Genomic DNA, 72,089 nt, shown 5'->3' with positions numbered 1-72,089 from the left:
ATGGAATATGCACACATAGGATATCTACAACTGCCGATAAAACATATTTGAAGCGGATGCAATATGTAAGAACCAGAAGTAAAGCATTTCTAAACCATATATGAACCAGGTTAGGGCTTTCCTTGTCCCTCGTTGTTCTGGTGCTGCTCTTCGGTGGCGTTGATCTCAGGCTCGCGTTCGGTCCCTATCGTGAAGAACCAAACCTCGGAAAGGAAGAGCACAATCAAGACATGGTATAATGCAATGCACATACAATATGATGACATGTCATATTAAAGGGGTTCGAGTAACCCTAGGTGCATCGACGGAAATTAAGAGGGGTTCAGCATCGATTCTGACATAAGAGAGGGGTCGATTTAGGGTTTCTAGAAAGGCTCACATTTAATTGGTTCAAACATGTATGAAACATGGATAAACAATTAGGAAATGTTTTTCTGATCATTTTGATATATAATTTTATATTTTTCTGATTTAAAATGAATTACTTATGAATTTCCAGGATTTAATTCATTTTAAATCAATTTCTGAAAATTATACAAAAAAATAATAAAAGTTTAATAATTTGGACCCACTTGTCATAATTTTATTCTTTTCTAAAATATTTCCTAATTATTAAAATCCTGACAGATGGGGTCCACCTGTCATATTATTTCCTAATTAAAGAAATACAGAAATTACAGAAATGAATTACAGAAAATAAGAAAAGCAATTATGGTGTCATGCTGACGTCATGCTGACGTCAGCATGGCCATGAGCTCACAATTGAGCTCGGCCGGATTGCAATCCGGCGATTCAGGCTGCAATAGCGTGCGTGCGCGGGGGCAAACGACGCAGCTCGTCGAGGCGAGCCGAAAGGTAGCGGCGCCGCCTCGGATTAGTCGCCGGAGCACGGCCGGCGGCGATGGAATGCGGCGGCCGGGGCAGGTGGCACGCGGCGGTGGTGCTATAGGGAGTTAGGGGGCGAGGCGAGGGCACTGGGAGGTTCACCTGCTCACCGTGAGTGCGTTGGAGAGGTCGGCGACGGCCTGGGAGCCTCGCCGGCGGCGAATTTGGCCGGAGGCCGGGGCGGCAGTAGGGCAGGGTTAGGGTTCTCTGAGGCGCGGGAGAGCGCGGGGGAAGGGGGAAAATGCGGGGCTAGGGTTAGGGGCGGCGGCGGCGAGCTACTTATGGCCACCGGGGGGCGGCGGGGAGCATCTGGGCCGCCAGCGCCATCGAGCGGCCGGGCGTGCGCCATCTCCTACTTGGTTTCGCGGGAAAGAAGATGATTTTGCGAAAACCCCCCTGGGGAAAACTTGGGCTGGGGGTGGGCTGCTGGCTGGGCTGAAGCTGGGCCATTTTGGGTCAGGTTAGGGAGGAGGGAAGGAGAAAAGAAGATGGGCTGCGCCCAGGTTAGGGAGAGAGAAGGGTTTCTCCCCTTTTTTTTCTAGTTTCCTTTCTCTTTTCAAAATTCAAATTTCAAATCTGTTTTTGGATAGAATTTGGGAACTCAAATTTCAGATAATTTTTTAAACACACATGGCTTATTAAAGAACAACAAAACCATGTTGCTTAGTATTAAAAACTTGCAAGATTTGAAGGAGGAAGAAACACAGAGGGATTTGCATAATTGAAAATTGAGATGCAAATTTTTCTCAAATTCAAACTACATGCATGCAATGCTCATGAACACTCATTTATTTATAAACACAAGGTTGGGATGTTACAGTCTATTTCCAGCATTGAACACAACCCCCCTTAAAGTTAAACTAGATAGGTCCGATGAACTGAATATAAAGTATACTAGCAAGTGTTGTAGACATTTTGTTCACACCATTTAGCAGTGCTTCCCAAGGTTCGATTGAACCTAGGTCTTCTAGGGAAAAATCTTATCATACTACAATCCGTAATCCAGATCGAATGTATCATTCATCCAAATCCTGTATCACCTCCCACATTTGGCCGTGAGACCAGCTTAGAGCAGGGTGCCGAACAATAGCAAATTGAGCTTGCAGCACACCAAATGACCGCTCAACATCCTTCCTGCAAGCCTCTTGTCGCGAAGCAAATTGTCAATTCTTCTGACCTGATGGCAACGGGATTTTTTTGACAAAAGTCGCCCATTTTGAATATATACCATCATCTAGATAATAGCCTTTGGTATATTGGTGGCCATTGATCTCATAGTTGCATGGTGGAGCATGACCTTCCACTAGTTTGCTTAACACCGGAGACGCTGCAACACGTTGATGTCATTGTGTGATCCTACCATGCCAAAGAAAGAATGCCAAATCCATGGGTCATAATCTGCCACAGCTTCAAGCACCACACTGCAATATCCATGACGCCCTTTGTATATACCTTTTCAAGCAAACAGACAGTTCTTTCATGACCAGTGCATACAATTGATGCTTCCAAGCATCCCAGGGAATCCTCTCACTGCATTTTGGGCCGGCAATGATCCTTGCAGTCTATTCTTTAGTTGGCCCTCTCAAGTAATATTTGCCAAAATTTCCCACCACATCTTGGCAAAACTTGTACATGCACTCAATGGCACTAGACTCACTCATGCGAAGGTAATCTTCATTTGTATCGGCATGTTGTCTGTATGCAAGCATCCTCATGGCAGCAGTGCACTTCTGAATCAAAGAGAACCTAGCCGTGCCAACAGCGTCGTGCTTCAGCTTGAAGTAGGGGTCGAACTCTCGAATTCCATGGAGGATATTCATGAATAAACCCTTGCTCATCCCGTACCGGCACCAAAAATTATCAACATGTGTTGCGCCAGCTGCGAAGTAGTCATTGTGCAGCATGGTATGCCCCTCCATCCTCTGCCAGGGCATCGATGTAACGCCCCACTTTTGCAAACTTGTTTATTGTCCTTATTGCAAAAATTAGGGGGAACAAAAACTTTTTCTATAGACTAATTAAGATGAATTGCCTTGATCTGTTTGTTATGATGAATTGCCTTGATCTGTTGGTAGATGTGTTGTCTTGATTTCTTGTTGAGTTTTGTCTTGAGCCACCTCTTAGAACAACACCTCTAGTGGTAAAACAAAGAACTCACCTAATAAAACACATGTGTGTCCTAGGAAAAGTTGTTTTCCTTTTTACTACATCAAACTCTTTTCCTGATGGCAACCTGAGTGTGCCACCTTGATTTTTGTCCTTGTGGTGCAACCTAGCTCAATCATCCTTAATTCAAAACTTGGGATCATCTTCCCCTAGCTACATCCCTCTCTTATACCCACTCATCCTTGTTGGTTTTGAGGCCATGTCGACCATCTGTGTTGACAGGCTTAAAATGTCCAGACTTTGGTTATTGATCTCTAAGCACTCACGACTGTTATTGTTGATCTCAATGCATGGATTCCATCTATGCAACACCCTCTTCAACTTCCACGTCTTGCATGTCCCAGTCTATCCTTGCAACTCCTATATTTAACTTGATCTCATACCTTATCCAGTGTTTCTGCACTAGATCACTTTATGCACTTTTGCCTCTTGTGTTTATTCAAGTTTAATCTTCACAAAACCAAGAGTGGGAATGATGGGTACATTTTGTAGCCATCATCTACCCTTGAGAACACTTCTCCCTAAATTAGTTTTCTCTCTCAAAAATCCTATTGATTTTCCTTCTCTAGTTTTGATCACAAAAACACTTCTAGTTTTATTAAATCTTTTCAAGATATTTCTTCAGAGAAAACCAAGGACTGAAATGGGTTTTGATTTTCATCCCATTTCTAACAAATACTGATTTCTGAAACATCACTTTCTATTTTGTTTTCTTTTTAACAAAAGGCTTGTTTATGGTACCTATACCATTTCTTGTTTCCCTCTTGCTTATTTTTACATTTGAGAAAAACTCTACTTTACTTGGGAAAGTAAGTAGAATATTTTGAACTCCTATGTTCCAACTAGTTTTATCTCAACACTCTCAAATTTCATTCCACTTGAGTTCATCCCCAATTGTCCCTAGACAATTGAGGTGTTCCAAATACTTTTCAAATAAGTTCTACTTCAAATGGCATCCCCTGCACATCTCTGATTCTGCCACATGGTATCCCCTCATTCTCCAACTCTTGATCAAATCACTCCCAATTGACCTCTTATTTGAAGAGCAACTTATATTTCATCATACCTATCTCACTCCTCTATTATTTTCCATCATCATCTTGACCTCATGAATTGATGATTTCTGTCAATATATCCATCCTTGTGAGTATTTGGATACTTCACTCACCATCCCTCTTAATCTTGCTCTATCATTGACTAAGCCACCATCACCATCCCATCTACCTTGGCATTCTCATGCATTGTTGCATGTGGTCAATCCCAATCTTTTCAATCTTGAATTCAAATAAAAACTTCTATTAATCAACTCTACCTCGGGAATTATCTTCTTCATAGGTTGGTCTCAACCAAAGTGGTGGAAATTATTCTCATGACACATGTTACCCTCATACTCCTTTATATCTATTTGTATCTACTCCTAATTTTGTTAGCATCAGAGTCTCTCATTGACATTATTTCCTCAATATCATGATTGATCTATTCACATGGATGTTGTGCCCTCTCTCACATTGTTCACTTGAGTTTGGCAAGAATGGAGCCGGCCATGGCAAGAAATTCGGCCAGCTCTCCCTCCTTACTTTCTTCCTCCACAAGCCTTGTACTCCCACCTAACCAAATAACTAAATGGGCAGCCACCCACCTCAACCAATCAAATAAGGAGGCAGCCACCCCTCTCCCTCTATAAAAGGGACTTGGCCGGCCACCTCCTCCACCTTTGGCCCTCATTTTTCTTCTCTCCACTCCCTCACACTCTTCTCCCTCACTCCCCCACGAAAATGCTGCTCCTCTCAACTCCATGGCCGGCCATGGCCATGGAAAGCTCACCAAGATGCAGCTCCTTCCTCCCTCAAGCTCATCCTCACCATGAGAGCCTCCCCCTCCATCTTCTCCCCAACCCTAGATGGTTTAATCTCCTCTTCTTCTTCCTCCATTGCTAAGATTGGATCTTGATGCAGGTGCATGTTGGTCCAAGCATGGAGAAGGTTGAGCAATCCTCAGATCTGAAGTTCTTGAGCAAAGTTCGTCCAAAAACTTGCTGTAATTTCTGCTTTCTTGCTGTTTTAGATTCTGGTACGATCTTGTAAAATCCGCCAAATCTCGTGTGCAGATTCAAATCGAGTGGTTCAAAGTTCTGCAGATAGGTATTGAAAAGATCTACAACTTGGCGTTGGTCTCATCCTCAAATTCGTTACGGATTTTGCATGGTAAATAAAGTTCTGCAAACATACAGAATCACTGTTTGTTAGATTTCTCCCGTTTTACCAAACCTTTTTGAGCAAACTAAACTGTGGGTGAAAGCCCTCTCCAATACCTTCATTTTGGCGGTGGTTTCACTTCGATTGACCTCCTGAAACTGAAATGGCTCACAGATCAAGATCTGATCAGATCTGATTTTGTCGAATTAAACCAGGAGCTTGGAGACGAATTTTTGAATGAAACTAACTGAGTAAGAACCACCTATTCAATACCTTTCAGATGCAGCAGACCTCATATTTTTATGATTTGTGTATGATTTTTGATGAATTAAACTTGTTCTGTATGTTCTGCAGACATGGCTGTTAGCTTTTAATTCATCAAAAATCCATTTTTGAACCTAATTGAGTGATTCCAATACTGTAGGATTACTGAATGTTTTCTTAATCATCTCAAACAAGTTTCAAACCGTTATCTGTTCTACAACTCCTTAGTTAAAGCAAATGGTGAAAACATGCAGTAACCTTGTCAATCCATTTGTGAGAGTTTCAGAAACAATTTGAACCCAAATCCAATTGTGTATGCATCTCTGTTTAATTACCTTTCAAATGCCAGTGGCCTCATATTTGTAGGATTTTTCTACGATTTATGGCTCACAGATCTTGTTTTCTGTACAGTCAGATTCAAAGAAATTCCTAAAATTGTAGGTTTAATATTTTTGGGTGATTCCAATTGGGTTAGTCTTGTATTAGTACTGGCTATCTAGGAAAAATATTATTAGTCTCTGTTCATACATATTTGTTGCTGTTAGTAATGTTTATGTGTGACATGCATTGCTGAAACAAAACTTTTCGGTTTATTTAAAATCCTTGACCAACTCTTTTTAGTAGAGGTGGGCAACCTTTGTTTTATGCTTGCAAAACAAAACCTCTGCAACCTAACTTTAGCTCTTTTGTTTTGCTTAAGTTTTCAAATGATGTGGTATATGGTTTGCATCCTATTTTTGTATAGTGTTAAGTGAGCAAATTAAACTAGGAAAACTGATTTCTACTTTTCCAAAAATGTTTGAAATTATGTTGTGAATGTTTGTGATGCCAAACTAATGCTCTTGTCCTCTTCATGATGTTATCTACCAGGGGATAATTGGTTTATACCATGGTGATAACCGAGAGAGGCAATTGCTAAGTTGTGATATTCTCATACCTTTACTAGGTAAATAAAATGGGTTCTCTTTAAGTTGTTTGTGGTATCTATAAGTCCTTAGTATGTTATACCTTGGCTGCATGGTTAGTTGTTGATTGTTGAATGTTGTCTTGTTGGTGCAATGTGATTGATTGTGTTCCTTTTATATTTTTCGGCGATAGATGCGAACTATTCCGGAGGAGAAGAAGAAGAGGAATCGGACGAGGATTTTATTTATGTTGTTGGGATTCTTATATTGATGGAGTTGAAGAATTCCAGGGACAAATAAGCCAAGGCAAGCCATCTTTGAACTCTGAATGATGTGGTGTTGGATGTCAATTTTTGATGTCCCTAAGCATCTTATCCCTTATGTGATGTTCTCTCTATGTTGGTCTTTGTATGGATGTAATTGGAGTATTTCCTTGTGGTGGTCTTTCACCTTTGTTCACATGTTGGAGGGATGCACGGTATCACGGCCGTGCTACTCCCTTGGGTCCACTTGTGTGCTCAACATGAGCATGTCATTTCCAAAATAGAGTCTTACACCACACCCCCACCTTGTTGAGTCTAGAAGTATCAAGGTCATGAAGCTTGGTGTAATTCTCAACTTGAGAGAAGTATGCCGTGGACCCTCATGAATGATGGATGGGTAGAATACCTACACCACCAAAGTTGTATAGTAGCACCACAAATCTGAAAGTTTGATCCACCTTATTTTATCATCTTACATGCTTACCTTAAGCAAGTAGGATCCTCTTTATGCCACTCACATATACTCTCATGGCATGATGACCTTCATCTCGGCCATGGTGTTGTATTAGTTCCTTCTCATGAAACTATAGGTTGGGAACCCCTCAAGGTTTATGATACGTGTCCGACGTATCGATAATTTCTTATGTTCCATGCCACATTATTGATGTTATCTACATGTTTTATGCACACTTTATGTCATATTCATGCATTTTCTGGAACTAACCTATTAACAAGATGCCGAAGTGCCAGTTGCTGTTTTCTGCTGTTTTTGGTTTCAGAAATCCTAGTAAGGAAATATTCTCGGAATTGGACGAAATCAACGCCCAGGGGCCTATTTTTCCACGAAGCTTCCAGAAGTCCGAAGATGAAACGAAGAGGGGCCACGGGGTGGCCAAACCCTAGGGCGGCGCGGCCCCACCCCTGGCCGCGCCGGCCTATGGTTTGGGCCCCCCGTGCCGCCTCTTGACCTACCCTTCCGCCTACTTAAAGCCTCCGTGACGAAACCCCCAGTACCGAGAGCCACGATACGGAAAACCTTCCAGAGACGCCGCCGCCGCCGATCCCATCTCGGGGGATCCAGGAGATCGCCTCCGGCACCCTGCCGGAGAGGGGAATCATCTCCCGGAGGACTCTACGCCGCCATGGTCGCCTCCGGTGTGATGTGTGAGTAGTCTACCCCTGGACTATGGGTCCATAGCAGTAGCTAGATGGTTGTCTTCTCCCCATTGTGCTATCATTGTCGGATCTTGTGAGCTGCCTAACATGATCAAGATCATCTATCTGTAATTCTATATGTTGCGTTTGTTGGGATCCGATGAATAGAGAATACTTGTTATGTTGATTATCAAAGTTATATCTACGTGTTGTTTATGATCTTGCATGCTTTCCGTTACTAGTAGATGCTCTGGCCAAGTAGATGCTTGTAACTCCAAGAGGGAGTACTTATGCTCGATAGTGGGTTCATGCCTGCATTGACACCTGGGACAGTGACAGAAAGTTCTAAGGTTGTGTTGTGCTGTTGCCACTAGGGATAAAACATTGATGCTATGTCTAAGGATGTAGTTGTTGATTACATTACGCACCATACTTAATGCAATTGTCTGTTGCTTTGCAACTTAATACTGGAGGGGGTTCGGATGATAACCTGAAGGTGGACTTTTTAGGCATAGATGCAGTTGGATGGCGGTCTATGTACTTTGTCGTAATGCCCAATTAAATCTCACTATACTCATCATGATATGTATGTGCATGGTCATGCCCTCTTTATTTGTCAATTGCCCAACTGTAATTTGTTCACCCAACATGCTGTTTATCTTATGGGAGAGACACCTCTAGTGAACTGTGGACCCCGGTCCAATTCTCTTTACTGAAATTCAATCTACTGCAATACTGTTCTACTGTTTTCTGCAAACAATCATCTTCCACACAATACGGTTAATCCTTTGTTACAGCAAGCCGGTGAGATTGACAACCTCACTGTTTCGTTGGGGCAAAGTACTTTGGTTGTGTTGTGCAGGTTCCACGTTGGCGCCGGAATCCCTGGTGTTGCGCCGCACTACATCCCGCCGCCATCAACCTTCAACGTGCTTCTTGGCTCCTCCTGGTTCGATAAACCTTAGTTTCTTTCTGAGGGAAAACTTGCTGCTGTGCGCATCATACCTTCCTCTTGGGGTTCCCAACGAACGTGTGAGTTACACGCCATCAGTTTACCTTGTTGTAAATGTTTATGAAAACCTTGGGTGAGTTAACCCAAGTGTATGGTTTATGAAAGCAAAGGATCTTGATAAAGATGTTTGGAAAAGTGGTGTATGGAGGTTGGTTGAACAACCGAGGTGTTGTGGGAAAAAGAAATGGTTTCTAAAAAGGAGCACTGCGTATAAGTGTACACCAGCCCAACTTTTATCGCGCAACCACTCTACCCTGGTGTGGGATGGGGCTTAGCCCATAGTTTGTTGAAGCTGGCAGGAGCACCCTTCACAACTTTCTAGGGAGGGTCATGACGACCTCCGACGCCGGGTTGCGCTCTGGAGGAGGCAATACACTGTCTTAACTGATAGCCGGACGATTACTGAGGGTCTTCTGTCATGGCGCCGGAGATACGCTCAAAAGGAGGTATGCTGCCGGGGTGCCGGGAAGGGGTAAGCCCGCAGGGAAGGACTCGTGCCAGTGGAGATGGGCGAAAGGTTATGTCCGGGTATCCGTCGTGGCATATGTTGTTATGCGGGGATGATGCCCACACGATAGGTATCCGGATAGTTGTGGGGAAAGTGTGCAAACTCTGCAGAGTTAAATCTATTCGAATAGCCGTGTCCGCGGTCATGGACGGGTTGCAAAGGTCTACCTTTACCGGGGCTTGAGTTTTGTTTTGATAAATGCTTTGCAAAGAAAGTGTTGTGTTGGATGTACCGGAAGGGTACGGAAAAAGGGCGTGTGTTGACCATATGGAGATGGTCGTGAAAAATAAGACCAAGTGGGGAACTCTTTCCTAAATGTTTCTTGAAGAGGAACTCTTCTTTAACAAAGATATGGAGATGTCATAGGACTTCCCTAGTATTCCCATCACCTGAGATGGCGGTATGCTAACTCTTCTTCAATAAAGATATAGATATGTCATAGTACCACTTTAGTGTCTCCATCAATTGCGATGTCGGGATGCTATATCCACAAGAGAAACTATTTCTCTTTCACATGCTATATCCACAAGAGAAACTATTCTTCCTCTCTTGTCTCTTTTAGTTAGCATTGTTAGCACCCTTCTTGATGGTTTGCGAGTACAATTCCAATGTACTCACGGCTTTGTCCCTGGCTATTTACTTGGCCAGACTTGGAGGAACATGACGAATGAAGAAGGAGTTGGTGACGTCTATGCGAGCTAGGAACGTCTTCCCAGTCAGTTGCCTGTAGGGTTATGGCAGATGACTTGGGTACTGCGCTGCTAAAGTGATGATGCTACTCTGATGTTTAATTAGGCCCTTCGAGGCTATTATGTAAGTTTTGGTCATGTGACCATGTTGTAATTTTCTTATTCCGCTTTGTAATGGATGGTGTAATTTGATATCAGTTCGGTTATGTGTTCACGACGCACTGATCATGGGATCGTGAACTGTATACATAACAGGGAATTTCGGACAGCTAGTCCGGGGTCCCCACAGAGCTGGTATCAGAGCTATCCTGACTGTAGGAGACCTTAGTTAGCATGGACGTTTGTTAGGAAACAAGTACTTGGGGAAAATATTTACGAAACAAATTCTTTCTTTAGTCGGAAGTATAGCTTCTATCCCTCTTATTTATTCAAAGCTTCTGAATTCTTATCTCTCCGCTTTATAAAAAGGTTTTTAAATTCTTGCTCTACTGTCTCAACCACTTCGAACCTACATGTTGGACGATGTCCCCAACTCAGACCGGAGACTCGACGTCGAAGATGGATCAACCTTTTATGAAGTCTCACGTATCCCCAACGACAACTATTGAAGATCGGACGCCGACTTAGTCCTGCACATAAAGGGATAATAAGATCATGCCTTTGGTTGTCACCAAAGTCTGTCAAGGAGCTGACCTTCTTCCTCCATGGACTCGCACTTTTTGCAGTCGTCAGGGATCAAGTCCTCAGTTCTTGACTAGTAATTTTTAGGCCAGCTACAAGAAGTTGTCGACCTTGGGAGTTCCTCAATAGCTACCCCTCTGAAGACCTCACGTCACAGAGATGTTGAGATCAGAAGTTCTACACAGTTTTCGCCTCCACTTCAACATCGACGACTCAACACTAGGCCGCATCACCACCCTCTGCTTCGAGAATCCTTATTAAAGATGATGTTAACAAGATGAAGACGCCAACATATGTGACCAGCCCCCAAACCTATAGGATGGATAGGACAAACTCGATCACTTTGATTGAGCTACCCCCACGTATTAGGTATCTCTAGATACTTAGAGTGCCTTGTTTGGTGTGCTGATTGCTTGTAGTTCCCTAAGTGTGTTGCGTGGGCGTATTTTATCTGTTTGTTGTGTGCATGTATGTCTTGCTATTTAGACGTTCCCGCCCTTTTTAATTGTTTGAAATTTGTAAAACAGAAATTAAAAACGGAAATCTGCCAGTATACTGTTTTGCTAATACAAATAGTTTGGTAGCTCCGATTGATGTGATTCAAATTTCACTAGAACCAGTATGAAATTATCTTTCAGATGCCACTGACCGTGTATTTTTAGGATTTTTGTACGATTTTTAATAAATAAAACTTGATCACTGTTTCTGGTTAGTATTTTGAGTCTCAAAAATTGAAAAATAAATATTTTTGAATGATTCCAATTGTGTTGATCTTGTTTTGTTACTGTGCATCTAGGAAAAATACCGGTAGCCTCTGTTAGTGGTATTTTGTCTCTGGTTATGATTGTATGGGTGTCACATGCTATGATAGGATTAAAGTTTGCCTCGCCGATGAATGCTAACTGTTAGTTAGTTGGATAGGTTAACGGAAAGCTCTAACTCTAAACCCGTTAGCAGTTGTATTTCAACCGTCAGGGAGACTAACTCAGACCCCTATCTACGCCGACTACTTTCAAGGTCATCTGAAGCATCTCTACTGCACCAACAAAGCAAAAGCCAATACCTTCAAGATCCGCTGAAGCATCTCCACTTCATCAAGAAAATAGAAGCCCTACCTTCAAGAGTGACTGCACCTCTGCGAGAAGACCTACTAACTTGGTCTAACCTTGGAGTACAATCGCACTAACCTCGAGGATATCTTCTTGAAACCACCCTCTAACACACCGTCCAACAAGCTGAGAGAACAATAGCGTCAAAGTCAAGCTACATTACATGGTTCATCGGTCCTCATCAAGTGAAGACTCCTGAAGATACCTCAAGAACTCAAGACTAGGTGCAACTTACCCGCTCACCAACTGTTGTAAGTCAGCACCAACCCGCAAGCTGAAGATTTTCTTCGACGCTCTCTGTTGCGGCTTCATATGGATACCAACTAGGTGTTTCATCAACTTACTAACTCACCGCACATCCCATATGGTTTAGTTAACACGTGAGTGCCTCTTGAAGATGTGGTCTGCACGTTGCCCCGAAGATTCTACAACTGAATTTCGACGACTTCTTTAGAAGCCCCAGATAGGACCACAAGGCAGAAGCTCTGAGTTTTTCTGAAAGCCCGATGAAAAATCTTAAGGGAGGAAGGCTTCGCCTTCCACTAAAATGTGGAGCTAACCCTAAAATTTTCTACCTTTATAAAACACCGTTGAAAACTTGGGATTGCACTAACCCCTCTTGAAGCCATGGACTACACAACGCCCTCTGAAGATGTTTTCAACTCAAGACAGGAGGTCAATGACTTCTCCAAGAAGCGCCCGACAAGACCCGTGGCCGAAGCTTACAGTTTTTAACGCCCCCTCCCCGGTGAACAATTTTAAGGGTGGAAGACTTCGTCTTCCACTAAATTTAAGCTAACTCTAAAAAGTTTTCAACCCTGCTAAGGCACCATTGGAGTGCACTAAATTTCCAAAGTCGTGAGCTCCACTAGGGTCGTTAAGAAGCTACAGGTCTAACATCTGCAGGGAGTAGTCAACCTCTTCATGAAGCTCGCCATCGGCAGGAATCCATCATGTCTGCTAGAAGATGAAGCAACGACCTTCTCTACAATGGTGCATCTACAGAAGGATGGAGTCTAACTTTCGTTAAGCTTTACAACCCCTCTAGTTCTACGCTCAGTAATCTCGGGACGAGATTATTTTAAGGGTGGAAGGATCTGTAACGCCCCACTTTTGCAAACTTGTTTATTTGTCCTTATTGCAAAAATTAGGGGGAACAAAAACTTTTTCTATAGACTAATTAAGATGAATTGCCTTGATCTGTTTGTTATGATGAATTGCCTTGATCTGTTGGTAGATGTGTTGTCTTGATTTCTTGTTGAGTTTTGTCTTGAGCCACCTCTTAGAACAACACCTCTAGTGGTAAAACAAAGAACTCACCTAATAAAACACATGTGTGTCCTAGGAAAAGTTGTTTTCCTTTTTACTACATCAAACTCTTTTCCTGATGGCAACCTGAGTGTGCCACCTTGATTTTTGTCCTTGTGGTGCAACCTAGCTCAATCATCCTTAATTCAAAACTTGGGATCATCTTCCCCTAGCTACATCCCTCTCTTATACCCACTCATCCTTGTTGGTTTTGAGGCCATGTCGACCATCTGTGTTGACAGGCTTAAAATGTCCAGACTTTGGTTATTGATCTCTAAGCACTCACGACTGTTATTGTTGATCTCAATGCATGGATTCCATCTATGCAACACCCTCTTCAACTTCCACGTCTTGCATGTCCCAGTCTATCCTTGCAACTCCTATATTTAACTTGATCTCATACCTTATCCAGTGTTTCTGCACTAGATCACTTTATGCACTTTTGCCTCTTGTGTTTATTCAAGTTTAATCTTCACAAAACCAAGAGTGGGAATGATGGGTACATTTTGTAGCCATCATCTACCCTTGAGAACACTTCTCCCTAAATTAGTTTTCTCTCTCAAAAATCCTATTGATTTTCCTTCTCTAGTTTTGATCACAAAACTACTTCTAGTTTTATTAAATCTTTTCAAGATATTTCTTCAGAGAAAACCAAGGACTGAAATGGGTTTTGATTTTCATCCCATTTCTAACAAATACTGATTTCTGAAACATCACTTTCTATTTTGTTTTCTTTTTAACAAAAGGCTTGTTTATGGTACCTATACCATTTCTTGTTTCCCTCTTGCTTATTTTTACATTTGAGAAAAACTCTACTTTACTTGGGAAAGTAAGTAGAATATTTTGAACTCCTATGTTCCAACTAGTTTTATCTCAACACTCTCAAATTTCATTCCACTTGAGTTCATCCCCAATTGTCCCTAGACAATTGAGGTGTTCCAAATACTTTTCAAATAAGTTCTACTTCAAATGGCATCCCCCGCACATCTCTGATTCTGCCACATGGTATCCCCTCATTCTCCAACTCTTGATCAAATGGATGATCATTTGATACTTTCAAATCACTCCCAATTGACCTCTTATTTGAAGAGCAACTTATATTTCATCATACCTATCTCACTCCTCTATTATTTTCCATCATCATCTTGACCTCATGAATTGATGATTTCTGTCAATATATCCATCCTTGTGAGTATTTGGATACTTCACTCACCATCCCTCTTAATCTTGCTCTATCATTGACTAAGCCACCATCACCATCCCATCTACCTTGGCATTCTCATGCATTGTTGCATGTGGTCAATCCCAATCTTTTCAATCTTGAATTCAAATAAAAACTTCTATTAATCAACTCTACCTCGGGAATTATCTTCTTCATAGGTTGGTCTCAACCAAAGTGGTGGAAATTATTCTCATGACACATGTTACCCTCATACTCCTTTATATCTATTTGTATCTACTCCTAATTTTGTTAGCATCAGAGTCTCTCATTGACATTATTTCCTCAATATCATGATTGATCTATTCACATGGATGTTGTGCCCTCTCTCACATTGTTCACTTGAGTTTGGCAAGAATGGAGCCGGCCATGGCAAGAAATTCGGCCAGCTCTCCCTCCTTACTTTCTTCCTCCACAAGCCTTGTACTCCCACCTAACCAAATAACTAAATGGGCAGCCACCCACCTCCACCAATCAAATAAGGAGGCAGCCACCCCTCTCCCTCTATAAAAGGGACTTGGCCGGCCACCTCCTCCACCTTTGGCCCTCATTTTTCTTCTCTCCACTCCCTCACACTCTTCTCCCTCACTCCCCCACGAAAATGCTGCTCCTCTCAACTCCATGGCTGGCCATGGCCATGGAAAGCTCACCAAGATGCAGCTCCTTCCTCCCTCAAGCTCATCCTCACCATGAGAGCCTCCCCCTCCATCTTCTCCCCAACCCTAGATGGTTTAATCTCCTCTTCTTCTTCCTCCATTGCTAAGATTGGATCTTGATGCAGGTGCATGTTGGTCCAAGCATGGAGAAGGTTGAGCAATCCTCAGATCTGAAGTTCTTGAGCAAAGTTCGTCCAAAAACTTGCTGTAATTTCTGCTTTCTTGCTGTTTCAGATTCTGGTACGATCTTGTAAAATCCGCCAAATCTCGTGTGCAGATTAAAATCGAGAGGTTCAAAGTTCTGCAGATAGGTATTGAAAAGATCTACAATTTGGCGTTGGTCTCATCCTCAAATTCGTTACGGATTTTGCATGGTAAATAAAGTTCTGCAAACATGCAGAATCACTCTTTGTTAGATTTCTCCCGTTTTACCAAACCTTTTTGAGCAAACTAAACTGTGGGTGAAAGCGCTCTCCAATACCTTCATTTTGGCGGTGGTTTCACTTCGATTGACCTCCTGAAACTGAAATGGCTCACAGATCAAGATCTGATCAGATCTGAATTTGTCGAATTAAACCAGGAGCTTGGAGACGAATTTTTGAATGAAACCAACTGGATAAGAACCACCTATTCAATACCTTTCAGATGCAGCAGACCTCATATTTTTATGATTTGTGTATGATTTTTGATGAATTAAACTTGTTCTGTATGTTCTGCAGACATGGCTGTTAGCTTTTAATTCATCAAAAATCCATTTTTGAACCTAATTGAGTGATTCCAATTCTGTAGGATTACTGAATGTTTTCTTAATCATCTCAAACAAGTTTCAAACCTTTATCTATTCTGCAACTCCTTAGTTAAAGCAAATGGTGAAAACATGCAGTAACCTTGTCAATCCATTTGTGAGAGTTTCAGAAACAATTTGAACCCAAATCCAATTGTGTATGCATCTCTGTTTAATTACCTTTCAAATGCCAGTGGCCTTATATTTTTAGGATTTTTCTACGATTTATGGCTTACAGATCTTGTTTTCTGTACAGTCAGATTCAAAGAAATTCCTAAAATTGTAGGTTTAATATTTTTGGGTGATTCCAATTGGGTTAGTCTTGTATTAGTACTGGCTATCTAGGAAAAATATTATTAGTCTCTGTTCATACATATTTGTTGCTGTTAGTAATGTTTATGTGTGACATGCATTGCTGAAACAAAACTTTTTGGTTTATTTAAAATCCTTGACCAACTCTTTTTAGTAGAGGTGGGCAACCTTTGTTTTATGCTTGCAAAACAAAACCTCTGCAACCTAACTTTAGCTCTTTTGTTTTGCTTAAGTTTTCAAATGATGTGGTATATGGTTTGCATCCTATTTTTGTATAGTGTTAAGTGAGCAAATTAAACTAGGAAAACTGATTTCTACTTTTCCAAAAATGTTTGAAATTATGTTGTGAATGTTTGTGATGCCAAACTAATGCTCTTGTCCTCTTCATGATGTTATCTACCAGGGGATAATTGGTTTATACCATGGTGATAACCGAGAGAGGCAATTGCTAAGTTGTGATACTCTCATACCTTTACTAGGTAAATAAAATGGGTTCTCTTTAAGTTGTTTGTGGTATCTATAAGTCCTTAGTATGTTATACCTTGGCTGCATGGTTAGTTGTTGATTGTTGAATGTTGTCTTGTTGGTGCAATGTGATTGATTGTGTTCCTTTTATATTTTTCGGCGATAGATGCGAACTATTCCGGAGGAGAAGAAGAAGAGGAATCGGACGAGGATTTTATTTATGTTGTTGGGATTCTTATATTGATGGAGTTGAAGAATTCCAGGGACAAATAAGCCAAGGCAAGCCATCTTTGAACTCTGAATGATGTGGTGTTGGATGTCAATTTTTGATGTCCCTAAGCATCTTATCCCTTATGTGATGTTCTCTCTATGTTGGTCTTTGTATGGATGTAATTGGAGTATTTCCTTGTGGTGGTCTTTCACCTTTGTTCACATGTTGGAGGGATGCACGGTATCACGGCCGTGCTACTCCCTTGGGTCCACTTGTGTGCTCAACATGAGCATGTCATTTCCAAAATAGAGTCTTACACCACACCCCCACCTTGTTGAGTCTAGAAGTATCAAGGTCATGAAGCTTGGTGTAATTCTCAACTTGAGAGAAGTATGCCGTGGACCCTCATGAATGATGGATGGGTAGAATACCTACACCACCAAAGTTGTATAGTAGCACCACAAATCTGAAAGTTTGATCCACCTTATTTTATCATCTTACATGCTTACCTTAAGCAAGTAGGATCCTCTTTATGCCACTCACATATACTCTCATGGCATGATGACCTTCATCTTGGCCATGGTGTTGTATTAGTTCCTTCTCATGAAAATATAGGTTGGGAACCCCTCAAGGTTTACCTTGTTGTAAATGTTTATGAAAACCTTGGGTGAGTTAACCCAAGTGTATGGTTTATGAAAGCAAAGGATCTTGATAAAGATGTTTGGAAAAGAGGTGTATGGAGGTTGGTTGAACAACCGAGGTGTTGTGGGAAAAAGAAATGGTTTCTAAAAAGGAGCACTGCGTATAAGTGTACACCAGCCCAACTTTTATCGCGCAACCACTCTACCCTGGTGTGGGACGGGGCTTAGCCCGTAGTTTGTTGAAGCTAGAAGGAGCACCCTTCACAACTTTCTAGGGAGGGTCATGACGACCTCCGACGCCGGGTTGCGCTCTGGAGGAGGCAATACACTGTCTTAACTGATAGCCGGACGATTACTGAGGGTCTTCTGTCATTGCGCCGGAGATACGCTCAAAAGGAGGTATGCTGCCGGGGTGCCGGGAAGGGGTAAGCCCGCAGGGAAGGACTCGTGCCAGTGGAGATGGGCGAAAGGTTATGTCCGGGTATCCGTCGTGGCATATGTTGTTATGCGGGGATGATGCCCACACGATAGGTATCCGGATAGTTGTGGGGAAAGTGTGCAAACTCTGCAGAGTTAAATCTATTCGAATAGCCGCGTCCGCGGTCATGGACGGGTTGCAAAGGTCTACCTTTACCGGGGCTTGAGTTTTGTTTTGATAAATGCTTTGCAAAGAAAGTGTTGTGTTGGATGTACCGGAAGGGTACGGAAAAAGGGCGTGTGTTGACCATATGGAGATGGTCGTGAAAAATAAGACCAAGTGGGGAACTCTTTCCTAAATGTTTCTTGAAGAGGAACTCTTCTTTAACAAAGATATGGAGATGTCATAGGACTTCCCTAGTATTCCCATCACCTGAGATGGCGGTATGCTAACTCTTCTTCAATAAAGATATAGATATGTCATAGTACCACTTTAGTGTCTCCATCAATTGCGATGTCGGGATGCTATATCCACAAGAGAAACTATTTCTCTTTCACATGCTATATCCACAAGAGAAACTATTCTTCCTCTCTTGTCTCTTTTAGTTAGCATTGTTAGCACCCTTCTTGATGGTTTGCGAGTACAATTCCAGTGTACTCACGGCTTTGTCCCTGGCTATTTACTTGGCCAGACTTGGAGGAACATGACGAATGAAGAAGGAGTTGGCGACGTCTATGCGAGCTAGGAACGTCTTCCCAGTCAGTTGCATGTAGGGTTATGGCAGATGACTTGGGTACTGCGCTGCTGAAGTGATGATGCTACTCTGATGTTTAGTTAGGCCCTTCGAGGCTATTATGTAAGTTTTGGTCATGTGACCATGTTGTAATTTTCTTATTCCGCTTTGTAATGGATGGTGTAATTTGATATCAGTTCGGTTATGTGTTCACGATGCACTGATCATGGGATCGTGAACTGTATACATAACAGGGAATTTCGGACAGCTAGTCCGGGGTCCCCACAATCGACTTCTTCCCGCCTTTGAACCTCCGCGGCGCAACCTCTTCCTCTTCTTCGCATCGGTGTCAAAAATGATTTGGAGGGACGTGATGATCAACAAGGCTCTCCAATGTCATTGTCGAAGGCTTGCTCGTCCTCCATCATTTGGAAGATCATCCCGCCGTCACTATCCATGTCTGAAGCAAAACAAATGGTTAAAATTCATCCGTGCAGAGGAGGCAACGAACTGCGACCTGCCGCACCTACCAGACAAGTCACCAAACACCTTCTGTGCGTGGAGGAGGGCCGGATTTGTCAGCTGATGATGGCTAGTAGCAACACCAAAAAGATCTTGATACGTTTGGACTCCAAGTGCAGAGTGTTGTATCAGCAGAGTATCTTCCCCACAAGGGTGACTCGAGGGTTTATATCAAACTTTTGGGGAACTGGACAGAGAGTATTCTCTTCTCCCTTCTTCTAGCAATCCTGCAAGTAAAATAAAAGTTTTGTGTCCCCAACTCCACCATGTGGTTGTCAACCACAAGGTTTCGCGTAAGTAAATAAAACACAAGTAAAATAAAACGAGTAAAACTAGATAAAATAAAATAACTAAGTAAAAATTGTAAAGAGGTTGATTGTTTTTGGTGTTTTGGATGCAAATAAGAAAATTAAATATTTTTGTATTTTCGGATTAAAATAGTGCTGCAATTAGAAAACAAGATAAAAACAATATAAAGGTGTTTCTTATGATAAAAAGTGGACCGAGGTTCATGTGTTCACTTGACTATTCTCTCTTTTAAGTTGTAGTGGACAAATAGTAATTCATCAATAGATGTGAGGGTGCAAATAGTAGTGTAAGAGCAAAATTCACACCCCAAGTTTTGTGTGTTTGATGACAACACTTGAGTAATCTCACCGTGTGCCTTGAGTATCATTGTTAGATTTGCAAGAGCACGGTGACCTCGCCGGACGCGTCAAGATCGGAAGACTGAAGCGTAGTTGATAGGTTTTCTGGTTTTGTGTGTGTCTAGCGAGGTGACATGGTTGGAGAGAAAAAGGGAAGAAAACTAGATTTAGCCAGGCCGGTACTACCGGTACCTGTAGCGGTAGTACCGCTACCCCTATAGGTACCGCCCTTGGTACCGCTCTGAGTCTGTGCTGTTTTCGTTCCCCAGAACACGCTGCGGTACCCCTGCAGTACCTGGGGCGGTAGTACCGCTCACGAGCGGTAGTACCGCCCCCGGTACCGCTTAGGTACCGTAACCGAGTTACGGTCGTACCGCCCTGGTACCGCCCTGGTACCGCTTCGAGTCAAGTAAGGTTTGGACCCTGTTGCGGTACCTCGAGCGGTACCTCGTGCGGTAGTACCGCTCTGCGTCCTTTGACCAGATCTGGGGGGATTTCGAACTCAGAGCGGTAGTACCGCTTCCTAGAAGTGGTAGTACCGCTTAGGCCAAATCTGGACATAACGGTTGGATTTGGAGGAGCCTATTTAAGGGCCCCTTCTTCCCCAACACGATTTTATCTCTTCCCCCTCTCTCTCCTCCATTGTTGCTGAGCTTAATCCTTGAGGATCTCCTTCCCCATCCAACCAATCTTGCCCAAACTTTGAGGATAGGTGGAGGAGACCCCGATCTATAGTTCTACCAAGAGAGATTTCACCAATACTAGCTATTCCTTAGTGGATCTTGGTGGTAGGGTTCCTTTAGTGGATCATGGAGAAGAGTTCCTTTTGTGGAGCATTGGAAGAGTTCCTTTGGTGGAGCATTGGAGAGTTCCTTTGGTGGAGCATTGGAAGAGTTCCTATGGTGGAGCATTGGTGATGGGTTCCTATGGTGGAGCATTGGAGATGTGCAGCTATGGAGTCTAGCTTGGTGATGTACTAGATCCATAGGGTGTTGGGAGCATCCTTGTGTGTGGAGCTCGCCCCAACCTTGTGAAGGAATCACCGCCTCGACCGGTGCCTTAGTGGAAGAGGGAGAACACCTCCGTGGAGCTCTCTCGAGGAAGAAGGTGAGGCCTTCCTTCGTGGTGTGGCCGCCTAGTCTCTTGTGTGAGACTAGCACCTCCTCAACGCAGACGTACTTCCTTTAGTGGAAGGAACTGCGGGAAACAAACCTCGACTCGCCTCGCGCCCCCCGGTTGTCTCGCTCCTTACTCTCGTTATCTTGTTGATTCCTTTACTTGTTGCACTTGTCCGATATTCATTGTAGGATCACCCCTATTGCTAAAGATCACACCTTTACCTTCCGTTGCATAAAAATTGAAAAAGACTAAAACTTGCCGTAGCGCCATTCACCCCCCTCTTGTTCGCTACGATCCATTCAAGTGTTATCAGAGCGAGGTTTTCTTGCTCGGGCTTTACCGCCTAAGAAATGGCCGAACAAGAGGCGGATAAGAATGGGTCACCTTCCCTTGTGCCACCCGCTCCATCATCACCCATCGATTCCACGACGGCTACATTGGATGACCTCAAGAAATTGGAGTCATCCACCGTTGCCCAAATGAAGGCGATGATGATGGAGTTGGTTGTACAAAAACCAAACCCTCCACCAAAAGCAAGTGTCGAGGATCCGCCACCAAAAGCTAACACCCTTCCTCTTGTTGATTTTGTCGCGGAAGCGACAAAAGATTCACAAAAGGAAGGGCTTGGGGATACCGGCACTTCAACAAAAGGGAAGGATGATGACACACCGGTAGCGGAACGTCAAGGGAGTTATCATGCGGTGCCACCACCAAATGATTACACCATAAACGTTCCAATTCCGATGCCGCATATCTTGTCGCATGGTTCACCACCGCTACTCGAGTCAAACAACTTTGAGAATTGGCAATTCTTAATGCGTTCTCATGTGCGCAGCGCTTCTACCGAGCTTTGGCGTATCATTGAGGAGGGCTATTCACCACGAGATCCGAAGAGCTTGACAAGAAGAGATGTGGTGGATGACCAACTCAATGCCACCTCCATCAACATGATTCATATGGCCATCACCCCCAAGGACCGCGCTCATATCCGCTCGCTCAAGACCGCCAAGGAAGCATGGGACAAACTTGAGAAGCTCTTGCTCGGCAATGCAAGCATCCAAAGCTCTCGTTTTGATGAAGTGAACAACATGGCCGACAATTTCGTCATGATTGAAGGAGAGACCCCCGAAGAAATGTATCGGCGCCTCATCGCTCTTGCCGTGCAAATGCAAGATCTTGGAGCAACGTTCGTGGATGACCATTGGATCAAGCGCAAGTTCTACAACGCTCTCATCCCTTATGAGGAAGTGAAGTTGACGGCCATCCGCCAAAACGCCTCCTTCCGTGCTATGACATCCGATGAAGTCCTTAGCGAGGTCATCGCTTTGGACATCTCCAAGAAGAATGCGGAGGATCTTGTTGCTCGCGCCCACAACTCCCGCAAGCCCAAACTTGCATTGAAGATGAAGGTGCATGAAGCTAGTGAAAGCGATGAGGATCCCATTGAGTGGGGACCGGATGATCTCAAGATCAACTACCATGAGCACATGGCTCTCGCCGCCAAGACGTTTTGGGATGGAAACGTGTCCCGAAACACAAGACCAAGAAGATCACGTGATTCTCCAAGAAGACTCTCCAAGAGCCCAAGAGAACGGACAAAGGGAAGAACATGCTACAATTGTGGTGACAAGAATCATTTTGTCGCGGATTGTATGTTTGAGAGAAGAGAAGATCATGGTGGAAGGCTTATCCCAAAGGATAGGTACAAGCCACTCTCCAAAGGATTCTCCAAGTTCTCCCCAAGGTCCGATGACGACAAGGTCTCCTCCAACAAGAAGCCTAGAGCCTTCATCATTCGAGAAGAGTACTCCTCCGATGAAGATGGAGAGCATGAGGACAAGCGCTCCAACAAGGAAGGAGAGGGAGTGGCCGCCATCGCCATTTCCACTCCCTCTATCTCCCTCTTCGACTCTCCTAATGAGAACCTCGTCACCAACAATGCACGTTGCCTTATGGCAAAGGTATCCACGGAGGTAAAATCCCCTTCCAAACCATCATCTTCGACTAATGCCTTATATATTGATGATGCCACTAGTCTCATTGTTAAACGTGAGATTATGGGTTTGGATTCCTTGGATTCTTTTCTCACTAACATGAAGGGGGACACCAAGATTTATGTTGGGGCTCTCTTAGCCCAACTTGGTGCGGCACAAGATCTTATTGAGAAGAGGGAGAAGTTGGAAAGGGAAGCGGCCTTTGAGCTTGCCAATCTCAAGGAGGAGCTTGATGATGAGAGGAATCTTCGCATGTCTCTTGAAGCTAGTGTCATCGTTCTTGAAGACAAGAATGAAGCTATTGTTTCACGACTCACCAAGGATCGAGACCATGCTCTTGAGTTGGTTGGTGACCTCAAGAAGAAGATGCTCTCGCTCGAGGAAGCCAACAAAGGGAAAGATGATGAAGACCCCAATTCTTGTCATGATGAGCTTGTGGATCAAGTTACTTCCTTGAGGAGGCACAATGCTCTCCTCTTGGAGGTCAATGCTCTTCAAGAAGAAGCCTTGGATGAGTACTACCGCTTGTTCAAAGATAAGACCTCATGTTGCAACCATGAAGAAGAAATTGCCGCTCTTGAGATCACCAAGGCCAAGCTATTGAGTTTGAGTAGAAAGCAAGAAGAGTCGTTGGTGGAGTGTCTCGGCATGAGCAAGGAGAAGGATACGTGTTGTGATCATGAGGAGGAAATAGCCGCCTTGAAGAGAAGGGAAGCCAAGCTCATGGAGGTCAACTCCATGCAAGAAGAAACCTTGAAGGAGTACTTTCCTTTGAGCAAGGACCGTGCATGATGCACTCATGAAAGTGACATTGCCAAGATGGAGAATGACAAGCGCATGCTCATGAAGATGAACGCTCTCCAAGAAGAAGCTTTGATGGAACACTTCCGGGTGAACAGGGCAAAGGAAGTCCAAGTGTTTGATATTTGCCATCCTCACCCGGAGCATGAAGATGAAGTCAATCGCTTGAAGGCCAAGGTTGATAGACTCCAAGTTCAAGCCAAGTACTTGGAAGGAATCATTGAAGCTAAAGATGGAGCCAAAGAGGGCTCGCGCAATGAAGGAGGAGTGGCTACCAAGCCAAAGAGAAAGAGGAAGAGGAGGACCAAGAAGAAGAAGGACAAGGAGAACATGGAGACCAACCTTGAAGGGAGCAATGCAAGCTCAAGAAGAGATGGAGTACCCAACTCCGCCTCGACGGGTTTCGCCGGCTCTAGCAACCCTTCTCATGTTCTTTTTGTTGATTACTATGGACATATTCGTGCTCGCTTTATTGGTCCTCAAAAGGACAATGTTGATTGGACTATTTGGTTTCCCAAACCCCTTGTTACTAACATGCTAGGACCCATTGAAAAATGGGTACCTAAATCCAAGACTTGATTCCTTGTAGGACTATGCTTCCGGTGGCGCTAAATGGGTGGTTGATAGTGGAGCCACAAGTCATATGACCGGAAGCAAGGATATTGTTGTCGACCTCGTGCCTTCTCTCTCCACCGTTTCATATGGCGACAACACGTGCTCTAAGGTATTGGGTCTTGGAAAGGTGGTGGTAACACCCGACATTTCACTTGTGAATGTCCTTCTTGTCGAGACCCTTGGTTACAACTTACTCTCCGTTCATCAAATTGCTCGTATGGGCCTATGCACATTCTTTGATGAACATATGGTGGTCCTCTTGTGGAGCAAGACACTCAATGTAGCTTTTGTTGGATATGTAGAGAACGGTTTGTATGTTGTCGATTTCTCCGGAAAGACAACGTCTTCCGCTCTTTGCTTATTCGCCAAAGGTGACAAGGGTTGGTTATGGCATCGCCGACTAGCCCATGTCAACATGAGGACTTTGCAAAGTCTCCACAAGGGTGGCCACATTCTCGGACTAAAAGAAGATGTCTCTTTTTGCAAGGATCGTGTTTGTAGGGCTTGCGTACAAGGAAAAATGCATGGAGCTCCTCACAAGGCCAAGACTATCATCTCTACCACAAGATGCTTGGAGCTCCTACATGTTGATCTCTTTGGTCCACCATCTCATGAAAGTCTTGGATGAAAGAAGTATTGCCTCGTCATCGTTGATGACTATTCACGCTATGGTTGGGTATTCTTCTTCAAGTACAAGAGTGAGACTCAACGGACCATGATGGAGTTTGCCAACCAAGTTCAACGCAAGTACGACAACAAGATCCTCGCAATAAGGAGCGACAATGGAACGGAGTTCAAGAACTACACATTGGATGACTTCCTCGGCGAAGAAGGAATCCAACACCAATACTCCACGCCATATACTCCCCAACAAAATGGGGTCGCCGAAAGGAAGAATCGAACCTTGATCGAAGCCGCTCGAACCATGATGATGGAATACAAGTCCAACTACAATTTTTTGGCGGAAGCTATCTCTACCGCATGCCATGCTACTAATCGCCTCTACTTTCGCAAAGGTCTTGAGAAGACACCATATGAGATCCTCACCGGCAACAAGCCTAATGTGTCATACTTCAAGGTCTTCGGATGCAAATGCTACATACTTGTCAAGGACACGCGCCTATGCAAGTTTGATTCAAGAGCTCAAGAAGGAATTTTTGTTGGTTATGCTACGGATTCTCACACCTATAGAGTCTTCAACAAGTCAAGTGGACGTGTTGTAGAGTCTTGTGATGTGACGTTCGATGAAGATGATAGATCTTTGGAGGAGAGAAGTGCTTCTTGTGAGAAAGGAGATGCAATTCCCCCCGATACCATAGGAAGGATGGGTGTTGGCATTCGCCTACCTCCAGAGCTACCTTCTATGAGTACCGGGGAAGGACCAAGTTCCACCCAAGTGGAGCCATCTACACCACAAGGCCAAGCTTCTTCCGTTGATCTAACAAATGCAAGTCAACCTCTACAACAACCTCAAGTTCAACCTCAACCTCAAGATCAACCTCAACATCTACAACAACAATCAAGTCCAAGTTCACCCCAACAAGCTCAAGAACAACATACACCGCAAGCTCGTCTACCTCAACACCCAACATCAAGTGACCAAGGTCAAGCTTCAAGTTCTTCTCCGAGTGGTTCGGGGATAATCTTCATGGACAATAATATACCCTATACCCCCGAACCATCCGGATCTCATGACAATGATGCTCCTTTCAACGACAATGGAGGTCAAGGCGAGGACCTAAACCATGATGAAGGCCAAGAGGACTCACAAGAACCATCTCCTCAAGCCGACACTCTCCGTGAAGATCCTACTACAAGACACTTGCGTCTCAAGTCTCATTCCTTGCAAAATATCATTGGTGATCTAAAGAGAAATGTTACCACTCGGAGGCAACTTGCAAACTTTTGTGCGCACCACGCCTTTGTCTCTAAGGAGGAACCACTCAAAGTTGATGATGCTCTCAAAGATCCCGATTGGTTGAATGCAATGCAAGAGGAACTCAAAAACTTCAAGAGGAATGATGTATGGACTCTCATGAAGCGACCCGATCATTGCCGCAATGTTATCGGCACAAAGTGGATCTTCAAGAACAAGCAAGATGAAAGTGGCACGGTCATCCGCCACAAAGCAAGATTGGTGGCACAAGGCTACTCTCAAGTCGAAGGCGTGGACTTTGGTGAAACCTTTGCACCCGTTGCAAGGCTTGAGTCCATCCGTGTCCTTTTGGCCTTTGCCTCACATCATGGCTTTAAGTTGCAACAAATGGATGTTAAGAGTGCTTTTCTTAATGGTCCTCTACATGAGGAAGTATATGTGAAGAAACCCCCGGGGTTCGAGGACCCCCATTTCCCGGACCATGTCTACAAGCTCAAAAAGGCCCTATATGGTCTCAAACAAGCTCCTAGAGCTTGGTATGAGCATCTCAAGGAGTTGCTTGAAGACCGTGGTTTCAAAGTGGGGAAAATCAATCCCACTCTTTTTACTAAGAAGGTCAATGGGGAGCTTTTCGTATGCCAACTCTATGTAGATGACATCATATTTGGCTCTACTAACACAAAATTCAATGATGAGTTTGCTATGTTGATGACAAATAGGTTTGAGATGTCAATGATGGGTGAACTCAAGTACTTTCTTGGGTTCGAGATCAAGCAAATGCAACACGGCACCTTCATCAATCAAGCAAAGTACCTCCAAGACATGCTCAAGCGCTTTGATATGAAGGGTGCCAAGGGGATTGGAACTCCGATGCAACTCAAGTGTCAACTCACTCTTGACGAGGCCGGCAAGGCGGTGGATACCAAGCTCTACCGTTCGATGATAGGTTCGCTTCTCTACCTTTGTGCCTCTCGCCCGGATATAATGTTAAGCGTTGGTATGTGTGCATGGTTTCAAGCAAGTCCGAAGGAAAGCCACCTTGTGGCGGTCAAGAGGATCTTTCGATATTTAGTTGATACCCCACACTTCGGACTATGGTACCCAAGGGACACGGACTTTGCTTTGGTTGGTTTCACCGACTCCGATTGGGCGGGCGACAAGATTGATAGGAAGTCTACCTCCGGAGCATGTCACTTTCTTGGAAGATCTTTGGTGTGTTGGTCCTCGAAGAAGCAAAACTGTGTCTCCGTCTCCACCGCGGAAGCCGAATATATTGCCGCGGCAAGTAGTTGTGCTCAAATCTTATGGATGAGGCAAACCTTGCGAGATTATGGACTCGAGTATAGCAAGGTGCCTCTTTTGTGTGACAATGAGAGCGCAATCAAGATCGCCTACAATCTGGTTCTTCATGGCAAGACGAAGCACATTGAGATACGGAACCACTTCATCCGGGACCATATTGCTCGCGGAGATATTGTACTATCCTATATTGGCACCAAGGAGAAATTGGCGGACATCTTCACGAAGCCCTTGGATGAGAAGCGCTTTATTGAGTTGAGGCATGAGCTAAATATCATTGATCCATCGAAATTTGCTTGACCGTCGTGTGCACATACCACTCCTACCGTTATATCTCGATGAAAGGCACGCATGGACATAGGGGGAGTGCGGTATAAATCCATTGAGATATCACTCCCCCCATAATGCATAAATAAATCCAAAACATTTGCTATTTGTCAATTAAGTGACTTATGAGCTTCATGTTGAGTTGTAGTCCGTGAGTCCTAGATACATCTACGTGACCTCACAACTACTATACTCTTACACGGTGGCTTCGGCCACCAACACCCCCTCTTGAGGGTTTTTCTGTTCTTCATGACCTTGTTTTGTCTTTCTTCTTTGTTTTCTTCTTCTTGTTTTTGAGAACCTCCTTCAAGCTGGTTTGCTCGTGTTTTTTGCAAGCTTGGTTGTATGTTCTTTTTCTCCATCCCTCTAGTTTCGTTACCCTCCTTTTTGGTGTTCCGATGCCAAAGGGGGAGAAGTTCCTAGGTGGATGGGGACATTTTGTTGTTTGTAGCCGTTTGGTTCTAGTTGCTTATCTTGTCTTATGACTACATCAACAAACCTATGGAGGCATCCTATTGTGAGTTTGGGTATTCTCAAGGCGATGGTATGATATCTTCACCCAAATCTCCGTGCATGATCTTATGTTGCCTCCATATTGTGCTTATGCTACTTGAACATGTCATTTATCTATGTTGCATATGTGCTTGGTTTGTAAAAACTAGGGGGAGTGATGACTCTATAACATGTGTATTTGTATTCAAATACATATTCATGATATGCACATGTGTAGGGGGGAGCTCCGTCGAGTTTTTGCAAATCTATTGATCTCATCATAATATCATATGTTATTGTCAACTCTTGTGTTGTCATCAAACACCAAAAAGGGGGAGATTGTAAGAGCAAAATTCACACCCCAAGTTTTGTGTGTTTGATGACAACACTTGAGTAATCTCACCGTGTGCCTTGAGTATCATTGTTAGATTTGCAAGAGCATGGTGACCTCGCCGGACGCGTCAAGATCGAAAGACTGAAGCGTAGTTAATAGGTTTTCTTGTTTTGTGTGTGTCTAGCGAGGTGACATGGTTGGAGAGAAAAAGGGAAGAAAACCAGATTTAGCAAGGCCGGTACTACCGGTACCTGTAGCGGTAGTACCGCTACCCCTATAGGTACCGCCCTTGGTACCGCTCTGAGTCTCTGCTGTTTTCGTTCCCCAGAACATGCTGCGGTACCCCTGCAGTACCTGGGGCGGTAGTACCGCTCACGAGCGGTAGTACCGCCCCCGGTACCGCTTAGGTACCGTAACCGAGTTACGGTCGTACCGCCCTGGTACCGCCCTGGTACCGCTTCGAGTCCAGTAAGGTTTGGACCCTATTGCGGTACCTCGAGCGGTAGTACCGCTCTGCGTCCTTTGACCAGATCTGGGGGGATTTCGAACTCAGAGCGGTAGTACCGCTTCCCAGAAGCGGTAGTACCGCTTAGGCCAAATCTGGACATAACGGTTGGATTTGGAGGAGCCTATTTAAGGGCCCCTTCTTCCCCAACATGATTTTATCTCTTCCCCCTCTCTCTCCTCCATTGTTGCTGAGCTTAATCCTTGAGGATCTCCTTCCCCATCCAACCAATCTTGCCCAAACTTTGAGGATAGGTGGAGGAGACCCCGATCTATAGTTCTACCAAGAGAGATTTCACCAATACTAGCTATTCCTTAGTGGATCTTGGTGGTAGGGTTCCTTTAGTGGATCTTGGAGAAGAGTTCCTTTTGTGGAGCATTGGAAGAGTTCCTTTGGTGGAGCATTGGAGAGTTCCTTTGGTGAAGCATTGGAAGAGTTCCTATGGTGGAGCATTGGTGATGGGTTCCTATGGTGGAGCATTGGAGATGTGCAGCTATGGAGTCTAGCTTGGTGATGTACTAGATCTATAGGGTGTTGGGAGCATCCTTGTGTGTGGAGCTCGCCCCAACCTTGTGAAGGAATCACCGCCTCGACCAGTGCCTTAGTGGAAGAGGGAGAGCACCTCTGTGGAGCTCTCTCGAGGAAGAAGGTGAGGCCTTCCTTCGTGGTGTGGCCGCCTAGTCTCTTGTGTGAGACTAGCACCTCCTCAACGCAGACGTACTTCCTTTAGTGGAAGGAATTGCGGGAAACAAACATCGACTCGCCTCGCGCCCCCCCGGTTGTCTCGCTCCTTACTCTCGTTATCTTGTTGATTCCTTTACTTGTTGCACTTGTCCGATATTCATTGTAGGATCACCCCTATTGCTAAAGATCACACCTTTACCTTCCGTTGCATAAAAATTGAAAAAGATTAAAACTTGCCATAGCGCCATTCACCCCCCTCTTGTTCGCTACGATCCATTCAAGTAGTATGCGTAAGATCAGAATTAATATGGGCATCACGTCCAAACATACAGATGATGCAACACATCTCTCTTATACTCCACAACAAAGGGAAAAATCCATGCAATCTTATGTTAAAAATTAACATAGCATAGCAATAAGTACTTTGACATGATGTTTGCATACCAAATATGCTACCTTGAACCAACAAGATCATCAGTACTGTCACGTGACGAACATAGCACATCATTCACTTTATCCCTAGTGAGGTAGCAAAAGAAAAGGCAAGGACATAATATATCATGATAATATTGTCACTATCCAATCAGTAAAACCATGTAACTCCATATAATACACACATAACCCCACACACGCTCTTGCATTGATGTTGGATCAGAATAAATACTTAAGAATGGGGTACATAATATGCATCTATCAATACATCTTACACATAATATGATTAGATCTCGTAGCACAATATCATAGAATAAGGATCTGTCACATAGGTATAACAAATATGGCCATAATCATGTGAGGTAGCTGATGTAGGGATTTGTTGCATAGAAAACAAAAAATTTCCTACCTTGAACACGCAATCCAAGCCAAGATGCAATCTAGAAGACGGTAGCAACGAGGAGATTATCGAGTCTCACCCTTGAAGAGATTCCAAAGCCTACAAGATGAGGCTCTTGTTGCTGCGGTAGACATTCACTTGCTGCTTGCAAAAGCGCGTAGAAGATCTTGATCACGGCGCCACGAACGGGCAGCACCTCCGTACTCGGTCACACGTTCGGTTGTTGATGAAGACGACGTCCACCTCCCCGTTCCAGCGGGCAGCGGAAGTACTAGCTCCTCTTGAATCCGACAGCACGATGGCGTGGTGTCGGTGGTGGTGGAGAAACCCGGTGGAGCTTCGCTAAGCGTGCGGGAAGTGGAGGAGCGGGGCGGCTAGGGTTTGGGGAGAGGGGGTGCCGGCCACTTGAGGTGGTGCGGCCACCTTGTGCTTGTTGAGGTGGCCGGCCCCCTCCCCTTGTCCCTCATTATATAGGTGGAAGCCCCAAGTGTTAGACTACAAGTCTCCGAATAAGACCCGAACCCAAAACCTTCCATGTGATAGGGAAACCTACCCAAGGTGGGAATCCCACTTGGGGTGGGATTCCCCCCTTCCATGTGGGGGGTGGCCGGCCCCCATAGGGGGAGTCCACTTGGGACTCCTCCCCCTCTAGGGTTGGCCGGCCATGGAAGGGACTCCACCTTCCATAGTGGTTTCTTCCGGACTTTTCTAGAACCTTCTAGAACCTTCCATAGAACCTTCCGGATCATTTTAAATCTCATAAAATGACTTCCTATATATGAATCTTATTCTCCGGACCATTCCGGAACTCCTCGTGATGTCCGGGATCTCATCCGGGACTCCGAACAAATATTTGAACTCCATTCCATATTCAAGTTCTACCATTTCAACATCCAACTTTAAGTGTGTCACCCTACGGTTCGCGAACTATGCGGACATGGTTGAGTACTTACTCCGACCAATAACCAATAGCGGGATCTGGAGATCCATAATGGCTCCCGCATATTCAACGATGACTTTTAGTGATCGAATGAACCATTCACATACGATACCAATTCCCTTTGTCACGCGATATTTTACTTGTCCGAGGTTTGATCATCGGTATCACTCTATACCTTGTTCAACCTCGTCTCCTGACAAGTACTCTTTACTCGTACCGTGGTATGTGGTCTCTTATGAACTTATTCATATGCTTGCAAGACATTACACGACATTCCACCGAGAGGGCCCAGAGTATATCTATCCGTCATCGGGATGGACAAATCCCACTGTTGATCCATATGCCTCAACTCATACTTTCCGGATACTTAATCCCACCTTTATAACCACCCATTTACGCAGTGGCGTTTGGTGTAATCAAAGTACCTTTCCGGTATAAGTGATTTACATGATCTCATGGTCATAAGGACTAGGTAACTATGTATCGAAAGCTTATAGCAATTAACTTAATGACGTGATCTTATGCTACGCTTAATTGGGTGTGTCCATTACATCATTCATACAATGATATAACCTTGTTATTAATAACATCCAATGTTCATTATTATGAAACTAATCATCCATTAATCAACAAGCTAGTTAAGAGGTATACTAGGAACTCTTTGTTGTTTACATATCACACATGTACTAATGTTTCGGTTAATACAATTATAGCATGACATATAAACATTTATCATAAACATAAAGATATATTATAATAACCATTTTATTATTGCCTCTTGGGCATATCTCCAACAGTCTCCCACTTGCACTAGAGTCAATAATCTAGTTTACATTTGTAAAGATATAACACCTTGGCCTTCTAGTGCTTTATCATGTTTTGCTCACGGGAGAGGTTTTAGTCAACGGATCTGACACGCTCAGAAACGTATGTATTTTGTAATTCATTTGCATCTCAACGCATCACTCATTTCCAAATGAGTTGGCATTAAATATGTTTGATCTTCTGGTGGAACCTTAATTTCGCGGTCTGAAATAAGTCACTAATATTGTCACATACAATATAGCTTCAAAGTTCTGACACTATCGGAACTACACCAAGTTCTCAAAGAACTTCTTGACTCAACATCCTCAGTCATTTGTCAAAACAATGACATACTCTGCCTTCGTTTGTAGAATCCGTCACAATATTTAGAACTCTTCTAAATCTAACATAGACAACTTCTAGCTCATTGTGCTACCTTTAAAACAACACTTAGTCTAATTTGAGATTGAAATTCTATTTTTATATGTGACAAAACAAATATCGGTGTAATCACCTTACAGCGATTTGTTTGTCATTTCTCCATACAAAACTATATATATATATATATATATATATATATATATATATATCCTTGGTTCTTCTAAAGTACTCAAGGATACTCTTACTGTCGTCCAATGATTATCTCATGAATCATTCTGGTATATGCTCATAACATTTTAGAGCACAGGACATCTGATTGTGTACATATTATACGTGATCCATAATCACTCATGTGTTTTTACTCATTGAGTATCAAATACACTCAAGTCTTGTTAAAACTTCACATGACAAGAACATTTTCTTAATATTTCTATATTGAACTATTTCAATATCCATTCTATGTACTTTGACTTAAACTTATTTTGTGTTTCAATCTATCTTCATAGATCTTGACACTAGATATGTTTCAGTCCATATCCTTTCATTGAAATTAATTTCTCAATGAAACCTTTTAATCAAGTATATAATTACATCATTTATAACCAACTATATGTCACCTACATAAAGTATTATAAATATGTCTTAGCGCTCCCACTTAATTTCTTGCAAATGCAAGCCTCTTCATCGTTTCTGATGAAATTAAAAAAAAACTCTTTGACTATTTCATCTGGTGAAGATTCCAACTCCGCGATACTTACTTCATCCAATTGAAGTTCGTATACCTATCTAGTATTCCACGGACCAGCAAAACTCTTGGTTGTATCTTGTATACATCTTTAATACACACTTCTGATAAGTAATGTATTTTGCCATCCTACTAACATATCTCATAAAAGAAATATGTAGTAATTACTAGAATAATCCATATAGACTATAAGCATTGCTACAGAAGATCTAATCTTATCGTAGTCAACTCTTTGAACTTTGTCGTAAACAACTTTTTGACAAGTCGAGCTTCTTCAATGATATTTCATCCAAGTCCATCAATTTTATAGATCCATTTACTTTCAAAAAGTATTCATCTATCTTGGATTTCATGGCGTATAGCCATTTTAACGGAGTCAGGGCCCATCATAATTTCTTTGTTTGTAGTTGGTTTATCATTGTTCACAATCAATCCTTTGTCCACAAATCATTTATTTGATCACAAAGTAAACCATACATACAAGGTTCAATATGTACTTCAATCTCCATGGCTAAAACTCTTTGTAGTCATGGGAGCCATGATCATCGTGGTCGCTTCCGGAACCAATTTCCGATGCTGCGCTACTCTGATCATTATGCTCAGGTTCATAAACCTTATCAAGTTCTATTGTCCTCCCACTCAAATATTGTGCTAGAAAACAATTTCTTGGAAATAAGCAAGTAACATTAACAAACACTTTTGTCATTTACTTCATAGTGGAAAGAATTCCCAATCAATTCTTTGGGATAACCAACAAAGACATTCATCCGATTTTGGTTGTAAACTTATTTACTTATGCTATGCATACCAAAATTTAAGAAAAGACTATTAGGATTCATACCCATGCCATAACTCGTATGGTGTCATTTCAACGGATCATGATGATGCTCTATTAAGTGTAAAAGCGGTAGTCACTAAAGCATAATCCACAAAAAATATAATGGCATCAATATTTTATCTCATCATTGATCCAACAAGGTTTGGATACATCTCTCGGATACTATATCATCATTATGATACTCCAAGAAATGTGAGTAGTAGAACAATTTCATGACTCTCTTAGATGTTTGCTAAAACTCGTAATTCAAATATTTTCACCATGATCCAATCATAGATATTTGACTTTTCTATTACGATGATTTCCACTTCATGCTGAAATTTATTTGAATCCATTCAAATGTTTCAAACTTCTTCCTTATTGAATATATCCACATATATACTCAATTCATTGTTGAAAGTTTTCATGAAGTAGAAGAATCTTCCGCACACAACTATGCCCAGTGAACCACATATATCATTATGTATGTTTTCACTAAGTTAGTTGCCCATTCAACTCTGGGCCTATGAACGGTATTTCAGTCATTACTTTTTAGAAAAGATTTTGCAAGCGTCAAACGATTCAACAAATCAAATGACTCCAAAAATCCATTTGCATGGAGTTCCTTCATGCGTTCCTTTCTAATATGACCTAAATGGCGGTTCCACAAATAAGTGGAATTCAAATCATTTGCCTTATGACATTTTAGCGTCAGTATTATGTGTGTGTGTTTCACCATTAAGATTTATAATAACTTTATCCATTGTACATGGAGTAATGTCATAATTTGAACAACTCATTGTTTCCATTTGACCAGAGCAAAATAACAGTTATTAAGTTCTTTATTATAAATTCTAAGGGCTAGATAGAATGCCAACGACGAACATAATAACACTTTATTTTTGTTCCAGACGTGCATTCCTATCATATTCCTTGTCAGTCACTTAGGCCATTGTATTCTTGTATTGCGTTGTTTTGTATGTCACTTCATACCAACCAATATGGTACAAATACCCAAGAATTTCATTGTGAGACCTAACTAGGAATACAACCATAACATGTATATCATTTATATACACCTGAGCTAGACATTCTAGTCTTTTCTTTCTTTCTGCCAATAATCTTTTGTAGTTTCTCTTTTAGCTTTCCTCATTATTCAGAAAACACTTCATTTTCAATAACTTCTAGGTTTGTTGGTCAAATACCAATAACCTTGAGGTTCTTACTTTGAAGTTGATCATCATATGACAAGTGTTCCGGATTTCACTTATTAGTAACCTTTTAATATGATGAACAATTTCACTCATAATTTTATTCATCATATCATGACGACTTTTCGAGACCATGTCTGTACATGCTAGGCTCGTAAAGTTTAAACCTTAGTATTCGCATATGAAAATCTGGCTTGCACCCGTTGTATGCACACGTAGAATCTATCACACCCGATCATCACGTGATGCTTCGAAACGACGAGTCTTAGCAACGGTGCATACTAAGGACGATCACTTCATGGATATGCGAATATCGTTAGTGCCCCAATAGTTGGAGGATTGTGACGTCTGGTGATACGTCTCCGACGTATCGATAATTTCTTATGTTCCATGCCACATTATTGATGATATCTACATGTTTTATGCACACTTTATGTCATATTCGTGCATTTTCTGGAACTAACCTATTAACAAGATGCCGAAGTGCCAGTTGCTGTTTTCTGCTGTTTTTGGTTTCAGAAATCCTAGTAAGGAAATATTCTCGGAATTGGACGAAATCAATGCCCAGGGTCCTATTTTGCCACGAAGCTTCCAGAAGACCGAAGAGTCAACGAAGTGGGGCCACGAGGTGGCCAGGAGGGCAGGCGGCGCGGCCCAAGCCCTGGCCGCGCCAGCCTGTCTCCTGGGCCCCTCGCGACGCCCCCTGACCTACCCTTCCGCCTACAAATAGCCTTCGTCGCGAAACCCCCGCATCGAGAGCCACGATACGGAAAACCTTCCAGAGACGCCGCCGCCGCCAATCCCATCTCGGGGGATTCAGGAGATCGCCTCCGGCACCCTGCCGGAGAGGGGAATCATCTCCCGGAGGACTCTACGCCGCCATGGTCGCCTCCGGAGTGATGTGTGAGTAGTCTACCCCTGGACTATGGGTCCATAGCAGTAGCTAGATGGTTGTCTTCTCCTCATTGTGCTTAATTGTCGGGTCTTGTGAGCTGCCGAACATGATCAAGATCATCTATCTGTAATTCTATATGTTGTGTTTGTTGGGATCCGATGAATAGAGAATACCATGTTATGTTGATTATCAATTTATATCTATGTGTTGTTTATGATCTTGCATGCTCTCCGTTATTATTAGAGGCTCTGGCCAAGTTTTTGCTATTAACTCCAAGAGGGGGTATTTATGCTCGATAGTGGGTTCATGTCTCCGTGAATCTGGGGAAGTGATAGAAATCTATAAGATTATGGATGTGATGTTGCCACTAGGGATAAAACATTGGTGCTATGTTCGAGGATGTAGTTACTGATTACATTACGCGCAATACTTAATGCAATTGTCTGTTGTTAGCAACTTAATACTGGAGGGGGTTTGGATGATAACCTGAAGGTGGACTTTTTAGGCATAGATGCATGCTGGATAGTGGTCTATGTACTTTGTCGTAATGCCCAATTAAATCTCACTGTACTCATCATAATATGTATGTGCATGGTCATGCCCTCTCTATTTGTCAATTGCCCAACTGTAATTTGTTCACCCAACATGCTATTTATCTTATGGGAGAGACACCTCTAGTGAACTGTGGACCCCGGTCCAATTCTCTATACTGAAATACAATCTACTGCAATACTTGTTCTACTGTTTTCTGCAAACAATCATCATCCACACTATACATCTAATCCTTTGTTACAGCAAGCCGGTGAGATTGACAACCTCGCTGTTTCGTTGGGGCAAAGTACTTGGTTTGTGTTGTGCAGGTTCCACGTTGGCGCCGGAATCCCTGGTGTTGCGCCGCACTACATCTCGCCGCCATCAACCTTCAATGTGCTTCTTGACTCCTACTGGTTCGATAAACCTTGGTTTCTACTGAGGGAAACTTGCCGCTGTGCGCATCACACCTTCCTCTTGGGGTTCCCAACGGACGCGTGTTGAACGAAAAGACATAAAGTCAACTACGTGCATCAAGCAAATTTCTGGCGCCGTTGCTGGGGAGATCAAGACACGCTGCAAGGGGAGTCTCCACATCCCAATCTCTTTACTTTGTTTTTGTCTTGCTTTATTTTATTTACTACTTTGTTTGCTGCATTAAATCAAAATAAAAAAAAATTAGTTGCTAGTTTTACTTTATTTGCTATCTTGTTTGCTATATCAAAAACACAAAAAAATTAGTTACTTGCATTTACTTTATCTAGTTTATTTTATTTACTACTGCTAAAATGAGTAATCCTGAAGTTGAAGTTCGTACGTTTAAGCAACGAGGGGGGGAATGTTTAAGAGATGCTTGGTATAGAATTAGTGATGCCCATAATAGGTGCACTAAGAAACACTCCACCACTATCCTACTCAGGAATTTTTATGTTGGTGTCTCTAGCTGGAATAGGTATGTTCTTGATTGTCTCGCAAAAGGTAATTTCCTAAGTACTCCTGCATTAGAAGCTAGCTGCATTATTGAGAGTCTATTTGGAATACCCCCTGTTGATGAAGTTAAAACTGAAATCTCTCTTGAAGATGTTATGAAAAAATTGGAAACCATAGAGAAAAATTTTCCAGGTATTGAAACTAAATTGGAAATGTTACTTGATAAAACTAATGAACTTGATAAATCCTTAGGAGGAATTGATGAAAGAATTAGTGTCCTAGGAACTTGTGTTGTCCATGATAATCAAATCGATAGGATTGGCGAACTTGAAAAAGCTATGGGAACCTTGGGTTCAACCTTTTCTTCTCTTAAATATAAGGAGAAAACTTATGTGGGTAAGGAGCAAAAGTTTATGTATGTCTCTAAAGTGCCTAAACCAAAAAAATATTATTATAGGCCTAAAATTGACAAAGCCCTTAGTACCACTACAGATGGGGGAGCTTATGGTAACGATGCTCCATCCTTCGATAATACTTGATACACACTTTCTGCGCCTAGCTGAAAGGCGTTAGAGAAAAACGCTTATGGGAGACAACCCATGTTTTTACTACAGTACTTTGTTTTTATACTTGAGTCTTGGAAGTTGTTTACTACTGTAGCAACCTCTCCTTATCTTAGTTTAGTGTTTTATTGTGCCAAGTAAAGTCGTTGATAGTAAGGTTCATACTAGATTTGGATTACTGCGCAGAAACAGATTTCTTTGCTGTCACGAATCTGGGCAAAATTCTCTGTAGGTAACTCAGAAAATTATGCCAATTTACGTGAGTGATCCTCAGATATGTACGCAACTTTCATTCAATTTTAGCATTTTCATTTGAGCAGGTCTGGTGCCTCAATAAAATTCGTCAATACGAACTGTTCTGTTTTTGACAGATTCTGCCTTTTATTTCGCATTGCCTGTTTTGATATGTTCGATGGATATTTCGATTCCATTAACTTTCAGTAGCTTTGTGCAATGTCCAGAAGTGTTAAGAATGATTTATGTCACCTCTGAACATGTATATTTTGATTGTGCACTAACCCTCTAATGAGTTGTTTTGAGTTTGGTGTGGAGGAAGTTTTCAAGGATCAAGAGAGGGAGATGATACAACATGATCAAGGAGAGTGAAAGCTCTAAGCTTGGGGATGCCCCGGTGGTTCACCTCTGCATATTTCAAGAAGACTCAAGCGTCTAAGCTTGGGGATGCCCAAGGCATCCCCTTCTTCATCGACAACATTATCAGGTTCCTCCCCTGAAACTATATTTTTATTCCGTCACATCTTATGTGCTTTGCTTGGAGCGTCGGTTTGTTTTTGTTTTGTTTGAATAAAATGGATCCTAGAATTCTTTGTGTGGGAGAGAGACACGCTCCACTGTTGCATATGGACAAATATGTCCTTAGGCTTTACTCATAATATTCATGGCGAAGTTTCTTCTTCGTTAAATTGTTATATGGTTGGAATTGGAAAATGATACATGTAGTAATTGCTAAAATGTCTTGGATAATGTGATACTTGGCAATTGTTGTGCTCATGTTTAAGCTCTTGCATCATATACTTTGCACCTATTAATGAAGAAATACATAGAGCATGCTAAAATTTGGTTTGCATATTTGGTCTTTCTAAAGTCTAGATAATTTCTAGTATTGAGTTTGAACAACAAGGAAGACGGTGTAGAGTCTTATAATGTTTTCAATATGTCTTTTATGTGAGTTTTGCTGCACCGCTTCATCCTTGTGTTTGTTTCAAATAGCCTTGCTAGCCTAAACCTTGTATCGAGAGGGAATACTTCTCATGCATCCAAAATACTTGAGCCAACCACTATGCCATTTGTGTCCACCATACCTACCTACTACATGGTATTTCTCCGCCATTCCAAAGTAAATTGCTTGAGTGCTACCTTTAAATTTCCATTCTCTACCTTTACAATATATAGCTCATGGGACAAATAGCTTAAAAACTATTGTGGTATTGAATATGTACTTATGAACTTTATCTCTTATTAAGTTGCTTGTTGTGCGATAACCATGTTCCTGGGGACGCCATCAACTACCCTTTGTTGAATATCATGTGAGTTGCTATGCATGTTCGTTTTGTCTGAAGTAAGGGAGATTTACCACCTTATGGTTAGAGCGTGCATATTGTTAGAGAAGAACATTGGGCCGCTAACTAAAGCCATGATCCATGGTGGAAGTTTCAGTTTTGGACATATATCCTCAATCTCATATGAGAAAATTAATTGTTGTTACATGCTTATGCATAAAAGAGGAGTCCATTATCTGTTGTCTATGTTGTCCCGGTATGGATGTCTAAGTTGAGAATAATCAATAGCGAGAAATCCAATGCGAGCTTTCTCCTTAGACCTTTGTACAGGCGGCATAGAGGTACCCCTTTGTGACACTTGGTTAAAACATGTGCATTGCGATAATCCCGGTAATCCAAGCTAATTAGGAAAAGGTGCGGGCACTATTAGTATACTATGCATCAGGCTTGCAACTTGTAAGATATAATTTACATGACACATATGCTTTATCACTACCGTTGACAAAATTGTTTCTTGTTTTCAAAACCAAAGCTCTAGCACAAATATAGCAATCGATGCTTTCCTCTTTGAAGGACCATTCTTTTACTTTTATGTTGAGTCAGTTCACCTATCTCTCTCCATCTCAAGTAGCAAACACTTGTGTGAACTGTGCATTGATTCCTACATACTTGCATATTGCACTTGGTATATTACTTTACATTGACAATATCCATGAGATACATATGTTATAAGTTGAAAGCAACCGCTGAAACTTCATCTTCCTTTGTGTTGCTTCAATACCTTTACTTTAAATTGTTGCTTTATGAGTTAACTCTTATGCAAGACTTATTGATGCTTGTCTTGAAGTACTATTCATGAAAAGTCTTTGCTATATGATTCATTTGTTTACTCATGTCATTTACATTGTTTTGATCGCTGCATTCACTACATATGCTTACAATAGTATGATCAAGGTTATGATGGCATGTCACTCCAGAAATTATCTTTGTTTATCGTTTACCTGCTCGGGACGAGCAGAAACTAAGCTTGGGGATGCTGATACGTCTCCGACGTATCGATAATTTCTTATGTTCCATGCCACATTATTGATGATATCTACATGTTTTATGCACACTTTATGTCATATTCGTGCATTTTCTGGAACTAACCTATTAACAAGATGCCGAAGTGCCAGTTGCTGTTTTCTGCTATTTTTGGTTTCAGAAATCCTAGTAAGGAAATATTCTCGGAATTGGACGAAATCAACGCCCAGGGTCCTATTTTGCCACGAAGCTTCCAGAAGACCGAAGAGTCAACGAAGTGGGGCCACGAGGTGGCCAGGAGGGCAGGCGGCGCGGCCCAAGCCCTGGCCGCGCCAGCCTGTCTCCTGGGCCCCTCGCGATGCCCCCTGACCTACCCTTCCGCCTACAAATAGACTTCGTCGCGAAACCCCTAGTACCGAGAGCCACGATACGGAAAACCTTCCAGAGACGCCGCCGCCGCCAATCCCATCTCGGGGGATTCAGGAAATCGCCTCTGGCACCCTGCCGGAGAGGGGAATCATCTCCCGGAGGACTCTACGCCGCCATGGTCGCCTCCGGAGTGATGTGTGAGTAGTCTACCCCTGGACTATGGGTCCATAGCAGTAGCTAGATGGTTGTCTTCTCCTCATTGTGCTTAATTGTTGGGTCTTGTGAGCTGCCGAACATGATCAAGATCATCTATCTGTAATTCTATATGTTGTGTTTGTTGGGATCCGATGAATAGAGAATACCATGTTATGTTGATTATCAATTTATATCTATGTGTTGTTTATGATCTTGCATGCTCTCCGTTATTAGTAGAGGCTCTGGCCAAGTTTTTGCTATTAACTCCAAGAGGGGGTATTTATGCTCGATAGTGGGTTCATGTCTCTGTGAATCTGGGGAAGTGACAGAAATCTCTAAGATTATGGATGTGCTGTTGCCACTAGGGATAAAACATTGGTGCTATGTTCGAGGATGTAGTTACTGATTACATTACGCGCAATACTTAATGCAATTGTCTGTTGTTAGCAACTTAATACTGGAGGGGGTTCGGATGATAACCTGAAGGTGGACTTTTTAGGCATAGATGCATGCTGGATAGCGGTCTATGTACTTTGTCGTAATGCCCAATTAAATCTCACTATACTCATCATAATATGTATGTGCATGGTCATGCCCTCTCTATTTGTCAATTGCCCAACTGTAATTTGTTCACCCAACATGTTATTTATCTTATGGGAGAGACACCTCTAGTGAACTGTGGACCCCGGTCCAATTCTCTATACTGAAATACAATCTACTGCAATACTTGTTCTACTGTTTTCTGCAAACAATCATCATCCACGCTATACATCTAATCCTTTGTTACAGCAAGCCGGTGAGATTGACAACCTCGCTGTTTCATTGGGGCAAAGTACTTGGTTTGTGTTGTGCAGGTTCCACGTTGGCGCCGGAATCCCTGGTGTTGCGCCGCACTACATCTCGCCGCCATCAACCTTCAACGTGCTTCTTGACTCCTACTGGTTCGATAAACCTTGGTTTCTACTGAGGGAAACTTGCCGCTGTGCGCATCACACCTTCCTCTTGGGGTTCCCAACGGACGCGTGTTGAACGAAAAGACATAAAGTCAACTACGCGCATCATCTGGCGTCTTCAACCTTCATACATTCCCATAAAACTTATGAGTTTATGTAGTCTCACCAAATTATATTCTATCATCTTGCAATAAGGTCTTAGATATCACATATATCTCATACCTTGATTATTTCTGAAAACTAAATTTTCAGCTCCTTACTTTTCAAACAGATTTGAACTTCAAGTTTCACGGAGACAAGATAACTTTAGGTACTAATTGAAACCATAGCTCATTGAATCAACAATATGAGGTTTACTAAAAGTTTGCAATAGGACTTAATCAATTCTTGATTCTTTAACAATACGGTACCAATCCGTAAAGTTTCTTATCAGATTTTAACAGTATTTCTATCTCAAATTACAAGACTATCGCATAGTAGTAAACGGATGCCAATACTACAAAATTAATTCAAAATACTACTCAGACTATGTTTATGATAATTAGTTCATGTTTTAATCTAATTACTAATGAACTCCCACTTAATACAACATCCCTCATAGTTGTTAAGTGGTACACGATCCACATCCACTACACCAAAACCGATCATCACGTGAGATGATGTAGCTTCAATAGTGAACATCAACATGTTGATCATATCATCCATATGACTCGTGTTCAACCTTTCGGTTTCCGTTGTCCCGAGGCCATGTCTGTACATGCTAGGCTCGTCAAGCAAACCCAAGTATTCCGCGTGTGCAACATGGCTTACACTCGTTGTATATGAACGTTGAATCTATCACATCCGATCATCACGAGATGCTTTGAAACGACGAACTTTGGCAATGGTGCATACGAGGGGAGAACACTTTATTATCTTGATATTAATGTGAGGGATCATCTTATAATGCTGCCGTCGCGTTCTAAGCAAAATAAGATGCATAAAGGATTAACATCACATGCAATTCATATGTGATATGATATGGCCCTTTTGTCTTTGCGCCTTTGATCTTCATCTCCAAAGCACGGACATGATCTCCATCATCAACGGGCATGATCTCCATCATCGTCGGCGTAGCGTCAAGGTCCATGGCGCCGTCTTCATGGTTGTTCACCTCATGTAGCAACTATTACAACTACTTTGAAATACTACTCAACATGAAATTTAAAGACAACCATAAGGCTCCTGCCGGTTGCCACAATACAATAATGATCATCTCATACATATTCATCATCACATTATGGCCATATCACATCACCAAACCCTGCAAAAACAAGTTAGACGTCTCTAATTTGGTTTGCATATTTTACGTGGTTTAGGGTTTTCGAGTAAGATCTAATCTACCTACGAACATGAACCACAACGGTGATACTAGTGTTGTCAATAGAAGAGTAAATTGAATCTTCACTATAGTAAGAGAGACAGACACCCGCAAAGCCTCTTATGCAATACAAGTTGCATGTCGAACGAGGAACAAGTCTCATGAACGCGGTCATGTAAAGTTAGTCCGAGCCGCTTCATCCCACTATGCCACAAAGATGCAAAGTACTCAAACTAAAGATAACAAGAGCATCAACACCCACAAAACCATTGTGTTCTACTCGTGCAACCATCTATGCATAGACACGGCTCTGATACCACTGTAGGGATTCGTTGCATAGAAAACAAAAAATTTCCTACCGCGAACACGCAATCCAAGCCAAGATGCAATCTAGAAGACGGTAGCAACGAGGGGATTATCGAGTCTCACCCTTGAAGAGATTCCAAAGCCTACAAGATGAGGCTCTTGTTGCTGCGGTAGACGTTCACTTGCCGCTTGCAAAAGCGCGTAGAAGATCTTGATCACGGCGCCACGAACGGGCAGCACCTCCGTACTCGGTCACACGTTCGGTTGTTGATGAAGACGACGTCCACCTCCCCGTTCCAGCGGGCAGCGGAAGTAGTATCTCCTCTTGAATCCGACAGCACGACGGCGTGGTGTCGGTGGTGGTGGAGAAACCCGGCGGAGCTTCGCTAAGCGTGCGGGAAGTGGAGGAGCGGGGCGGCTAGGGTTTGGGGAGAGGGGGGCGCCGGCCACTTGAGGTGGTGCGGCCACCTTGTGCTTGTTGAGGTGGCCGGCCCCCTCCCCTTGTCCCTCATTATATAGGTGGAAGCCCCAAGTGTTGGACTACAAGTCTCTGAATAAGACCCGAACCCAAAACCTTCCATGTGATAGGGAAACCTACCCAAGGTGGGAATCCCACTTGGGGTGGGATTCCCCCCTTCCATGTGGGGGGTGGCCGGCCCCCATAGGGGGAGTCCACTTGGGACTCCTCCCCCTCTAGGGTTGGCCGGCCATGGAGGTGGAGTCCCTTTGGGACTCCGCCTTCCATAGTGGTTTCTTCCGTACTTTTCTAGAACCTTCTAGAACCTTCCATAGAACCTTCTGGATCATTTTAAATCTCATAAAATGACTTCCTATATATGAATCTTATTCTCCGGACCATTCCGGAACTCCTCGTGATGTCCGGGATCTCATCCGGGACTCCGAACAAATATTCGAACTCCATTCCATATTCAAGTTCTACCATTTCAACATCCGACTTTAAGTGTGTCACCCTACGGTTCGCGAACTATGCGGACATGGTTGAGTACTTACTCCGACCAATAACCAATAGCGGGATCTGGAGATCCATAATGGCTCCCACATATTCAACGATGACTTTTAGTGATCGAATGAACCATTCACATACGATACCAATTCCCTTTGTCACGCGATATTTTACTTGTCCGAGGTTTGATCATCGGTATCACTCTATACCTTGTTCAACCTCGTCTCCTGACAAGTACTCTTTACTCGTACCGTGGTATGTGGTCTCTTATGAACTTATTCATATGCTTGCAAGACATTAGACGACATTCCACCGAGAGGGCCCAGAGTATATCTATCCGTCATCGGGATGGATAAATCCCACTGTTGATCCATATGCCTCAACTCATACTTTCCGGATACTTAATCCCACCTTTATAACCACCCATTTACGCAGTGGCGTTTGGTGTAATCAAAGTACCTTTCCGGTATAAGTGATTTACATGATCTCATGGTCATAAGGACTAGGTAACTATGTATCGAAAGCTTATAGCAAATAACTTAATGACGTGATCTTATGCTACGCTTAATTGGGTGTGTCCATTACATCATTCATACAATGATATAACCTTGTTATTAATAACATCCAATGTTCATGATTATGAAACTAATCATCCATTAATCAACAAGCTAGTTAAGAGGCATACTAGGGACTCTTTGTTGTTTACATATCACACATGTACTAATGTTTCGGTTAATACAATTATAGCATGACATATAAACATTTATCATAAGCATAAAGATATATTATAATAACCATTTTATTATTGCCTCTTGGGCATATCTCCAACAGCTGATATGTCACTAAGAACTATGAAGAACATGAGAGAAATAGATCAAGTTACTGCCACAAACCCGTAGCCTAGAGGTGGACTACTCTCCCTTGATCATGGTGATGATGATGAAGACGTTGGAGAAGGTGGAGATCCCTCCGGCGGTGATCTCGATGGAGTTTCCCCCTCCAATCTTCTCTACTGCAGCCTCCGCTTTCGTGCTTCTGTGTTTGTACCATGCTCTCCTCTTAAGAACTCTTCGGGGCCATATATATAGTGAGTTTTAGGTCAAAATACGTCGGTGGGCGAAAAGATCACAAGGTTTCGACGATCAACGGCTGAAAGAGCACATGTGGTGCGCTCTAAGTGTTTGAGCGCGCCACCTGAGGTATTTTGGGCCTCAGGCTCATCCAGGTGTCCACCAAAGCTCTAGGATGCTTCTCCTGATGAAAAAGGGATGCTCCAGAAATACCAGTCAATTTGACTTCGTATAGCTCCCTAAAAGTGAAAAATACACAAAAACAGGGTTTTCCTGTTCCGCAGAGTTATAAACCAAATAAAGGGGATCATTGGTAAATCCCCACAAATCAATGTAAAACATGCTATTATCATCATATATGTTGCAAATATGTGGGAACTAATATGATAAATGAAAAAGTTCATGTATGCATTTTACATGCATCACCGGTGCATTCTGGGACGTGTTGGCGAAGTGGCGGTGGCGAAAGGGACGGCGAGGGAGCAAACCATCACGATAGTGCCTGACTCAGGAGAGATTGGTCATCGAGACAGTCGGGAAATCGAGTGACAACAGAGGTGTGCGAGGTGCAGGAGGGGAGGCGCGATGAGAAATAAAAGGCGGGAACCAACCGTTCTGGATTTGGTCGCCGACAGGTGGGCACCCGACTCGCTTCTCGCTCTGTCCGGTGTGCCCGGAGCGTCCCCTATGTAGCGGGGATGGGCTCGGGGCGCCGGACTGTTCGATTCGTTGCATAGAAAACAAAAAATTTCTACCGCAAAGACGAATAAAACAAAGATCCAATCTATGGAAAAGCCAAGATCTAATCTATGAGATATGTGCAACGACATAGATGAGAACTAACCCTCGAAGATCCAAAGACTTGACGAGATCTGATCTTGTGGTTGATGAAGACGATCCTTCCGGTGATGCAATCCGGTAGCACTTCCGTACTCGGTCACACATACGGAGTCGATGAAGACCTTCCTCTCCCCGTTCTAGCGGGCAGCAGAGGTAGTATATCCCCTCGGAATCTCAGCAGCACGACGGCATGGTGGTGGTGATGGAGGAGAAAATCCTGCAGGGCTTCGCCAAACTGGTGCAGGAATTATGAGGAGGAGGAGAGGTGGCGGCTAGAGTTTGATGGAAGGGGTGGGCTACGCCCCTGCCCCCTCCCCTCTTTATATAGGTGAAAGGTTGGACAGGGCTGCCTTGGCCCCTCCTCCAAGCCCTAGGGCCAGCGCACAATGGGAGAGGGGGGAACCTTGCCCCCAAGTTTTCCCCCCTTTAGGGTTTCCGCAAAACCCTAGGGGGTTGGCGGCCTGGGCCTTGAGGCAGTGGTGCGCCTGGCCCATTAGGGATGGGATGCACGCCCTCGGCTCATATGGCCCCTCCCGGGGTCATGGCCCCACTGGTGGCCTCTCCGGAACATTCTAGAAACCCTCCGGTCTTTCACCAGAAAATTCCCGAACTTTTCTGAACCCCGGAAAATGACTTTTCTTATATTAATCTTATTCTCCGGACCATTAAATCGGACTTTAGGTAGTACCTCCCAACTCACAACTGGTACGAATATGATCCGACCGTGCCCCCAACCTTCTCTCGTCGTGCCCTTCTTCCTCACTGTCCTCCAGCTCTGCCTCCTCCTGCCGCGACCATGGTCCTCCTCCACCGAGACCCTTAGATCCCTCGTCTCCTCCCGTGAATAATCGTCGGGTCCTCTCATTTCCCCTCAGCATAAGCTCCAGCTCTAGATCTGCTTTCCCCGCCGCCTGCGCCGACGTGTGCGCCTGCCTCCCACCTCCGTGGGAGCACGCCCACGCCGAACCCACCGGGAACCTACAACCTCCACCATGTTGGGCCGCCATGGACCTCCACCGTGGGCACTGCCAACCATCAAGGTCGTCACTTATCCGGCGAGGTCGTGCACCGCCAGTGCAGCTTCTGTTTTGGCATGACCCTGTTATTCTCATGCTCACCCCTCAGCTGCGCCGCTCGTCTACCTTTCCAATCATGTGCATGCGCGCAGATGAACTGTGCCGTGAATGCTGACGTGCGGAGCTGCAAAGGTTGTGGGAGGGAGCTGTAAAGGCTGCGGAGGTAAGCTGCATGTCGAGTCTACGAGTGCTACCACTAAAGGGAAATGACAATGTTGCAAGGACCTGGCCGAAGACCATAGGAAAAAATGCTACAACGATGCTACAATAGTTTTATTACGTTGCTTCAATTGTTTTGTAGTTTTGCTAGTTTAGTATAATTTATTTGCTACGAGATCTACGGCGATGGCTCCAATGAGATCGATTTTTTGCTACAACACCACAAAATGCTTCAGTTCTACAATCGTATTTTTTTTACTCTGATTGCTCTTCTCTGTTGCTACATCAGTACATAAATTTTGCTACGATGTTTCTGGCGAGTCTCCAACAAAGTACGGCGCTCCGGCGAGGTTTCCGACAAACTCTCCGGCAAAAGTCTGTGGCGAATCTCCAGCGAAGTACGGAGCTCTAGCGAGCTCCGTGTCTAACAAATCTTTTTTTAGGCGAACTGTTTTTTTACTTTAATGAAGCAAAATAGGGAATTTTCTTTTGCTGCGAGGAAGCAACAACCAAATTTTAGCTGAAAGTAGACACGTGTCGCTCAAGGAAGCATGAGGCTGGAACGAATTTATCATCCGATGGATCTTCAGCAGTGTCCCGTGTATATTCTTGATCGTGTGATATTTGAGATGGGTCTGCGGGCATCTCCAGCGGGGTGACGCATTTCGGACGCCCAAAAGTGGTCGCGAGCGTCCGTTTGCGTCGCCCCGCGGACATATTTTGTCCGCTCGTCCGTTTGCGTCTGGCTGTGCTCCCACCGGGGCGGCCCATTTTTTGAATTGCAACATAGTACAAACATTGAAAGTAGTACATAAAAATGCATAAAAACTATACAAAGTAGATCTATAAGCCTAGACTACTTGCTTCCTGACGGGCCGGTACCGTCGTTGCGTCGTTCCGTCGCCTGCTTCTCCGCCGCCTCCCGCGCGGCCGCTATGGCTCGGTGCGCCGCCGCGTCCTCTTGCAGGCACTGCTCCAGCCTCGCGTTGGCGGCCTCGTCCTTGAGCGTCTCGAAAGACTCGACGAGGGCCCGCTGCTCCGCCGCCTTCTCCTCCGGCGTCGGCGCATCAGGGTCATCGGATGACCAAGATATCTCCGAGTCGGAGTCCTCGGCTGCAGCGGCAGCCGCGAGCTCGCGCTGTTCCAGCTCGGCGTCCAACGCCGCGTGGCCCGCCGGCCTCCTCCTCTCGCTTCTGCGCCGCGAGTGCCGTGGGCGCGGCGTCCCGACCGGGTCGAGGAGGTCGCCCGTGCTGTCTTCAGAGTCGGCCTCCTCGGAGGCGCTCGCCGGCGGCGGAGGGGGAGGGGGCGGTGGAGGTGGCGGTGGAGGCGCGGCAGCCGGCCGCGCTCGGCGCTGCTCATGGTGGATCTGCCTGAGAGGAAGCGGTGCTACGGCAGCGGCGGCTAGGGTTTGTGGGGAGGAGATGAGATGCTCGCGCCCCTGTATATATAGCGTGGAGGCAGGGCGACAGCCGCGCCACGCGTGGTATCGCCATTACTACGTGTGCAGAGGTAGGCGACGGCCGCGAGCCACGCGAGGCATCGCCATTAACGCGGCCGCATACTGCCGAAGCGACGCCTCGGTGCCAGTACTGGCGGAGAAGACGCATCGACGCTGCGCACGCTCGCGGAAGCTGAGGCACGCCATTAACGCGGCCCTGCAAAGGCTGCAGCGCGCCGCCCGGAAGTAATGCCGCGGAAGACGAAGCAGTTGTGCCGCTGCTAGGCGGGCCCGGTGGGGAAGCGAGCGGACACTTTGCGTGTCCGCCGAGCGTCCGCCGAGACGCAAACCTGGCGCATATTTGGGCCAGGTTTGCGTCTCTGCAGACGGCCCGGTCACTTTGCGTCGCCCCGCTGGAACAGGCTCCAGACGCATTTCCGATCACGGCGGACACAGACGGTCGCTCAGCGTCCGTTTGCGGAGATGCGCTGAGTGATGTTCAAGTCAGCCGGCACGCGCGCGCGTTAGTTACAGTCCGAGGACCGACGGCATTATACCAATATTTACAGTTCGATTCAGTCTTGGATTTGATTCCATTGATTCGTAGTACACGTATATTTACACGAGTAGAATACGAACCGGACGGTACATCATCAGACACCAATTTTTTTACTCGCTCGGTCCGACGCCATGCATATGCATGCACTCCGTTTCCATTTTGGATTGATGAGCTACAGTCCCGACCCGCAGATTTTGCTGCTGATCTCGGGCGCAGCTGATATCCGGTCCGCTGCCGAACACTAGTGATCCGAGCCCCGCGTTGACCGGACAGTGGCCACATGCATGTATAGACCCCGTATCTAACGTATAGTGCACTTTGCGTGGCACAGTATCTGGATCGAATAGATTCTCCGTGTGGGGCCCGTACGTATCGCCACGACCGCGTCGTCCCTCTCTTCACTTCCCCTCTCGTCCGAGACGTTCCCTTTCTTCTCCACACGCCCGTATCCGCACCGCCGCCATTGCAGGATTCACCGGCGCGCATCTCCTCTGTGTAGAACTTCAGAACACAGATCCAACCCCCGACGTCCTGAGGTGTATCCACTCTATCTTCATCGCCATGTCACCGTGGCCCGGGTTCAAAGGAGACGGAGCCGATCCAGATCCGTCCCTGCTGAGTGACGAGCTCGCCGGAGATTCTGAATCTGGGTACGAGGTAATATTCCACTGCTTATCATCCCGGTGCTCAACACTTGGTGGTCAGATTTCAAGCCTGATTCCGATTCCCTTTCTCTCCAAGATTGACGCCCACTACGACGCCTTCCTTGATCTGCCTCGAGAAATCCACGATCCGTGCTTCACCGGGACGTTTCACCGGGACGGAACTCAACACGCATCATAGGTGTCGTCATGGCGACCCTCCTCAGAGGAAGGTAGCGTTCGACATGGCTGCTACAGGGAGACGATTTCTTGGATGCCCTCGGCAGGTTAGCAAATAATTATAGTCACCACCCCTGAGTATTTTTATGAATGGTACTATACAACATTTTTAGTCACCCCATGGAAAAAGTAATGCGTGGTGTTAGACAAAGAAAGCACTTATATTTATGCTCAATGATAGATTTCTGCCCTGCCTGATTGCGTGATCTGACTATGCCACCGATTATAGTCTGCCGGCAATCTTCATTTCATTTTTATGAATGGTACTATACAACATTTTTAGTCACCCATGAAAAAAGTAATGCGTGGTGCTAGACAAAGAAAGAACTTATATTTATGCTCAATGATAGAGTTCTGCCCTGCCTGATTGCATGATCTGACTATGCCACCGATTATAGGCTGCCGGCAGTCTTCATTGCATGTTTTTTTAACTGACTAAAAAATGTGTTTTGTTGATTTGACACCTACCTCCGCATGTTGGGGATCACCTCATAGGAAGCACTTAGATAAGCATTGGTGTAAAATCTAAGATTTATAGAGAAAAGAATATCCAATCTAGCTCACATGAGTTTTCAATGTCAAGCAGGGGGCTGATCGCTGCTCGTTTGTCGTATGGGTCGATGATCCTTGGAATCCAATTTTAACAAGGTCCTTGATGCACTTGCGGAGCCTGGTTGGCTTACGGAGCAGAGAGGGTATCCCGACATGTGAACCGGAGACACAGATGGATCAAGCGTACATAACACTTCTGACCGAGAAGAACAATCTTCGGATCGCTGTTGAACAGTTGGAGCACAGCTTTGCGACAAGAGAGCTCAAGCTTAAGGATGTGATTCGACGCAACAGTGAGAATGCCACCCGCCGACTGAATTTATATGCCAACATCTGCATATCCGCCGTCAGTGTAGCCGTCACTGTATTTGCTTTGATGGTGGTTATGCTACTGAAATAGGCCAATGGAGATATGCACAGTTGGTTCTTTCAGAATCTGTACCAATACCCCTGCATAGTACCTATGACCTGAAACAAAAATCCTTCATTGTGGTTTTTTCAGAAGCTGTACCCAAATCCCTGCATTGTTTAAATGATCTCTCTGTTGTAATGCATTTGGTAAGAGTTCCGTGTGTTGCGGCACTATAATGCATGATCTTACATTATCATCGTCGCCGTACCACATTGTAGTGTGAATTTCTATGTCTCAGAATAACTTACACACTGTCTCCTGTATCGGGAAATCTTTCAGTGATAGTTTGTGTCGTGCCCCCTTCATTTCGTCATAGTACCATATGATCACATATACTGGTACCACATAATATTCTACATCAGAACCGTACATCGTATACGGGTGCACTCATCAGGTTGTAAACCTTTTGGCATCAACATTTGTATCTGTGCCATGGCCGTCGTCACAGAGCTGCATGGTTTAGTTAGCGGATCGCGTAATCGATAAAAGAAAAACTGCATCCATTTACTTTCACCATCGGGCGTAGCCTCTAATCACACTGTAGGGAGTGAGAGGGGGAAAAAAAGATACCAGTGTTATCAGCGAGACAGAACTGTACATGTGTATTCAGGTAGCCATCAAAAAAATAAGAACTTTGCACACGGTATATAGTATCGACGTAGGCATGAGCATTCCGTGTGATAGACAGAACAATTTAGTGCCGATGCAGAAACTCCAAATGTCTCCAAGGAAATAAGCGAGGTTTCATAATAGGCGCATATGAGGTTACCCCCACAGCGCATGGTACCAGTAAAAATATCATGCTCGTCACAGTTTTAGACTTAGGCCCAACCCTAGATAGTTAGCCACCGTTATTACAGTGGCGGAGCCACAAAAGAAGGATTCCTTTCAGAAAAGTTTCCCTGAAGGATTCATCTATCCCATTTCTATTTTTGATCCAACTACATGGATCTGATGCAGCGCCTATACTTCTCTGGGATCTGCCCGATGTTGCCATCGATCGAAAGAGCGTCAACTAGCTAGGAGGTTCATCCAAGAATGATTTACTCCGTCCCCAACCTGCAACATATAAGCCCATCCAGGTGAGATCCGGAACCCGGAAATATGATTTCTTTGATAATCGATCCCTTTTTACGTGATCTTACCGGAGTCTAAATCTTCTTCAAAGCTGATCCCATCCAGTTTCTTGCAAAGTCAAGCGCAAATACACCGCTGTCATTGCTGCAAAACAAAAATGACCGTTTCTCAACAAAAAATTCATGGTGAATGTTGATAAAGCGCACCAAGAAATAATTGACTGCTGATTTTACCTCCTACAAATCGAACTCATAAGTCCTTTGGGGAACACGGGGTCCCAATCCTTCATGCAGGCATTCCACCCAGGGAAGAAGGTAGCAATGCATATCCCGATAGCATTTAATGTCTAAAACTCGACCACGGTGCGAAGTGGTGGTCCTTGCACGATTACAACTATATTTAATGTGGTGCACATATTATAATAATTAGCCCATCATTTTCCGTTCTCGTGGGACTTTGTTGTGTAATTTCACAAAAACTAAACCCTACCCCCACCATCGCGGAAGGTAGTCGTTGTCCAACCGATACAAGTAATAATCATATGCAGTGTTTCAATCCAATCCAGGAATCCATCAAACACGATGCCTAATCATACCATATGCAAATCCTTAAATGTTTCGCCGTATGTAATTTCGAGATCACATGAAGACACGTATATGTATGACTCAGGAGCAAGATTATGCAAAAAAGATAAAATCATGCACTCAACTAAGTGGAGGCTATTGCCCTCGGGATCGGTACAATCCGACAATATATGGGGTACCAGCCGATATCGTATTCAGTACTTCCACTATCCACCATAAGGTACGTACGGGTTCATATATAGTCCTCAAACCCCACACTTAGATGCAATAGCATGGAAAAAACGAAAAAACATGCAATCATCTAAGGCTGGTGCCATTGGGGGCGGTAGTGGGGGCGCTACCGCCCGGCGCGGGGCGAGAGGCAGGCGGGAGAGGGGCGGGACGGGAGTGGCAGGCGACGGCGGGGGCGCCCAGCGCTAGCGCCCGCTCCCGCCCGGCTAACGCCCGCGTTGGAGGCGAGAGGGAGGCGGTAGCGAGGCGGCAGCGATGGCGGGGTGGGGCGATAACGGGGCGGGCGAGAGTGCGGGCGAGAGCGGGCGTTAGGCGGGCGGTAGGCGGGCGAGAGCGGGCGAGAGAGGGGCGGTAGTGTGTAAAGGCTAGCTGACGTGGCGCGCTCTGATTCGTCCACGTCAGCTAGCCGTTGCTGGTTAAAAAATCCCTAAAATTTCATCCCCACCCCCTATAAATACCCCCCATATGGTTTCACTCACTCCACACCCATCTCATCTCCATTCATCACCTTCCCTCTCTCAAAACTTCTCCACCATGTCCGGTTGGACTCCACCAGATTTGACCACGTTCACGGATCTGATTCACGACGGGTCACCAATAGACCTCGATGGTGTCTCTCCGACACATCGTCGCACCAATGTCGGTTCTTTGCCGATTCCCCGAGTTTTATACTCCTCCGGCGCACCACCTCCGGGGCCATATGGCCCATACGCTCCACCTCCGGCGCCGTATGGTTCATATCCTCCGCCTCTGTATCCATACCCCCAAGCACCTCCAAATGCTCCACCTACAGGTAGCGGGAGTGGCACTGTACCTCCGTACCCACCACCTTCGTACGGTTCATACCCTCCACCTCCGTATCCATACGCGCCATATGGTCCGTACCCCCCACCACCTTCCGAAGCTCCAAGCTCCGAGTCCAATGCCGCGGAAACAATCGTACCACCGCGTGCAAAGAGGCTTGACTGGACTGTTGCGGAAGAGGAAAAACTGGTACTTTACTTATACCCATCACATATTTATTTCGGGGTTGGTTGTTGCTTGGATTTTTCACTAACAATATCTATTTCGGGGTAGGTTAATGCTTGGCTTTTTAACTCCAAGGACTCTGTTGCCGGTAATTGCAAGACCGGCACTAGTTTTTGGGGTCAGATAGCTGCAACCTTCAACTCTACCTCGGATCCTGCCCGTCATCGGACCTCGAAGCAGCTGAAGGATCATTGGAACGCCTACAACAAGGAGGTGTCCCTGTTCAATGGATACTACATCCAAGAAGAGGGGTTACGTCAGAGTGGAGCAGACGATGATATGGTCATGAAGGCGGCAATGGAGAGGTACGCGAATGACAAAAGAGTGACTCACCCGTTCAGAAAGCACCACTGGTGGCAAGCTGTTCGCAATGAAGCGAAGTGGAAAGGACAACATGGTCCTGGTAGTGGAACCGAGTCCACTTCCAAGAGAAGTCGTCTAGGACTTTCTGGTGAGTACAGCTCTAGCGAGGCGACGACGGAGGAGGAGCGTCCAACGGGCCGCGATAGGGCCAAGGCCGCGGTACGTAAGGGTAGGAGGAAGGGGAAGGACTCCTCATCAAGCAGTGAGGTAGGAAGTAAATCCTTCGCGATGAGGAACATGATGAAGGGTTTAGTGAAGGCTAAGCTATTCAAGCAATGGAACAAAATGAAAGATCGATCAACCGACGACATGACCGAAGCAGAAAAGTGCAAACATGCGAAGGCCATCAAGATGTGCGAAAAAGAGCTTGGTCTGGAAGATGATGAGGACGAGGAGCAGCAGGAAGAAGAGGAAGAGGAAGAGGAGTAGAATTTTTATTTATTATGTAATTTTTAAAATTTATTATGCAATTTTATTAATTATTATGTAATCGGTAACATTTTCAGTTGAATAAATATTTTTCTTGAATTATTTTGAATGTCTACAAAAAATCAAGTGAAATAACTTAATTAAAAAAAAATAGTGATGTGGAGGAGAGAGAAGTGAGAGGTGACACTAAAGCCTGTGCACACGTACCGTGGGGTGAGAGTGGGATGAGAGTGGGGTGAGAGTGAGGAAAAAAGCTGACGTGGCGGGTGAGAGTAGGGTGGTGCATTGGCACCAGCCTAAGTGAAGGCTATGCCCCACAGTACGAGTGATATCGACATTTCATGTCTAAATCTCGACCACGGCGCGAAGTCGTGGTCCTTGCACGTATACAACTATATTTAAATTGGTGCACATATTATAATTCTCATCCCACCATTTTCCGTTCTCGTGGGACTTTGTTGTGTGAATTCACAAGAACTAAACCGTACCCCCCATCGCGGAAGGTAGTCGTTGTCCAACCGATACAAGTAATAATCATATGCAGTATTTCACACAGCTGCCAACAGGTACACTGGAGTTCATATACAGTCCTCAACTCCGCAATTCGCGTGATCTCAAAATTTAACCTCTAACCCTCGATCACGGTAAGCATTCGAGGTCCTTACACTTAAAAAACTTCAACTAATGTGTTGGTGATAATACAAAACTTAAGCTTGATTAGTCCGTTTTAGTGGGGTTTTTATGTGTAAGACCATATCCCTCACCCCCCCCCCCCCCCGATAACGGAACGTAGTGTTGATATGTAGCCTCGTGTACAATCTTTGATGTCACGATTTAAGGGAAAGCCTCGTGGTATACGACCACATTCTGTTAAAAAGGAGTTTTTTCGCGTGTTCTCTAGACCGTGCAACGAATCCAAAACCAATACAGTTTTTTCGCCGTATGTAAATTTGAAGACACATGGAGTTAAGTAAATGTATGAGTCAAGAGCAAGATTACGCAGAAAAGATGGAAACATGCACTCAACTAAGTGGAGGCTATTGCCCTCGGGACTGGCACAATGCGACAATATATGGGGTACTAGCCGATATCGTATTCGGTACTTCCGCTATCCACCATAAGGTACATACGGGTTCATAAACAGTACTCAAACCCCACACTTAGATGCAATAGCACGAAAAAACATGCAATCATATAAGTGAAGGCTATGTCCCACAGTACGCGTGATATCGACATTTAATGTCTAAATCTCGACCACGGCGTGAAGTCGTCGTCCTTGCACGTATACAACTATATTTAATGTGGTGCACATATTATAATACTTAGCCCATCATTTTCCATTCTCGTGGGACTTTGTTGTGTGAATTCACAAGAACTAAACCCTACCCCCCATCGCGGAAGGTAGTCGTTGTCCAACCGATACAAGTAATAATCATATGCAGTATTTCACACACCTGCCAACAGGTACACTGGAGTTCATATACAGTCCTCAACTCCGCAATTCGCGTGATCTCGAAATTTAACCTCTAACCCTCGATCACGGTAAGCATTCGAGGTCCTTACGCTTAAAAAACTTCAACTAATGTGTTGGTGATAATACAAAACTTAGGCTTGATTAGTCCGTTTTAGTGGGGTTTTTATGTGTAAGCCCATATCCCTCACCCCCCCCCCCCCGGATAACGGAATGTAGTGTTGATATGTAGCCTCGTGTACAATCTTTGATGTCACGATTTAAGGGAAAGCCTCGTGGTATACGACCACATTATGTTAAAAAGGAGTTTTTTCGCGTGTTCTCTAGACCGTGCAACGAATCCAAAACCAATACAGTATTCCAGCATTAACGATGCCTAATCATCCCATATATGCAATTCCTTAAAATTTTCGCCATATGTAAATTTGAAAACACATGGAGTTACGTAAATGTATGAGTCAAGAGCAAGATTATGCAGAAACGATAGAAACATGCACTCAACTAAGTGGAGGCTATTGCCCTCGGGATCGGTACAATCCGACAATATATGGGGTACCAGACGATATCGTATTCGGTACTTCCACTATCCACCATAAGGTACATACGGGTTCATATACAGTACTCAAACTCCACACTTAGATGCAATAGCACGAATAAACATTCAATCATCTAAGTGAAGGCTATGTCCCACAGTACGCGTGATATCGACATTTAATGTCTAAATCTCGACCACGGCGCGAAGTCGTGGTCCTTACACGTATACAACTATATTTAATGTGGTGCACATATTATAATACTTAGCCCACCATTTTCCGTTCTCGTGGGACTTTGTTGTGTGAATCCACAAGAACTAAACCCTACCCCCCCCCCCCCCCCCATCGCGGAAGGTAGTCGTTGTCCAACCGATACAAGTAATAATCATATGCAGTATTTCACACACCTGCCGACAGGTACACTGGAGTTCATATACAGTCTTTAACTCCGCAATTCACGTGATCTCGAAATTTAACCTCTAACCCTCGATCACGGTAAGCATTCGAGGTCCTTACGCTTAAAAAACTTCAACTAATGTGTTGGCGATAATACAAAACTTAGGCTTTGTTAGTCCGTTTTATTGGGGTTTTTATGTATGATCCCCCCCGCACGGCGTCCCTCACTGTCGGTTGTGGGTGGGAAGTGGCGGCGCGGGGGAGAATGGGATAGAGGAGAAGGGGATTAGGGTTGGCTTTTTGCTTTGGAGATTCGGTCGGTCGGTTTGGGACCCGCACACGTGGTTGTTTTGTTTGGATTCATCTTGGTGTGGCGCGCGTGGTGGATCAAATCAAGCAGCAGGCAGACCGCACAGTAGCGCACCGTTTATAGTGCGCTACCGCAATTTGCAGCATAGTGGCGCATGGCATATAGTGCGCTATTGCAATTTGTAGCACAGTGGCGCACCTATGTGGTGCGCCATTGCTATTAAAATAGCAATGGCGCACCTATGTGTGGTGCGCCACTGCTAACTCTAGACCTATCTGTAATTCAGGCCAAAATTTAGTAGTGGCACACGACTAATACTAGTGCGCCACTGCGATATTTGTATCAGTGGAGCACCACTTTTTGGTGCGCCACTGCTAACCAGTAGTGCCGCACCAAAATAGATATGCACCACTGAGAGCATTCTTACGGCTAGGCCTTTTCCTAGTAGTGTGTATGTGGCAAGTTAAGATAGGAACTATCTAAGGATTACATAGTTGATTTCCTTTTAGCCATCCTCATACATACGTGTGCTCTATCGATGTCTTGTCAATTTTACCATGTATAGCCTATGTGGTCCTTATCAAAATCTCCATATAGTTCAAAGTGTGATATCATAGAGTCCTCCACATGTCCTCGAATAAAAGCGGCCTTATTCGAGAATATATGGGCATGCGGCCTTCAAGTAACTAAAGAATAGAAAATAAAACAAATATTTCTCGAGAAATACACATTTGCATCTCTTTTAGCCTTGGTCACACCTCTAGGTGTGATACTTTTATGATGCGACTGCGTATGCTCATGTGATGCACAGGAAAAAATCCATACCGTACATCGGATAATGTCATAAAGTCCTTATGTATCCACGCATCGACCCGACTCCGATGATAGATGGTGTTTACATACATTCAGTTTGTAGGTGACAAGTCAAGAGCTCATACCTCTGGGTGTGATATCGTCATCTTGTCGTTTCGACTTTTTATAGTCCATGCGATCCTTATGGAGATCCTCATATCGTTTAAAGTGTGCTATCATATAGTCCTTCGTGTATCCTCGAATACATGCGGCGCTATTCTAGAAGATATTTCCATGGGGACTCCAAGTAACTAAATAAGAGAAGACAAAACAAATATTTCTTTAGACATACACATTTGCATCTCTTTTAGCCTTGCTCACACCTCGACGTGTGATACGTTTGTCTTATTATGTGACCTCATATGCTCCCGTGGTCCTTAACAAAACATCCATACCGTACATCAGGTACTATCATAAAATTCTTATCTATACTCTATGCATCGGCCTGCTCAAATGGTAGATGGTGTTTACATACATTTAATATGTAGGTGACAAATCAAGATAGGAAGTATGTAGGTGAAAAATCAAGTTGATTTCCTTTTATCCATCCTCATACATACGGGTGCTCTATCGTCGTATTATCAATTTGACCATGTATAACCTATGCGGTCCTTATCAAAATCTCCATATCGTTCAAAGTGTGATATCATAGAGTCCTTCATGTATCCTCAAATACATGCAGCCCTATTTGAGAATATATTGGAATGCGCCCTCAAATAAATAAATGAGAAAAGAAGAAAAAATTAAAAAAAATACACAACTGTATGTCTTTTTTAGATTTGCTCACTCGTCCAAGTGTGATACCTTTGTCTTACCATGTGATACCTTTGTCTTACCATGTGACCTCGTATGCTCATGCGGTTCTTAACTACATATCCATATCGTACGTGGAGTATAATCATAAAGTCTATGTATCCTCTATGCATTGTCCTGACTCCGACGATAGATGATGTTTACATACATTTGGTATGTTGGTGACAAGTCATGATATGAACTATCTAAGGATTACATAGTTGATTCCCTTTTTGCCATCCTCATACATGCATGCGGGTGCTCTATCGTGGTCTTGCCAATTGGACCATATATAGCTTGTGCGGTCCTTATAAAAATCTACATATCGTTCAAAGTATGATATCATGGAGTCCTTCATGTATCTTCAAATACATGTCGCCTATTCGAGAAAATATTGGCATGCGACCTTCAAGTAACTAAAGAAGAGAAGAAAAAACAAATATTTCTCGAGAAATACACATTTGCATCTCGTTTAACCTTGCTCACACCTCCAGGTGCGATACTTTTGTATTATGATGTGACTTCGTATGATCATGTGGTTCTTAATAAAGCATCCATCCGTACATCGGGTACTATCATAAAGTTCTTATGTATACTCTACGCATCGGCCTTACTCAAATGATAGATGGCGTTTACATATTTTTATTATGTATGTGGCAAGTCAAGATAGGAACTATCTAAGGATTACATAGTTGATTTCCTTTTAGTCATCCTCATACATACGTGTGCTCTATCGAGATGTCTTGTCAATTTCACCATGTATAGCCTATGCGGTCCTTATCAAAATCTCCATATAGTTTAAAGTGTGATATCATAGAGTCCTGCATATGTCCTCGAATAAGTGCGGCCTTATTCGAGAATATATGGGCATACGGCCTTCAAGTAACTAAAAAATAGAAAATAAAACAAATATTTATCGAGAAATACACATTTGCAACTCTTTTAGCCTTGGTCACACCTCTAGGTGTGATAATTTTATGATGTGACTGCGTATGCTCATGTGATGCACAAGAAAAAATCCATACCGTACATCGGATAATATCATAAAGTCCTTATGTATCCACGCATCGGCCGACTCCGATGATAGATGGTGTTTACATACATTCAGTTTGTAGGTGATAAGTCAAGATCTCATACCTCTGGGTGTGATATCGTCATCTTGTCGTTTCGACTTTGTATAGTCCATGCGATCCTTATGGAGATCCCCATATCGTTTAAAGTGTGCTATCATATAGTCCTTCGTGTATCCTCGAATACATGCGGCGCTATTCAAGAAGATATTTGCATGGGGACTCCAAGTAACTAAATAAGAGAAGACAAAACAAATATTTCTTTAGAAATACACATTTGCATCTCTTTTAGCCTTGCTCACACCTCAACGTGTGATACGTTTGTCTTATGATGTGACCTCATATGCTCTCGTGGTCCTTAACAAAACATCCATACCGTACATCACGTACTATCATAAAGTTCTTATGTATACTCTATGCATCGGTCTGCTCAAATGGTAGATGGTGTTTACATACATTTAATATGTAGGTGACAAATCAAGATAGGAAGTATGTAGGTGAAAAATCAAGTTGATTTCCTTTTAGCCATCCTCATACATACGGGTGCTCTATCGTCGTATTGTCAATTTGACCATGTATAATCTATACGGTCCTTATCAAAATCTTCATATCGTTCAAAGTGTGATATCATAGAGTCCTTCATGTATCCGCAAATACATGCGGCCCTATTTGAGAATATATTGGAAAGCGCTCTCAAATAAATAAATGAGAAAAGAAGAAAAAAATTAAAAAATACACAACTGTATGTGGGTGTTTCTGCACCCGGGTGCATATGCACCCTTTATTTGAAATGCATATTAAATATATTTACGAATGTCAAAAAATACAAATAAAAATGCCTCGCGTATACCTTGACATGTTACATGCTCATAAAGTTGTTTCAGCAAAAACTGATATGTTTTGTGCCCTGTGCAAAAAAGATAAATTTTTGGTGCTAAAATAGTCTATTTCGCGAAGCATTGTTTGTCTTTTTTACAAATGATTCAAAAATTGTCGGTTTTATGTGAAATTTGACTAGCACACATAGAACATGTCTCTCTATATGCTAAATTTTTTTCCTAAATTTTTTACATTTTTAAAATATGTTTTATACATGTAGGGTGCATATGCACCCGGGATCAGTTTCGGTTTTCCGCAACTGTATGTCTTTTTAGATTTGCTCACCCGTCCAAGTGTCATACCTTTGTCTTACCATGTGACCTCGTATGCTCATGCGGTTCTTAACAACATATCCATATCATACGTGGGGTATAATCATAAAGTCTTTATGTATCCTTTATGCATTGTCCTGACTCCGACGATAGATGATGTTTACATACATTTGGTATGTTGGTGACAAGTCATGATATGAACTATCTAAGGATTACATAGTTGATTCCCTTTTTGCCATCCTTATACATGCATGCGGGTGCTCACCGTGGTCTTGCCAATTAAACCATATATAGCTTGTGCGGTCCTTATAAAAATCTACATATTGTTCAAAGTATGATATCATAGAGTCCTTCATGTATCTTCAAATAAATGGCGCCTATTCGAGAAAATATTGGCATGCGACCTTCAAGTAACTAAAGAAGAGAAGACAAAACAAATATTTCTCGAGAAATACACATTTGCATCTCTTTTAACCGGCGGCTCATTTCTCCCACTACGCGCGGAAATCGAGGAGGCGCTTTGGTCAATGCACAAGCACTAGTCATTTCCTAAAACTGACCGCGCAGAAGTAGGGTGGACCCGTCAGATCACGTCCTATCAATCAAACCACGGCAGTGGCAACATCATCAATGATGTCATGAAAAATGTCGAGTCCATAAGGAGCATCCGAAGAAAAATTAAAACCGTCGGGTAGTACAACTTGAGTCTACGCACGGTTGCAAGCATCCGTACCTAGACTCGGGGGCTACTCCCATCGGGAGCGCTGGACGTGCACCCGATATATTCCAGAATCGAAGACTCAATTGCAAGGAGGAGCATTTCAAGAGTATCTAAAGAAAGATTGAAATATTTAGACCGTTTGGCCTAAGTCTGCACTCAGTTGCAAGCACTCGCGACCAGACTCGGGGGCTACTCTTATCGGGAGTGCTGATTGCACACCTGGCGAAAGTTTTTTGCACTCCAGGATCATGCCCGGGGACTTGATTCTGTGTAGGGTAACATTGTTTTGCCATCGGCAGTTAACCAGCAAAGCTGGACATTAAATTACAGACGTTAATATAGCCATGCGGTCCTAAAAAATCTATCCATATCGTCCTCGAGGTTTTATCCTGAAGTGCTTATGATATCCTTTGTGCATCGGTTGTGTTTAAAAAAATAGATTGTGTTTGGCTACATTAAATTCGTACTAGTCAAGGCCAGACTGAGCTAAAACTTAATGCTTTTTTTAATGTAAGAACTAATACACAATTGAATTTGAAAAAATCTCAAGAAATACGTAGTTACATCCCTTCTCTATCTTGTGGAACCCTAGTCTAGCCATGCGTTCCTAAACAAACTATTCATGACGTACTCTAGGTTTTATCATAAAGTCCTTAAGATGTCATCTATGCATCGACTTAACTCATGTATGATAGATTGAGTTTGCATATAAATTTATACTAGTCACGGCCAGACTAATATAAATTGTCTCCATGCGCTACTAAGTAATGAGTATGGTCAAAACCAACCTACACCTTACCTAACAGTGGGGGAGGGGGTTACATGTTGCTCACTGTCGCTATAAGTTTCATAGACAAGGGTGACCACCACTAATGCCGGAGACAAGGTAGGGATGGTGTATTCCTGGGAGGGGTGTGCTGGAGCGGAAAAGGATGAGTTGGTGCCGCACACGAAAGGGAGTAGTCGATGCCAAACTGAGCTAAAACTAATGCTTTCTTAATGTAAGAAATAATACACAGTTGAATCTGAAAAAATCTAAAAAATTACGCAGTTACATCCCTTCTCTATCTTGTGGAACCCTAATCTAGCCATGCGGTTTGCCACTGACAAGAGGCTAGAACGATTTGCCACTGCGTATGAGGTGACTGCAATATGGGTCGAGGGCACGATAGTATGACTCATATCCGCTAAGCTCCTGGACAGGAATAAGTACCCGATGCGATGCCCCATGGTCATGAATCATATGATCCTTAACATGTATGGTGTCATCTCATGGACTATATTGTTCCTCAGCCGTCTCCGACATTGGTTTGCTTGATTCGACCATCATTTCATATCGAAAGCATTACTAACTCCGCTCTTAAGTATAAGACCAATTTTTTGAGTCGACTTTTAATTAGTAATTGGGTCAATTAAATATGAGTTGCATGTCACTCAAAACTATATCATCGGAATCACATTTCAATGAACTTTCCAATGATATTTTTTTGAATGACATATAACTTATATTTAGTTGACTAACTCATTAGTTAAAATTTGACACGAAAATGATGTGGCCTTGTATTCATGGATGGTGGGGGTATCTACTAATACACATATTGATTAGAACAGTATTTCATTTTATTTAAACATTCATGCATTTACATCAACACAACGTCCACCGAAGCGTGGAGTCGCGAAGCTCCAAATATTCCATATTTTGAAATACCTTTTCCGTTGACTACTTGAACTTGCGGAGTTTAATAATATTATGAAAATATTATGCAGCCGAATGAGTCTTCATTTGTTGTCTTCACGTCATAAGTATTACAGTACAAAACTTGTTTCTCAAAGGCGCTTCACAATTATTCCATATCAGACCATTTTCATAACTTGTAAAGTACTTATGAATTGTCTCCATGTGCTACTACTAAGTAAGCACTTAGTTTTTAGAGGTGATTCCAAAGTATTTCATAACGGACCATTCTCCATCGTATAGAGTCCTTCTAAATTAGTGAGAAGTACATTATAAAGTCCTCGTGCTTATATTGTAAGGTTCACACAGTGTGTTTGTGAAGTACTTCAAATTTATTGAATTCGTACACCGAGCTGGTGACATCTACGTTATAAAGTCTTTGCATCTATACTGTAAAGTTATGCAATATATTTGCAAAATTATTTAAAAGCTCTCGAAGGCCTTCAAATTGGTTCCACAAAATGTGATATAGAAATCGCCACATCAAATGGCATCGAGAAAGACAAATTGGTTCATCAAATGGATACAACACAAAATATAAATCTAGATGCATCGAGTTTTATCATCAGCTTTTATCATCTGTAGATCTTTGCAAGAATTACCAAGTAATAATACATGTGTAATGAGCAAAAAATATCCTCTGACTTATAACAGCAACAACACATCACTTTGGAGCAGAATATTTAGAAACTACACTCTAATGGTGAGTTACATATAACAACATAGATATAGGTGTAATGAGCACACCTAATGGAATGACTTAATATGTAGGCTAATCATCCACGGGTGTTGCAGCAAACTCATGTCCTAACAATCCGAAGCACTAACTAAATAGACCTGCAACAACAGAGTGCTAACTTGTTTAGAAAGTTCTACAACTGAAAGTGGCAAAGCTGTTCAATAGTTTAAATTTCTACTACTGAAATCCTCCGGCAGCCAGAAAATATGTGAGGACGACGATGGTGGCCGCCATGTAAAACCGAGACAAAGACCGGAGGCTGTGAAATAATGTGGGCCCAGATCTAAAAATAAAGGAAAATGTAGAACCCAGATCCATGGGAGCCTCCAGTCGCCACCGCCCAAGATGTAGCTCCAGCACAATCCTCGCGGTGACGCAGTAGGGTAAGCGCAGCCACACTGAGAATGGATTTTCTGGTCCCAGCGGTGGCTAATGGCTTCCAAGGCAGTATTCTTTGGCAGGGCCTGAAAATATAAATACATATATTAATAATGATCTACGGTACAATAGGAAATAATTCCATTTCCCAACTAGGACAAAAAAAAACCTATGAAAATAAGGTGAATGTCATATCCGAATAAAAGTCAGGCTGAATAAATTAGGAAAACTAAACCAGCATGATAATAACCAAGATAGTAATTGTTTGCAACTAGTTTTATTAACCCGAGATCTCACAACATTACATATTTCAAAATTTATTGAAAAAAACTATGCCACAATGAGCAGACAGTGTTGACAAAATCACATGGATTATGAAAATCTTTTCGGGAAATGAACTAGGAGCAGGGCGATTGGTACCCAAAGAAGTACTGCCATGCAAACTTTGTGCTACGACACAAAAAATCACAGTGACCAGGAGGAGATGCATCAAGCAGAAAATCCCAGGAATGAAGATGTGCAAATCTACTTGGGCCTGGACAGAATCAACAAAGAGCCTCGGGTTAGTGCCAAGGTGGAGACAATAATGCTCCCATATCAAGAGAATGGAGTCGAGGAGGTAAACAAAGATGAATTGCGGCTCCATGATGGACACGGCTGCCTGCCCATGTGGCACGCTGGCTACGGGGACCACCTTGTCTCGGCTGCTGCCACGGCCGTCCGGAATACGCCATGGCGACATCTGAATGATAAAAGACGCCATCGATGTGAATCGACCAGAGAGAACTTCACTGAACCTGAATAATGCAATAGACATATAGCAAATAAATAGAAACCTCAGAACCGAAATATTTCACAGAACAATAGAAATAAGAAAGCCAACATGAAAACTGCCAAAGATGGGAGAACTTCACATTTATTTAGATTCAGATTGACCATAACCTGCTATTTGCTACCAAAAGCAACAAATAAAACAGAAAGAGCTATGTGCATCATTAACTTCTCCCGGGGCATAGATACAGGCTATTTGGAAGCCTTATATGGGGGAATAGACACATGCTATGTTGATTGACTATCTCGCCATGAACAACTTCATAACTAAATTCGGTAAATAGTAAATCTAACAGTGTGGGATACATTAAAATAACTTCAGGCAGTAAATTAGAACACACAGCTAAGGAAGACATCATAATATAAGACAACACTCTTCAACAAAATTACTACTCTCTAATAAAAAAGGTTCTCCATGGCAGCACATACAACACTACAAGCCGCCCCTGAGCTGATCATTTACTGCCTAAACCTGCAGCTAGATTGCGGACTGACCTGCTTTGAAAATGGTGGCCAACAAGCGCAACTGCAATTAACGGGTACTGATCTATTGATTTTTAAACTTCTGCGTCGTCTATGCTTGTCTAGAACACTAAAGCACATAATTAATTTATGAAGCAAACAGGAGTAAGCCGAACGCATTTGCAACTGGCAGGAAAAGATCCCAAACAAAAATCTTTATGTGTACTGATGTACAAGATTCACAGTTAGCTATTGTAAAAATGTTGTGAATTTATTTATAAAGTTCGGAAAAGTTTTCCGAATATAAATTTGTACTAATTTGATAGGGATTATCATACAGAACAATCTACCACAAAAAAATGAACTCAAAGAAATGGAGAAGAACTTAGAATACTGCAGCAAACCAAATTATCGAGATCGAACAAAAAAAGCAGAGGGAACCAATTGAAGGAAATGGTGCTCGCAAAGCTGGGTGCTGTGATAAAAATGGCACCTCCAGGTAAAAAAAAAAAAGGAAACGCAGAGTGCAGACCTCGGGTCGCCGTCGCTCATCCCCATACTTGGCGCAACAGTCAAGCGAGCCCGACTCCGATACTGAAGAGCGAAGCTGTGAAGCTCCCTTGACGCCGGAAGAGCACGCGGCGTGGCGACTGGCGAGGCCCGACCACTTTATTCCATGAATCCGGAGAAAATCCCTATAATTTTAGATTCGCGGAGGAAAATCGACTAGAAGAAAAACAGGGGATAGGATCTCACCTGAGTAGCAGATCAATAAATCCTTGGTGGCCGCCATGGAGAAGCTATCTCAGATCTTCCCCAGATCTTGTCGACGCACGGACGAGCAGAGGCAGCGGAGGCGAGGACAGGGAGAACGATGGACCTGCTTCATCGGCGGCGGCTGGATCTAGATGTCGATTCCGCTCACGCCTGAGGTAGGGAGGAGGAGACGACTGGATTTTGAACTCGGACTGGTTTTGGTGCCATCCTGTACAATACTGCACGTCGCAGGTGGCCCCCCAACCGTATATCATACGAGAAGGTACCATGTATCTACTGCTCACCGCTCGTATTGAAACGAAAAGGCCGGTCAAACCTTGCAGCACGTGGGCCCGGCGACCGAATCTTACAGCAACACGGACGGAGGTTGATATCCACAGCGCCCCATATCAGCTTCCGGAACGCATTTTCGCTACAGTCCGATCAAGACTTTGCTAAATGTGTGGAGATATAAGCTAGACCGGCCTAGGGCGCATGTACGGAGGCACGCGCGGCTTCTACTTCCAATACTTCTTTGTCTCTAGCATCGCATAGCAGCCGATTCATGGCGTCCGCGCAAGATAGCCCTGCTCCTCCCACCAAATTCTTCCCGCCCAATCACGTTCTCATCGAGCAGTTCCTCCGTCCCAAGTTGGCCGAACTGCCGATCGACAGCGGCTGTAACATCCATGACTTCGACGCTTACTCCGTCTCACCCGACATCCTCGTTGGCAAGCACGAGCACGCACCGGGAACCGACAAGGACGACGGGAAAAGGGGCCACTGGTACTTCTTCACACGAGCGCGACGTCACGGGACAAGGAACGGCGGCGGGAGACGGCAGCGCGCGGTCGGCGAGGGTTACACATGGCACTCGGAAGGTGGAGAGAAGCCCGTTGTTGACGGCGCTACTGGAAGCCTCGTTGGCTACAAGCGGAAGCTCAACTACGTCTTCAAGGAGTCGCCGGGAGCTTCGCCAACCAGGCTCGGATGGTGCATGACCGAGTTCCGGCTCGACGACGACGCTGCTGGGCTGGTGATCTGCATGGTCTGCGTGTCACGCCACAAGAGGGAGACTACATACGAGTCAGTAATGAAGGCCATGGCGGATTCCAAGAAGAGGAAGGCTGGCGACGATCCACACCCGGACGCTCCACGTCCCCAAACCCCGCGGCGCCAAGAAATGGAAGAGCTTCAGAACATGGAGCGCTGGTTGCCCACCGGAGCACTGGGCAACAGCCGCGCGCATCCGGCCGGGTTCTCCGCTGGCAATGGCATACTCGAAGATGTTGAAGAATTAAGTCAGCAGGACGACGGCAGATTCCAGGTCGCATTTGAGGACCTCCAAGAGCCCGTGATGCTTCAGGACATGCAGCGCTGGTTGCTTTCCGACCAAGACGACGTGATGCCCCCCGGAGCTGTGGACGACGGGAGCGTGGATCCGGCCGGGTTCTTCACCGACATAGTCGACGTTGAAGAGTTATGCCGGATGCAGCAGCAGCGACTGGCTGAGGACGAACACGAGGAGGTCACGTATGCGAGGCTGTTCGGCGACGACGACATGGACCTGGTGGTGGCATCCTCTACACCGGCGCCGGCGCCCGCGTTCGTCTCGTGTGATACTACATCGTCGCACGTGATGGCCAAGTGCTCCAAGGCAGACTGCGAAATCTGCATCCAGCAGATGGTGGAGAAGCTAGTCTACCAGATTGTTTAGTTAGTGCTAGACGAAAGCCTATGATCGATTTCTCCGTGCATGTACTGCTCCTCCCCGATTGATTGTAGACTAGCTTTGAATCTTTGATGTATGTTCAAGGGCAAACATGTGTTGTGATTGTCAAGTGCTGATGAACAAGCAATTCCTGTTCAGATTAATTGATTATTTTTTGTCATATTTTCATTTTGGAGGGAATATTGTATGATCACTCATTCAGTTCCTCTGTTCCGAGATGCAGTAAATATGTGTACTTGAGTAAGTTATATGGTGTTTCTAGGGTGGGCATAATTTCTATGGAATTTATTGGAAAGTGCAGCTAAAGCCACTTATGTGTATTAAAGTTACAAAATATAATGGTGATGGTAAAGAGGAGCGGCCAACAGAAGCCTCATGATTCTCAAATATGGTGTTATACTCACTCATGTTGGGAGAAAGCAGGTTTATACTTGTAACTCTGACTTTTTCATATTATAACCGCTCATGTGAATTTGTTATAATTTAGTAGGGCTATTCGGTTTCCACAAATTAATTCACAAATAACACATGAATGCTTGATCACTCGGTATATTTGTTTTACGGGGCAACACGGGTGAACCCTAGTCCTTCGATGATGGGCCCTCCCCACCACCAACCCCTCTGCCGCCGCTGCCGCGAGCCTTCTCTGCAGTGGCGGCGGACGCCCTCACCTCCAAAGGGGCTGGGGGAACGCTCGTTGTGAAGGCTGGGCCGCACATCGCGGTTTCCTTCGAGCAACTCTGCTCGATGCGGTCCTAGAGGATGCGACTGCATAGGTGGCTACTCGTTGCTGCCCTGGTAGGCCCTCGGCGAGGCGGCGGTCGGCTGCGTGTGGTGGCTAGCAGCGGCGCCCGTGCCAGCCCAAATGGGCCTGGGCGGGCCTTGCTGGGCCTGGTTCTCGCCTGCTCGGTTCCGGTTCTTGCCGGTAGGCTGGCCGTCGTGGTGCTCCTCCACCAGGGCCGGTGGTGGCCGGAGTTCTGCTCCAGTGATGGCAACTCCCCTGCTCTGCCTCGTCTTGACCATCTCGGTCTCAGATCTGGCGAGCTTGGGTGGTGTTGCGGTGGTGGGAAACACTGTCCTTCACCGGTGACAGTGTTGCTTCTTGCGGTAGTAGTTGCATCCTCTTTGCTTGTGTCCGTTTCTCTAGGGAAGGTATGTGCCCGGGTCAAAACCTTGCTCGGTGCTTCCGTTGCTAGCCACGGAAATGCTTGCGGGTGTCACTTCCTTCTTGGAGGCGTGGTCATGGGCCTGACCTCCGCCCCTCCCCCCTCGATGCTTCTGTTAAGATATTGTACCAGTGGGAGTGATTTTAAACAATTGGAGTAGAGCTTTATTTGTATGCTTAGTTAATTGTGAAAGTTCTTACTCTAGTTCATTTAGTTAACCGAGTCTAGGTTTGGAAATAATATTTCCAAACAAGTACATCAACAAGAAGTCTTAAATTATGAGTTGTGTTATGACCAATTGTCTTAAGGATTTAACTTTGAAGATACTTTACCTCCATAGATGTTGTGATAGACTTTATAGTACTTTTGATATGAGTTGTTTGATGGAATTGAAGTCTAGTGGTAGCTGAGATGCATGCCAAGATGTAAGGTTGTATATAAATACAAGATATTCCTTTAAGCGTGTCAACATATGCATTAGTGTCTGATATTTCTTTATGTGTGTCAACAGAACTGTTGCACACACTCTTGGGATACTAGCACCACTGGCCGCATGATTGTCACAGTCCTACAAGGTCATTCATGACTTTTACTTGGAAACTGTCAAAGGAATCCGAAATATATAACTTCTCAAGTCTTGGCATGGACTCGCTGCTATTAGATGAATATATTGTTGAAAGGCAATGAATGGATAGTAAGTGTTTTGATATGCTTGATCGATTGATGTGGGCGTAATCAAGATACTTCACATATACCTATTTACACATGAATGCTCATACTTAATTTGATGATAATAAACTTTTAGTGTTCCTTGGCAAACTGAGAGTTAACTACTTAATCTAGAGTAATTGTTTCCACAACTAGCTATTCATACTTATAATGTTTATTGTGATTGCCTCGAGTTACCAATGTTTGTACTATATTCTTGGCACTTCTCTAACTATGCTAATGTTTCAAATGGAGGAAGTGTTGGACTCATAAGGTTACCACTTGTAAGTGACTTAGCTTTCTCGTTGTTTTGATTTAAACTCCAAGTTCCTTATGGCTCTTTGTTTCTTGCTCGAGGACGATCAAGTTTAAGCTTGGGGAAGTTGATGGCTGTGAAATACGCTATATTTTCTCGTTTAAACCCTTAGCCAAGTTAAGAAATTGACTAAGTTT

The 72,089-nt window shown here is 43.9% G+C and overlaps 1 protein-coding gene and 3 long non-coding RNA genes across 4 annotated transcripts; 3 read left to right on the top strand and 1 right to left on the bottom strand.

Moving 5' to 3' along the window:
- Positions 1-4,777: 4,777 nt before the first annotated feature.
- On the top strand, positions 4,778-5,647 carry LOC139837551 (uncharacterized). Its single transcript, XR_011754057.1, has 3 exons — positions 4,778-5,069; positions 5,159-5,192; positions 5,421-5,647. It is a non-coding gene; the product is annotated as an uncharacterized lncRNA (long non-coding RNA).
- Positions 5,648-50,625: 44,978 nt separating this feature from the next.
- On the top strand, positions 50,626-52,425 carry LOC127341965 (uncharacterized). The gene is made up of 3 exons (XR_007876064.2): positions 50,626-50,932; positions 51,017-51,203; positions 51,743-52,425. It is a non-coding gene; the product is annotated as an uncharacterized lncRNA (long non-coding RNA).
- Positions 52,426-65,487: 13,062 nt separating this feature from the next.
- LOC127341964 (uncharacterized) lies at positions 65,488-68,315 on the bottom strand. The gene is made up of 4 exons (XR_011755150.1): positions 68,031-68,315; positions 67,807-67,941; positions 66,402-66,778; positions 65,488-66,067 (listed from the first exon to the last, which is right to left on the bottom strand). It is a non-coding gene; the product is annotated as an uncharacterized lncRNA (long non-coding RNA).
- A 280-nt stretch (positions 68,316-68,595) lies between these two features.
- LOC127339500 (uncharacterized) lies at positions 68,596-69,747 on the top strand. The gene is made up of 2 exons (XM_051365346.1): positions 68,596-69,273; positions 69,406-69,747. The coding sequence occupies exons 1-2, from the start codon at positions 68,596-68,598 to the stop codon at positions 69,745-69,747; spliced, it is 1,020 nt and encodes a 339-aa protein (XP_051221306.1).
- Positions 69,748-72,089: the final 2,342 nt, after the last annotated feature.

This window comes from Lolium perenne, chromosome 3 (assembly GCF_019359855.2).
Source record: "Lolium perenne isolate Kyuss_39 chromosome 3, Kyuss_2.0, whole genome shotgun sequence".
Classification (NCBI taxonomy): Eukaryota; Viridiplantae; Streptophyta; class Magnoliopsida; order Poales; family Poaceae; genus Lolium; species Lolium perenne.
The sequence above is the reverse complement of the archived record's forward strand: the minus strand, read 5'-3'. Positions and strand labels throughout refer to the sequence as shown.

Coding starts and splice junctions, on each gene's coding strand:
- LOC127339500 (XM_051365346.1), top strand. CDS start 68,596: ATGGCGTCCGCGCAAGATAGCCCTGCTCCTCCCACCAAATTCTTCCCG. Junction 69,274..69,405: donor GAGCACTGGGCAACAGCCGC/GCGCATCCGGCC, acceptor CAGGACATGCAG/CGCTGGTTGCTTTCCGACCA.